This window comes from Lygodium microphyllum, chromosome 30 (genome assembly GCF_053477565.2).
Source record: "Lygodium microphyllum isolate KBCC chromosome 30, Lygodium_microphyllum_v1.1.10, whole genome shotgun sequence".
Classification (NCBI taxonomy): Eukaryota; Viridiplantae; Streptophyta; class Polypodiopsida; order Schizaeales; family Lygodiaceae; genus Lygodium; species Lygodium microphyllum.
In genome coordinates this window covers 106,628,522-106,700,610 of record NC_141164.1, presented here as the reverse complement: position 1 = coordinate 106,700,610, position 72,089 = coordinate 106,628,522, and the positions used below count along the sequence as shown (strand labels likewise).

General features: G+C 41.6%; 1 protein-coding gene across 2 annotated transcripts; it reads left to right on the top strand.

Annotated features, from left to right (window-relative positions):
* The first annotated feature begins 16,094 nt into the window (after window positions 1-16,094).
* On the top strand, window positions 16,095-67,324 carry LOC148010225 (O-fucosyltransferase 15-like). Of its 2 annotated transcripts, none has more exons than XM_087672418.1 (10): window positions 16,095-16,993; window positions 43,583-43,672; window positions 43,756-43,855; window positions 44,004-44,077; window positions 44,206-44,294; window positions 61,257-61,377; window positions 61,464-61,607; window positions 65,428-65,837; window positions 66,417-66,657; window positions 66,767-67,324. In XM_087672418.1, the coding sequence occupies exons 1-10, from the start codon at window positions 16,499-16,501 to the stop codon at window positions 67,085-67,087; spliced, it is 2,085 nt and encodes a 694-aa protein (XP_087528544.1). In that variant the 5' UTR covers window positions 16,095-16,498; the 3' UTR covers window positions 67,088-67,324. The 2 variants fall into 2 exon arrangements, with proteins under 2 accessions (XP_087528544.1, XP_087528545.1); XM_087672419.1 differs by having other exon boundaries at window positions 16,813-16,993; window positions 43,597-43,672.
* Window positions 67,325-72,089: the final 4,765 nt, after the last annotated feature.

The window sequence follows — 72,089 nt, the reverse complement described above, 5'->3', positions numbered from 1 at the left end:
TGCGGGATGTCAAGTCAGACGCACAAAAATTTACAGCACTCGATTTGGACACCGGACGGGAAAATGGCCACAAAATGGTCAAGATATGAAAAGGTGGACACTTGAGAGGCCAAAATTGGGCATGCCTTTTTTGGACCCTCCCCCCCAAAATTTTATGCACCTCTTGATCAAAAAACGTGGAGAGAGAAGGAAGACATGGCGTGATCAAGAAATGGTGCATTTTTCGCTCTCTCCTCTCTCATCATGATTGTGGGCTGTGAGTACCCCATGGAACAGACATTGGGGCTGATCTTCTCCTTCTTGGCCGATCTTATCACTACCCTTCGCCCGTAGAATGGTGGATTGAATGAAGAGAGCCAATTCTAGTCTTTCTCTCTCCTCCCTCTCTCTCCCTTAAGGGGCTGTTCTTGTGTAGATGAAGACAATGAAGAATGATGGAGGAAAGCTTATCCGGATGAGACCGGATTGCTTCCGGATGGATAAAGACATGAAGAGTGTTGTTCTTGAAGATGCTGAGCATTAAATGCATGCTGGAAATCAGTCCCATAATCAAGACCAAGAAACCGAGACCTGAAAATAAGCAGTAATGCTATTTTTATGAAGAAAAATGATCTTTTTATGCTATTTGCTTTATGAAATCTTGTTCATATGGGATGAAAGTTCATTATGATATTGTTTTCCATGATTTTCAATTGTTTGCAACCTGAAAATCAGAAAATATAAGGTTACATGGCCGGAATTAGTGTTAAAATACATGAAAAACACGCGTTTTAAGGGTAATATTGGGTTTTTTTGCTATATAAATGAGAAATATGATATGTCACACCAACTAAATCTGAGTTTTTTGCTGTCAATGAACCTAAGGGCCACAGCCCACAATCCACTTTCATTTTTAGTCATTATTTATTAAAGAAAAATAAAAAAAATGCCAAAAATGAAAAAAATGGGTTTAAAATTAGGGAAAAATAGAAAACAGACAGAGGAATATTAGGAAAAATTATATCTATGTTTGTGCAATGTATGACGATGGCAAAGCACAAGGTTGGCCTCGGTTTGTCCCCATTTCTATGTTTTGTGCGTATTTATCGTTCTTTTAAAAGGGAAAAATGCATAGAAACCCTATATAACTGATTAATGATGCAAAATGCTAAGAGTTGGATGAAGAGAGGCTGAAACACTGAAAGATAAAGAAAATATTTGATTTATGCATTGCACTTGGCATATAGGAAACGGTTTGAATAAAGAGGATGGTAGCATGAGCATATGGCTCGGTGCCTCCTTTCAACGCAGCACGCGCTAGTAAAATTCATGGAAAGAATGCTTTATGCACTATGCACGATGCTAGTTTTTCTTTTGTCTGAGCACATAGCCCTACACGATTTGCATTAAGCATAATAATTAAAAGGTATCAGAAAAACCTCCTAGATGCATGGCACCTGTCTTCCTTAGGTTGTGACCAACGATGAGCGTGAGAGGACGCCCAAGCTGTAGGTTAATCGTTGGGTCCTAAAGGGAAATTGTTGTGAGGAATGGTATATCCTGGAACGTAAAATATTGGTATCTTGAGAGGAGTTGGTGCTCGTATGTGTTATATGTCTAGCAGCACATTAAAGGGCAAATCCCTGTGATGTAGGAGAGCTGCAGTGGGGCTCCGACTATTAGTCGATGGAGTGCCTCCATATGTGTGTGACGAGGCGTTATGCCTAAGTACTTTGGGATCTCCCTCTGAGGAGTTTAAGGGAACATTTGACTATAAACTATAAACGCATGAATTAAGCTTTAGGGCAGCTTGTCCTTTAGCATTAGATTGACGCTCCTGGTCCGCGAGGCCGTGAGGGTGTTTGTGTATCATGAGCAAGAGGCCCGGCTAGTGCTATAGCTAGTGCCGGCCCATTTCAGGTCCCATCAGTGGTGCATATGCCAGGAGCTACCGATAAGTGGCGGTCTCCGAATCTTGGTCTCATAAGGGAGCTGTTAGCTTTATTCTATTGGTCGATAGCCGCCTTGAAGTGGTGGATATCAAGTTAGTCTGATAAAAACCTTGGTCATCAGTATGATGGTTGATCCAAGAAATCCCCAACACCCAAAGGATACTTTTTCTATCTTGAACAGTCTAGTGGGATCTTTGACACATCGGGTAATTGACTATTTTACCCTTTGCCCTGAAAGTGATACCATGCTTGAGTTTGGGTCACTATGGGAGAATACCCATGGAGCTACTTCCAAGATTAACAGCCCATGGAGATTAGAGAAAAGGGAAAGTGAAAGTAGTGCTAAGATGACACCGTCATCTATGATAATTCATGATGATAATGTCATAGAAAAGACTGTGACAACGATGGTTAATATGCACATAGGAGGACATGATGATTATGATCTAAAGATACATCTGATGCTAGTGCTCGACGCAGTTGGGTACTGTAGTGTGATTGCCAAGATCCATAAAGCATTGGATGATGTCCATGTGTGTGGGAAACCATTGTTAGTAAGGAAGACTTCATTAGGACCTATCCTAAGTTCTAGCAAAGTGGTGGCAAATGAGAATAGGCTTACTAAAACACCACTAGCAGATGATGGGATAGATTCCCTATTGCATAGTGTTGGACTCCCTAAACCACTTTGTGAGTTGGCAGAAAGGGAAGTTCATGGAATTACTGACTCTCCCACACCAGTAAAGGTGGAAATGGAAGAGATTAAAGACCCTAACACACTGGTATTAGGTCAAGAGGAATACAAAGATTTTGATGACCCAGTCTTGATCCCAAAGGAGAGGACTAAATGCCCTCCTCTTTATAGGGATCTCCCAGTGTTTTATGGGTTGCCAAAGGAGGATCCGATGGTGCATTTGAGAGAATACGACCTAACTTGCTTGGCAAGTGGGTTTAACGATATACATCGGATGCTTGTATTCCCAACTACCCTAAAGGGAGAGGCAAGGAAATGGTACTGGAGCCTCCCAAGAGGGTCGATCAAATCATTTGAGGAGTCTTGTGAAAGATTTCTAGATGAGTATGAAAAGTAGCTCCCTATGATTCAGGTCTTAGGGCAGCTTATGCAGTTTAGACAGGAGTCTTATCTTTCTGTTAAAGAGTATGCTAGAGCCTTTGATAGTACTCTTAGGCTTTGGCCAAGAAGAGCCAGTGCACTACCAGATGATGTGCTATGTGAGCTCTTTCTGAATGGCCTAGAGATTAATATGCAAATCCAAGTGGAACTGCGGAATCCTAAGTCGTTAAGGGAAGCAAAACTGCATGCCATTGATTATGAGGGTCATATTCAAAGATGTTGGGGAAACTTTTGGAGTTTTCCCCGCTCAGTACAAGTGCATCCTAGCTTCCAACCATTCCTGCAAGGAGACAGCTCACTTGTTGATACCAAGGCAGCCTATGAGGGGAACCTTGGTGGCCAAAATCTCAAAGCAAAAAATGGCCATCCTATGAGTAGTAATGACATGCCTCTCAGTGAACAGGTGCCAAGCCATGTAAGTCCCATTAGGGCTTGCAACACTTCCACGAGAGGTAGTTGTGATGGCAACATGGATAGAACCAATGGGCCTGTGAGTGTTGATAAGCATTCTGTGTGTGGTTCTAATTTTGTTGCTAGTAAGGCTCTTGAGAGACCTTTGGTATTGGAATCATGCTTCTTGGTGGATGTAGTTCCCTTCAGTGAAAGCATGGTTCTTATGGGGAAAAATTTGCAGTATGGATGTAAACAAGTAAGACATCTTTTGTAAAGAGAATGCAAAATGCTAAAAGTCCACCTGTGCTTCACAAAGGTCATAAGGATGTGAGGCCATTTGGCCATAGGGATAAGTTTGCATTGAGTTCGTTAGACTAGTGCAGCAAATTGAGGGAATGCAAGAATATTAAGGGAAATGTGAGATGCGTTTGGAGACCCAAAATCTCCAAAAGTATGGCAGGAGTATCGGATGCAAGGCCAAGGATCCCATCTGGATATATTTTGTCGAACCCCCAAGAGGATAAGACTGGATATACATCTGATAATATACACTGCCTTGGGATACACCCATGTGATGTGCCTAGGCTTGAAGCTCTACCTAGTTTGGGTTGTAGCACTGATTTATGTGAAAACCCAAATAGGGGAGGTTCAAATGAGTACAAAGCTATGATTCTTTCTCCCAAAGGAGCCACTCAGCCGCTTGAACAACTAGTTTATTCGGATGACAATAAATTTGGGACATGCATGCCCACTGAGGCCGTTCATTCAGCTCATAGTGCCCACCTTATTGATGAGTTATTTGTGAAAAGGCTTGGACTTGTATCTCTACAAAAAAAAAAAAAAACTAAGATTTAAAAAAAACACACAATATCAAGTTTTTAGCTAACTTGTATGAGTAGCATGGGGCTAGTCGACCTATGATATGCTATCCTCGGCACCCTGGGTAGTCTGATAGGGTGTGATGTATATGCCAAGGACATCAACATTACGTGGACTAAAATGACCTATCTAGTTTTAAGCTAGGAAGGCTAGATGCTTTGGATATTACGTCTAGATTTCGTTAGGCCAAGAGGGCCAGTTGTCTGTTTAGTGCAGGTGCGGTTAATGGTTTCTTGTTTTAGTTTTGTGCTAGACAGGTTCGGAAGAAGAGCTTGGAAGGAGCCTATGTTGCGCGGAAGCTTCTTGTGGCCCTATCAAGGTGATATCTCTCCTTTACGAGTAACGTGTTTTCATGATGTATGCGTCTGTCTACTTGTTAGGGGATTTTCTTTTCTTGTTGGGGACCGACGTCCAAGGCATGAAGTCCCAAGTTTAGGTTAGGTATATTTGAGGGAGGTCTGAGTAGTTGTTGCCTCCTGTAAAGACATTGTCAGGCATTGAAAGACCTGTTTTAGAAAGTAGTCCTAGTGACCCTATTCTGCTAGCCTGCTAGGCAACCGTTCTAGTTCTTCGTAGTTGTGAGGCAGATAGAGAAGCCTGCCAGAAAAAATGATAATGATAAGAAGAAGGAAAAACCCTGAATATCTTAAAGAAAATAAATATATACAACGGTGTGTAAAAAGGGGTTCTAACCCCTATAAAAATAGAAAAGAAAAGAAACGAAAATTTATGAGCAGTTGATCATCGCCTTGCGAAGGCCTGGTAGGTTCCTGGGGACGAGTCAGACCCAGGGCCAATGCCTTCTCTTCCTAAGGGTGGCGTCTTGCTAGAAAAGAAAAAAAGTTAGGAAGGTTGGAGCAAAAATAAAAGTGAGCATCAGAAAAGGATTAAGTGTCGTCTTGCGAGGGCTTGGTAGGTTCTTGGGTACCAAGACAGGTTCTGAGGCCGATGCCCTGTTCTCCTTGGGTCACTACGCTCAGCTCCCTCCCTTTTACATGCCCGAGTATGGAAGAATAAAAATCCTAAAAGAAGAAATATGCTAAAATAAAATACTTATTGATTAGGCTATAGGAGTCCTCGCCTAGTAGGAGTTCCTGGTTGTGTTGTCCTTAGTTAGGTAGGTAGTTCAGACCACCACTTAGGGCAACCTCTTTGATAGTTCTTTTTAGTTTGGCCGTGTTGGAGCAGTCGGTTATTTAGTGACTAGCTTTGGATATTCTATCAGATTATGCTAGGCCTACTCTTTGTGGATGTCATGCCTTGGTTTTGTCAAGGGGTAGGGTGAGCATTGTGATGTGTTTTAATATGTAACTATTTTGTATCAGCTTGATGCTTCCTTTGGTTGTTTTGTGTAGATCTGTTGTGGGATTCGACGGGCTGAGTCGCCCTTTCCCGTGGTCGCCAATGAGAGCGGAGTTTTGATGCCGAGAAGTACTTAAAAATAGCTAAAAATTATGAATATCAAGAGAAAAATATTCAATGTCAAAGGTGGCGGCTCCAGCTACGACGATTTTAAGCACCAAGTGAAATATGACTCTTAAAAGGCGCCCGAGCGACACTTGTTGATTTTTGATAATTTTTCAGACTCCTGTGTGGGTTGTCATGAGTTGCTAGCCGATGCGGGATGTCAAGCCAGACGCGCAAAAATTTATAGCACTCGATTTGGACACCAGACGGGAAAATGGCCACAAAATGGTCAAGATATGAAAAGGTGGACACTTGGGAGGCCAAAATTGAGCATGCCTTTTGAGTTTGGACCCTCCCTCCCAAAATTTTATGCACCTCTTGATCAAAAAACATGGAGAGAGAAGGAAGACATGGCGTGATCAAGAAATGGCGCATTTTTCTCTCTCTCTCCTCTCTCATCATGATTGTGGACTGTGAGTACCCCATGGAACAGACATTGGGGCTGATCTTCTCCTTCTTGGCCGATCTTATTGCCGCCCTTCGCTCGTAAAATGGTGGATTGAATGAAGAGAGCCAATTCTAGTATTTCTCTCTCCTCTCTCTCTCTCCCTTAAGGGGCTGTTCTTATGTAGATGAAGACAATGAAGAATGATGGAGGAAAGCTTGTCCGAATGAGACCGGATTGCTTCCGGATGGATGAAGACATGAAGAGTGCTGTTCTTGAAGATGCTAAGCATTAAATGCATGCTGGAAATTAGTCCCGTAATCAAGACCAAGAAACTGAGACCTGAAAATAAGCGGTAATGCTATTTTTATGAAGAAAAATGATCTTTTTATGCTATTTGCTTTATGAAATCTTGTTCATATGGGATGAAAGTTCATTATGATATTTTTTTCCATGAGTTTCAATTGTTTGCAACCTGAAAATCAGAAAATATAAGGCTACATGGTCGAAATTAGTGTTAAAATACATGAAAAACACGCATTTTAAGGATAATATTGGGCTTTTTTAATATATAAATGAGAAATATGATATGTCACACCAACTAAATCTGAGTTTTTTACTGCCAATGAACCTAAGGGCCACAGTCCACAATCCACTTTCATTTTCAGTCATTATTTATTAAAGAAAAATAAGAAAAAATGCCAAAAAATGGAAAAAAATGGGTTTTAAATTAGGAAAAAATAGAAAACAAATAGAGGAAAATTAGGGAAAATTATATCTATGTTTGTGCAGGTGACAGCTGTAGAGGGGCGAGATGACACTAGGTGGCTCCAGAAGGATGCAGAGGGGCTGCCAAAAACATCGAAGGATGAAGCTCGAGGGAGAGGTGGCAGCAGTCGCGAAGGCTGGACAGCCACGTGGAGGTAGACTGATGGCTGCAATCTACTCTTGAGAGTGTGAAACTTGTTGTGGGATCTTTCACTCAACCGCCAATACCCACGGACCGCTTATTGATTCAAGCGTTCCAAGCCGAGCACTAATGGCTACCTCTCACATAGCCGATGCGCAATGCATACCTTACGGGTGTAGTGAGCTTACCTTGATGCCGTTCGAGTTACCTCCTCTCCCGCGCACTTCGGTAGCTCCACGATCCAAGTGCAAGCTTCAAGCAAGCTCCATCCTCAAGCTCCACACTCCAAGCTCCATGTCCGCGAGCAAGACAATAGAAGAGAATAGAAGAGAAGAAGAGTGGAGAAGATGGAGAGCTTCTCCTTTATTTTAAAATGCGCCTTTCCCCTTTTGCCTTTGCCTTGGACTTTTAAGGTTGCCCTTGCGCTTTTGGCCTTTTCTCCTTTTCTTTCTTCAGTCGGGCTACCTTTTTTCCGCCTTTGCCCTGCGTCTTTTCCACTTCCTTTTGCTTTCTTCGTGTTGGGGTTAACATTACCCCCCTCCTAGACGAGTGCCGGTCCCATGGCACTCACCGTCGTAGGTAGCATGTTGTAGCATGCACCGAAGACGTGGGTGACAAGGACCCCTGTGGTGTTCGTGGAGGAGTGTTGGTGGTGGTGTGGCAGAAGGTCCTGGGGGCCTGTTGGTGGCCAAGGTGGCTGGTGGAAGGTTGTTGGAGTTGGTGGTAGGAGTCTTCAACACCTGCAATTTGAAAACCTCTCGTGTGGTCTCTCCCTAAGGGGTAGTGCTAGTCTTTTATCGTGCACAAGACATATTTGATTAGTTTGGGAGACAAGTCGAACTCTAAGTAAGCTGAGAGTATTGTCCTGTACTTGAGGACCCAAACTGTGTATATACTTTGGTGTAGATATTAGGTGAGTGCTCGTGCATACTTAGATATTACGTAGTTAGAAGACCATGGGCTAGTTTCTCGTAACAATGTGTGGATGAAGCAAAGTTGTCCATATTGAGAATAAGTACACGTGAAGGTGTATGAGACATCTTTTGCATTGTGACTGCATGACGGAGCATAATTGAAATAGGGACACCGCACTTTCGGGAGCTGGAAGCTATTGGGCTTGCCTGATGAAGACGGTGTACGTTTCATGGCCAATCGTGCAGTGCTTACCACAATTGATTGCAATGGTATTATGGCAGGGTGCAAAAGAGAATTGTGCAAGTGGGTCAGGGTGACAGGTCTAACCATAGGCGAGACAAGCTCCCTAGGTATGTCCTGCCCTTAATGTGCCCTGAATAATTGTGGGTGATGCTAAAGGGCTAGGGGACTAGGGACGGAGCCATGCGATCAAGGTCATTGGGCGTATCTACTTTGAGGACCCCTAGGTGCTGTGCTGTGATCGTGGGTGCTTGTTGTCTTTCATTTTCTTTCCTTTTCTTTTCTTTTCTTTTCTTCTTCTTCTTTTTTTTTTTTTTTGGGCCTGCCTGAGTACAACCATTACAATATGTTGATGCTATCGGCCTTTCAATGGGTTGGAAAATGTTAAGCTTCAAAGGCTCAAAAAATGGATAGTACAATGATAATTGTGCCCTAGCCTAGTTGTTAGAGAAGCAGCTGTCGAAAGGGGGAGATACACTTGAGATATTGCCAACCTCCTTGCGGCGCATGCGACGTTGGTACAATTGAGGTAACAATTACCGTGAGCCAACTATAGAGCTTGACCTAGAAAGGGGCGTGACCCAGGAATGCATTTTGGGCCATGTAATGTGGGCGGTTGGCACGGGTGATTCGTGATTTCGGCAGCGTTGCTTTGTCGCGGCTCCTTGGAGGATCGATGGTCTTGTTGTGATCGGGCATTGAACACTTTCGCCCAAAGATCTGTCTGATCCTGTATCCACTTGTTGCATCATGAGAGTACATGCACGGCATATGCCGCAACTATAATAAACCGGTGCAATGCAAGGAGACATCACTGACCTGAATGCTATGGTGTTGACTTAAACAGTTAACCTGCGCTTGATTAGCTTTTTCTTCTGCTAAAGGCGTGAAATATATTAAACGCAGATATGAAAAGTTCATACAAGTCGGGAATATGTCAACACTTAACAAGTCGGGAACAGTTAACCATTTAAAACAAAAAGTTATGGCCAGTTATCATTTGATAAGCCCTTTATGCATCATGGGCTACTCGATTTGTACGAGGCGGGGCAAGTCTGGGTGACCGGGTGATTGGGGCTCTGCTGGTGTGTGGCTCCCGTGGGGTTGAGCAGGGAACATGTCGGCCGGGACATGAATGGTGTGGTCTCGGGCCGCCACTATTTCCAGAATGTTTTTAAACAATTCATTGAATTCTGCCCTTTCCGAGCTGCCCTTTCTGCCCTTGAGCATCTGGGGCCCGAGCGGGAGCTGGGAGTTCGTGCCACTAGTGCTACCACCCGTTGCGCATTTCGAGTCTCGGCTTTCTTGACTCAAGGATTCTTCGGCCTTCGCCCTGGGCAATGTCGCTTAGGGCCTCGCTTCTTGGCTTACCTCTTGATGGTGGGCACATAGCGCTCTGGTGGAGGGGCGCGTGCCACATGCTCCCGCCTTCTGCGAAGAGCGTCTTTGCATGCTAGATCTCCATGATTCTCCATGCGGTCCGCCGCAAAAGGAAACCTGCAAGACGCACTCCAAGGGTTAGACCTTAATACAGGGTACAACTGTTTGCATGGAAGGGGTTTTAGTGTGGTTTATGAAGCGCATATAACAAGAAGGGGAGGGGTGAGGCATGCGGTGTTTGTTGTAGAGGAATGGCCCCCATGCTGATGTTCGCGTGGCCTCTAGTCATTAGCGGATATTAGTTTATGCTAAGTCACATGGACTGGTTGTAGTGGGACAGGGCACATCCTCGAAAGAATAGACTAACAAGGGAAGCAGGTGTATTGGAAAGGACTACACCCTGCCTACACCATCAGAGTCGTTGGTCAAGGCTTCCTATGGCGGCAACGTGGGTTGCATGCTCTCACCTGGAGGTAGGGTTGATTACACACTTTTAAATGCTTGATGAGAAGAGGACTTGAGGGGCTTAGTTTATCTGACCCCACTCTTCTCCCTGCGCGCCTGACTATCCTTGCTTGTGTCTATTGACGTTGTTTATACACGGTGACACAAAAAGCAGTGTTTATTTATATACATATTTATGAATCCATGTCACTTCACGAGGATAAGAACCAAGTGTAGAACTCGGGGTTGTACCGGAGCGTGGCACATGCATCTAGCATTCGTGGCAGCTGACTTAATATTAATAGATATTTTGCCACGTCGAGTAGCATGGAACCTTGACCGAGTCTACTGGCAATATGTAGCTCCTCCTCAGTGAGAACCTTATCAATCAAAGGGTTCTGTAGCCTAGTCCCAACTAAGTCCGTACCCCGAATGTCAGTGAGCACTCGAAGGGAAGTTGGTGCCACGTAGGTTGGGTCTCTTTGAGACTGCCATTTGGCCAATCGCTCTTCTGAGACCGTCATGATCTCAGCCCCTAGTTCGGCCATTACAACGCGGCTTTCGCACCAACGCTGCTCAAATTGACTCTGGCCTGCTGACAGTCGCTTTAGTAGCTCTATGTCTACGAGATTCGGTCGGCATAGCACTTCATTGAACGTGACGGTTAAGCGCAGTTTGTCAGCCTCCTCGTCAGGGATGAGTCGCATATGTTCATGCAAGAGCCTGTCGTAGTACCCGTTAAGATGTTCTTGTTCTTCCCATGATAGAGGGAAGGTCAAGTAATCTCCAAGCTACTCCTTGGGGATCGTGCCCATGTCCGCAAGGACGTAGACACGCGCGACCACTTTGAGCTTAGCCTCCAACTCAGTTAAGCATTCTGTGACACTTCTATGGTCAACGAGGGCTTGCTCGATTGCCATCTCATGCAAAGCTCTAAGAGTTTCCTTAGGCTTTAGCATGGCTGGGGGCTCAGGCCTAGATGAGCAAGATTGGTCAACGCTAGGATTTCTTATGCCCTTGGGGTTCTCATGCTTCTCCTGAGGTTTTGCTGCTATTTCGTCATGGTTCTTCTCGGATGTAACTTGTACAGATTTGTCACCTTGTTGTAACAGCGTTGCATCCACTCTTGATTGGTCAATGCGAGTTCCATTGTCAGTGGATAGAGTGTCGCAAGCAACCGTTGATGGCAACTATTGCTTTGGTTTGTCAGAGCACACAGATGTGTCTGAAGTTTCACCGATATTAGGAGAGGCATCAGTGGGTTCATTAGTGGATGGACTCGATGCTTTATTCATCAGCTTTCCAGCGCCCTTCGTCTCAATGTTCTTGGGGTCCACAACCACCTGCAACTATTGTTGTTTTCTCTGCTTTCTCCTCTTTTTCTTAGTCAATGAAGGTGCCTCTCTCAACGATTCAGGCACCTGGGCTATATCGACCGTTGATGTGCTTGGTTGGGCCTCAGCATTTCCCTTCTCTAGTATGTGCTTATGGGACATAGCCGTGGTTTGCTGAATAGCCTTGCCCGGTTGTGAGGGCACAACTGCCGCTCTTTTCGGAGAGTCTAGCTTTTCAACCAACTCCCCTGCGTTTAACTCCTCCGTCCTAGGCTTTAGGCACTTTGAAAGTGCTGGAGTTGTCAAGGGATTTGGTTGCGACACCTCCTCCACAGGTAAACTACTAAGGACACGTTCCACAAGGGGCATTGTCATAGCCAAGGGCTGTGACTGCTGTGATCCCTGATTGGAAGTAGTAGCAGCTAGTTTAGTGGGCTGGCTACCTTTGGTGGATTGCGGTGCCAAGTCCCTAGGGCGATCAGAAGTGGTTGTGTCTTTTGTTGGCCTTTGAGCACTCATTTGTGTAGATCGAGTATGAGTTGATCTGGTCACATTAGGTTGCTCACGCATATCCTTGGGTCGAGAGCTACAGACGGAGCCATGTCCCACCTCTTGGACATTTTGAAGCTTAGATGGAGATAGAAATTGGAATTGAGCAGTTTTCCTTGACAACCGCTGTTGTGCTTCCTGTGTCTGTTTGGAAAAAGGGGATGTAGGAGATCTAGGACTCTTAGGTGGACTTGGCACTCGTTGAATGATTTGCTCGAGGCTATTAGATGATTGTGCCATTTGCTCTGTTGAGCGATCAGCCTTGCCTTGAGCAATGTTGTGCCTATGATGCTTGTTCTCCCCTTGGGGAATCAAAGGTTCCTTTAATAGAGGCGGTTTAGCAGGGGATTTTGGTACCCAAATCCATTGGTTACCTGCGTAGTACCCTTGAGCACATAGCAATGCCTTGGATAGCCATCGCGGCGTTGTGCTGACTCTCCATCAATGCCTTCGTCTATAAGGCTTGGGCTTCTTTTGGGGTCTTCTACGATATTTGTAAGTCCAAAGCCCGTCCTTGGCATTGTCTCTTGACCTTCTTGTTTCAGGCCTGGCCTCACTCACTGGTTCTCGTTGTTCGACCTGTGCTTGTATTAACTCTTCCAACAAGTTCTTGCTCTCGTTAGTAGGCTTGACTATTACGTCAGCAGCTTCCTTGCCTTTCCCTTGAGGCTTGATGAGGTCACCCTTGCTAAAGATTATGACTATCCTCACACTTGGTAGTGTCAGGTGTATCCTCTGTGCTACATAGTCGGCCTCACACTTGGTCGCCCTTTTAAAGGGTCTTCCTAGGAGGGTTTCTTTCCCGTAGCTAGCACTATTTGGAGGAACATGAAATAGGATGGGAAAGCTTTCTGTTTCAATTGTCGCAAGGATTTTGCACTTCCCTATGAGTGCTTGTGGATGTCTCCCATAAGGGCTAAGGGTTGCACTAGTCGGTGTGAGCTCTGGTTGTCCTAGTAGGGTCCATGATTCATAGGTCAAGATATTAAAATCTGCTCCTTCATCAATTAGAGCATCGATAATATGCTCTCTTTTTGCGGTGAGTTTGACCCTAAGATAAGCAGGTGATACTATGTCTTCATCTTCCGGGTCTTGGCTTGTGAATTTAAGCCTTCTGACAGATGCCCTTGAGTTCTCGAATGCACGACCAGATGTGGATTCTCCACTACTGTCTTGGATCATCAGTCCAATGCTATTCAAGGTACATCTCTCGTCAAGAGTGTCATGTCTAGTCATATTCGCATTTGTAGCTTGCTGAAGTTGCATTCTGTTCTGACTAGACACGGTCTGAACACAATGTCTTTGTGTTCTCATGGCGTGGCCTTTTTGCCCTTGATGGCTAGTTTGGCCCATTGATGTTCTAGGGTCTCTGTTTCTCTCTGTTTGGGTATGGGCTTTTGGTTGCTCTTTTGTAAGTGAGGACACATGCTCGTGTAGAGCCATTACTACATTAGGGTTCAATTTGGAGGACCGTTTATAGCCAGATTTTGAACTCAGTGCTCTAAATTTTAGCCCAGTGATGGATCTGTGATGTGCCTTTAGCTCTACATAGCCTTTGGGGTCAATCTCGGGGTTTAGATGTGTCAAAACTTGTGTTCTAGATACATGTCTAATTTTGACAGTTTTTTGTCCGATTCTAAGATGTCCGATTTTCAGGAGTCCGATTATCAGAATCGGACGTCCGATTTTGGGTTGGTCCAATCAGTCTAGTGGTCCGATTTTGATCACGTCCAATTCTGGGAGTCGGATCAAAAGTGGTTTGATTTTCAACGTGGTCCGATTCTGGGAATTGGATCGGACAGGGTGGTCCGATTCTGGCAGGTCCGATTATGGATTGGTCCGAGTGTCCGAGTGTTCGAGTCGGACAGGTTGGTCCGAGCGTCCGATTCTCAAAATCGGACGGGTTGGTTCGAGTGGTCCGAGTCCGAGTGGTCCGAGTGCCACGTGGCACGTTCGATCGGGCTAGTCCGATTCTGGGAATCGGACTAGACTGGTTCGACTCACTCTCAGTAGGGCGGTCCAATTTTGGAAATCAGACGGTCTGACTCTCGAACTCGGGTGGTCCGATTCTGGGAATCGGACCACTGCGAGTTGGTCCGACTGCGTCGGCGGTCGGCGGGCGCGATTCCCGTGCGTTTGACCCCTCCTCACTGTCTGCTGCACACAATCACCACCGATTTTCTAGATCTGACTAGAGCACTTGTTGGAAAACACCAGACTCACCTGGAGCAGCACGAATCGCCGGCGCCTAGAAATCGGGGTTGTGCTCCCTCGTCCTGTGAACCAGAAGTTCTCTCTCTCTCTCTCTCTCTCTCTCACACACACACAAGGCAAACCAAGGAACTGGGGTCTGTCCTGGCCTCCCAGGCCTCTTAAGGTCCTTTCCCAGCACTGCAGAACCTTACAGCTAGTTCCCTGTCCCTGTCTCACCCAGAAACTTGAATTTGGTCCCTTGTTTCCCTGTTTTAGCCTGTTATACAGCAACAGACAACCCTACTGTTTGCTTTTTTTTTCTTTGTTTTTTCCTATCCTAAATGCATCCAAATCACAAACTAAATACCTACACTACTCCATTCCACAACATAAATCTCAAGAAAGCAAAAAACCTACTTGCCAAGGAGATGTAATATCCTCTTCAACCCTCTCGCTTCCTACCTATCTACCTCAAGCACCGGTTCGGGGAAACCCTACTCCAATGCTCGATTCGAAGCGCGCAAGCACTCAAGGCTTGAATCCGTTGGTCCCGGCAACGGAACCAAAATGTGGGGGCTTTCACTCAACCGCCAAGACCCACGGACCGCTTATTGATTCAAGCGTTCCAAGCCGAGCACTAATGGCTACCTCTCACATAGCCGACGCGCAATGCATACCTTATGGGTGTAGTGAACTTACCTTGATGCCGTTCGAGTTACCTCCTCTCCCGTGCACTCCGGTAGCTCCACGATCCAAGTACAAGTTCAAGCAAGCTCCATTCTCAAGCTCCACACTCCAAGCTCCATGTCTGCGAGCAAGACAAGAGAAGAGAAGAAGAGAGGAGAAGATGGAGAGCTTCTCCTCCTCGGTCCCTCACCCTCACATACTCACTCCCTCACACTCTCACACTCCCTCTCTCAAGCACAAGCTCAAGCAAACAAAAAGAAGAAGAAGAAGAAGAAGAAGAGGAGAGCTACTTTTGGCCACACACAAGAATGAGCTTCTCATTCACTTTTTAACTTTATATACAAAACCCTAAATCCCTTTTGGGCGGTCATCCCCTTTTCCCCTTTTTACATGGCCGGCCATAGCCTAGGCCCTTTTTCCCATTGTCCTTCTATCTTCCTAGCTTCCTGTTCACTGCCCGTCTACATTTACAAATTGCACGGGTGAGAGCCCGACGCTCTTTTACAAGATTTCAGGGGGCGCCTTTTTATTTTAAAATGCGCCTTTCCCCTTTTGCCTTTGCCTTGGACTTTTAAGGTTGCCCTTGCGCTTTTGGCATTTTCTCCTTTTCTTTCTTTAGTCGGGCTACCTTTTTTCCGCCTTTGCCCTGCGTCTTTTCCACTTCCTTTTGCTTTCTTCGTGTTGGGGTTAACACTTGCACAGATAGAACGAGGCTGAATGGGGGCAGCTTGTCTATTTATAGATGTAGAAGGGTGCCCCAAAAATTAGGGGTTTTTGGGAGACCACTGAAACTCTCTCGGACTGCTCTCCTTTTTAGGGTTTTTCATTAATTAAGTGTGTTTTGGGACTGTTTAAGACTGCTAATTAGTTGAAAAGCGCGTTTTAGCTCAACAAATACAAGGCGGTGTAGGCAAAGGAGCCTTTACCCCCAACATATCTAGGCTATGATAAGAGCATTAGTTATAAGGAGGGTATGATATATAAAAAATAAAACAAGGCATAAGGAATTTGTAGATTGTGTAAGTCGTATGTTGAAAATGCCTTCGACCTTTGTCTTTTTAGAAGTGATATCCATTTAGTCTATAAGATAACACTTAGGGCTTTTGAGAAAATATGAACTACCTTGAAGGCTGAAAACATCTTTACACGCATAATGTTTTGTAACACACGAGAAGTAGAACTTAAGATTTGAACTTACATACCTTCAGTACTCAACCCATACTCAAGCCGCTAGGCTATAACCCCATTGGCTCTCTTGTCCTTGAGAACCACTAGGTTACAACCCCATTTACGCTGTGATTCTTGAGAATCGAACCAAGCATGAATACACACAGTGCGCACCCTTTGCTAGCATGAACCAGCTCGCCTTTGAGGCCGTCGTCATATCTTCTCTTATGATGCTTTTACGACAAAGATTTTGATGGTATGGTGTACAAGGGACTCGAGGAGGGTTACTCCATACAAGCTTCCAGCGAATCTGTCTGTGCTTGACACGGGGAATCAAATCCACACTGGCCGGCCAATATACAATTCTTGCCCACAACTTCTCTGGCAAGCGTTCTTCAGGCGAAAATTGGGAAGAGATGGCGGAACAGTAACAGGCTCGTGTGTGGCTCATGCTCCTTGTCACTCAGACGCTCGGTCCGGTCTCCTCTCATGGGGACTCCCCGTGGGTCGAGATCTATGGGCGAGCCTTTCTCCTCCATGGCACCACCAGCAGGAGCAGAGCCTGAACCTCCACAAGATAATGATCCTAATGGCGCTTCCTCTTCACGAGGTATGGAGATCCACCCTCATAAATTTCTCCCTTTGCGTGGAACGGCAAGCCCCGTGTTCTCCAGATCCCCTTCCACTCCGAGGAGTAGGCAGGCTGCGCTGGCAAATCTCCTAGCAGGGGTCCCTTCAGCCAGAGAGAATGGCAGACTAGGTAGCAGGCTCTCCTCTGATGACTCTCCCATCCGCCGGCCTACGTCGCTCAGCAAGAAAGTAAAACGAAAGCACAGTTTCGATAAGAAGAGTATCAGGAACATCCTTGCCTTGCTCCTGTGTATATTGGTCTTCTTTCTCTTTGATTGGTGGATGCTTTCCCGATTGCGAGGGGCCCCACCTCTTGCAGATGACGGTCTTCAGCATTTGCCCGGTCTGCTTCAGGTGCAGTACCAAGATCTACGTTTGTTGGCAACCCTTTTGTTTTGTCAAATGGTGTGCTTGTGTATTATCAATGGACTGATAGTAGGAAATGAAAACATGCATACTTGCTTCATTTTCTGGGTAAAGTAATGGCAGAGTACTGTGGCAACTAAATTGACCCCCCTTCAATTTCTTTGCACAATTAAATGATTCGAAAACTGAAGATGGTTGTTGAGGAAGATGGGACTTAATTGCCATGCAGCTCCACGTGGTGCTAGTACCGGCACATATTAAGAGCACTCAGAAAGGTCAACACACGCCAATAGAATTCACACCTCAGTAGCTTCAGTTCATCGAATAGTCAGCTCTATCTAATACACCCACAAAGCATGCGTTTCTAGATGTTATTGAGGGTGAGTGGCAGCTCTATCTGATACACCTCCAAAGCATGCCTCTCTAGATGTGGATGTTTGCTATCCTCCCATGGCTACAACTCTCAGGTAGTTTCTTGGTTCCTTATCTCTTCAGATGATTGGATAGTTGATGGCGGTGCTACCTGCCATATGTGCAAGCACTGCTCTTGGTTTGGGGAGATTCATTCTTCCCACAGCAAGATCAAGTGTGGAGTTTCTCAGGACATTGGTCTAGTCAGAGAGGGGGATATTCCAATGGAGGCTGATGATGGTTTTACTAGGTATGCACAGAATGCGCTTTATGTTCATGTGTTGCTACGAGTGTACTTTGTGTGAATCAGCTTTCCCATCATGAAAGGTGTTCTACTTAGACCAATATAAACTGGGGATTATAATATTGACCTTCAAATGGGTGTATTAACTGCTGAGGGGTGCAGGAGGGTGCCTTTATCAACTGTAAGCACTTCATTGAGTTAGTGAGGGACATAAGGAGCTTTGTTCAACCATGGTCATTTAGGTCGTTTTGGTCCACTTTGTCCATTTTGTTGTCATTGTCCTTTGGGCTTGCCCATGTTGTTGGGCCCATTCTTTGTGCCAGTTTTTAGGTCATTTGTCACTTTTAGGTTATGTGTCATTTTTAGTTCATGAGTCTATATTAGAACAGCTTGTCAGCTGAGCCACTTCACTTTCATCAGTAACACTCTCTCACCTTACTGATTTCTGAGTTTTTCTGCGCAGCCTTTTGCGTTTCCAGCTCGCACAAGCCATGGTCAGCCCTTGGAGACCATCAGTTAGCCTCAGCAGCCTAGGTGACCTGTTTGGCTTAAGTTTTGGTAGTGTTTTGTGCTGCTACTTAATTGCTGCTGTGTTTCATCTAGCAGTGACTGCATTTCAGCACAACCACCTTCCTTCAACTGTATTTCTGGCTGGTCTTCATGGAAGCAGCTGCTAATGAGAGAGAGAGAGAGAGAGAGAGAGAGAGAGAGAGAGAGATGGTTTATCTTAGGACTACTGTGCAGCCATGGGATGTTTATACCTTGCCATGGGATGAGAGAGAGAGAGAGAGAGCGAGAGAGAGAGAGAGAGAGAGATGGTTTATCTTAGGACTACTGTGCAGCCATGGGATGTTTATACCTTGTCTGCTCTGCATTGGCGTCCTCTTCCCTGAGCTATATTACAGTACTGATTGCACCCTGATCAGAGAGAAATGGACCAGAACTGATGCACTGTTCTGGCAGCAATCTGTACCTGCAGAGAGAGAGAGAGAGAGAGAGAGCTCTATTAACATCCTTCCGAGGCTAAAATTGACCTATTGGACAGATCAAATGATTCATTACATTCCTCTTTGGGTATTAGTGCCATGAAGGCACATAAAAAGAAAGAAAAGGAAAAATGACTAAATGGAATAAACTCTAAGCTCTTATGACTCACAAGAGCTTTAATTACAACATTGAATTCCATTACAAAAATAGAGGGTAGCTAAATCCCATTAGAAGATACTTTATTTCTGGGAAAGCGGGGTATGGAACTCCTTGATGACTGCTTTTCCTCCTCGATACACTACCTACTTATCATTTCTTTGTGTCTCTTTGACTTTGGCTAATTCTATTGGTTGATCTTTAAGCTGGAGTGGGGTCAGCCCATTGGCATATATTGGTTGATCTTTAGGCTGGAGTTGTTAGCAGATATGTCAGCTCATGTGTGAGTTTGAGTTGCAGAGGCTTGGGCATATTATTTAGGCTATTTAGGCATTTTTTATTGTGTCATTTTTTGGTCATATTGGGCATTTATTTTTGGCCGACGTGACATATATTTTGGCATTATTCATGCCTATTTATTCTGGGCTGCTCCTCCTTAGTTGTTTAGTTCACCACCTGGAGGTCCCATGGAGAGAGGATTCGATGCCAGTGCCCATGGAGCCAGTGACTCATTGTTGTATTCGACAATCTTGTGTCTGATATATGGATTTCATTTCTCGAGCATACATTTGAGTTCTCATCTGTATTGTGTTTTTTCTTTCTCTTTCTCTTGTCTTGTGTTTCAGTAGTTTATTACAAATTATGTTTACGCTTTCATTGCTGCACCACTTCTGACAAGAGTGGGGTCAACTCATTTGCTAATGGACTCTCCTAAATCTATGAAAGGGACAACCTTGCGTAACTGTGCTAATAAAACATTTGTTTCTAGTTTCTAAAATGATTGTTCAAGCTCTGGAGCAAGATTCTCACCTCTCCCTATCCCATCTAGGGGGAGACCACAAATCCTTCTCTCTCTTGTTACTTTCAATCCTCTCATTTTCCTTAGGTACTGATATAACCTCTTCACAAAAATGTGTTGAATTAGATTAATTCACTTTTTATATTTGGTTGGTTAATTTTGCTTGTAATGATTGTATTATGAACTCTTTCTTTGCTTTTTGTTGTTCATTCTTCCTGCCTTAGCTGTTTTTGCAGTTCTAATGCCAAAGGCATATTCCACGGTAGTTTTCGTGAGAAACTATTTATTTGTCGGGGCTCGTACACAAGGTGGATTCCTTGTGCGAGAAGCTGACGGGAATGTCTGTCCTTTTCAGGCGTCATATTAATTTAATGTGTACGTGGGTAACTCCATACCGGGCGATTCCGTAAAATACATATTAAATTAATAGACGTTTACGAGTTTAGAGTACGCACTCGAATTAAATTAAGGTTAGAACAGAGTTTCAACCTATTTAATTATTTTGTAGTTGAAGATTGCTAGGCATTCACTTTTGTTGGGTTATTATTATTTTCTAATAATTGTGAATGCTTTGATTGATGTGTAGAGCATGCGAGATGGCGTTGGGGTAGCATCGGGGGATGACCTGAATTCAAATACCTAGAAAAAGTACTATTTTTGATGGGTGTGCTCCTTATCACTAAAGATGTGACACCAATATTTATTCAAGCGCGCTTATTTATTAAAGCGCTTGATAAAACATTTATTATCTTGTATGTACATAGACACTCGGTTAAATACTTCATTATTTGATATTTGTATTTGGACACTGCTCGACTTTTGGACGCCTAAACGTCTTACTTTATATTTGGGCAAACGCAAATGTAAAAGCATGCTATTTGTAAAGTGGACTATTTTTGGGCTTGAAGATAAATAAATTTATAAATATATGCTTTGTGAAGCACTCACACAAGGACATGGAGGGAGATTGCATCCTATTTGTCTTTTTGTCTCATGTGGTGCAAATTTGCTTTTGCTTTGTACTTGAAATTATGAAGGTTTGTAGAGTTCTTTGTTCTTGGGAACCTTTTGGCATTCACTACGTACGCATACAACATCCGATCTGCGTACCAGTGGATTCATTGTGCACGAGTCTCGGCAAATAAATAGTTTCTTACGGAATCTACCGTGGAATATGCCTCCTGGTATCACACCCGCGGGGTGGAATAGCAATTGTCCTCAATTGCTGTTAGCTCAATGTAGAGTAAGCAGTGAGGGATAAGTACTTAGGTCGCGGGCGTGCATCCATTGGGTCTTTTCAACAGGATGATTTTTAAACTTAAGCAAATATTTAGAATATCTACGGCCAGTTCTAGTAGTCATAAAGTCAGTGTCTAGAATAGTTTCGGGTTCAAGGATTTCAGTCTCTCCTTCTAATAAATGAGGATTTTCATAGACAAGGTGAACATGTAATTCGTCTTTAAAAGGTCATAGTAAACTGATATGAAAAGTATTATGGATCTTTCAATGTTTGGGCAGTTCTAATTTAAATGCATTGTCATTGATCTTGTGAATTATTTTGAAAGGTCTATAAAATCTAGGTGCTAATTTAATAACATGGTGTTTCTCAACACTTTTCAATATTCTCTTTTCAATGTGTAACCAAACATAATCACCAATATTGAAACTCATAGCTTGTCTTTTCTTATTAGCTTATTTAGTATATGATTGTTGGGCTTTTACAATCATATCTTTAACTTGAGTAAAAATAGTAGCATGTGTATTGGTAATATCATCAGCAGATTTAACTTTATTCGACAATGATGTAACATGTATAAGCAATCTATGTCCATAAATGATTTCAACTGGTGCTTTATGAGTAGCTGTATGCGGTGTATTATTGTATGTAAATTGAAGTAGATGCAAATGTGTATCCCATGTTTGTGGTTTTGAAATTGTGTATGGACGCCAAAGATCTAAAATTGTACTATTAGTAGCTTCTGTTTGTCCATTGGTTTTAAGATGGAATGCAGATGAGAAATCAATCTTAGTATCCAAATTAGTAAACAAAGTAGTTAAAAAATAATTACAAAATTTAGAATCATAATCATAAATAATAACTTTCAGCAAACCATGATTAATGAAAATAGTCTTAAAAAACAATTGTGCAGCTTGAGATACAGTTAATGTTTTTTTGCATGGTAGAAAATATACTTATTTACTAAATCGATTTACTGTAGTTCAAATCATATTGTGATTAACATGTGTATTAGGCAAATCGGTTATAAAATCCATTAAAATATGTTTCCATGAACGGCCAGGAATTGGTAAAGGCATTAACAAACCGTATTTCTTACCATGGTGTAACTTGACTCTTTGGTAAATTAAACACTCAGAAACAAAGTTAGAAATATTAGATTGTATTTGCGGCTAGTAAAAATCTTCAACCAATGTTCTTAAAGTGGAAATAATAGCTCTATGACCTTGATATAGAGAACAATGAATTTATGTAATATAATTAATCTAAATTCAACAGTGATGCACAATCTTTTCTCATAAAATTTAAATCCATCAGAATAAGACAAAGAATCAATTGGAATCTAGTTATTAATGACTAATTTGTTTTAATCAGCTTGAAAAGTAGGGTAATGGTCATAGATATCCTTCATAAGAGTAAGGGAATTAAAGGATAGAACGGAAATATTATGGATACTTGGTCTTCTACTCAATGCATTGGCAACAATATTTTCTCTTCTTGGTTGATATTGAATAAGTAGATGAAAACTTTGAATGAAAGCAGCCCATTTAATATGGCGGTCAGAAATTTGCGATTGATTAAGGAGATGTTTAATACTTTGCTGGTTAGTTTTAATTATAAATTCAAATCCCATCAAATAGCATTTTCATTGACGTAAGGCTTGAACTACAGCTAATAATTCTTTATCATATGTGGAATACTTCAACTCAGAAGGCTTAAGTTTGCAACTAGAATAGACTATGAGATATGAATCTTGCACGAGGAGAGCTCTTATTCTTGATCCGCTAGCATTAGTGACTACTAGGAAGAATGATGGACTAAAATCAAGTAATTGCAAGACAGGTGCATGTGTTAAAGCATGCTTCAACAAATTAAAAGACTTTTGCTGGTTGTCAGATCAACGATACACAACACAACACATTTCTTTAACAATTTCATCAAAGGCAATGCAAGCAATGAAAAATTTCTCACAAATTTTCTTTAAAGGTTGGCAAGGCCTAAGAAAAAATGTAACTCATGCAAATTTTTAGGAATTGGCCAATTTAAAATTGCCTCTATTTTTTTAGAATCGACGTGAATACCTTCAGAAGAAACAATGTGGCCTAAGTATTCAATTTGAGTTTCGAAAAATTCACTCTTGTTAGGATTAGGATACAATTGATTCTCTTTTAACAATTTGAAAACTAAAGATAGATATTTACAATGCTCATTCTCATTCTTACTGAAAACCAAAATATCATCAAAGAAAACAATCATATAATTTTGATACTTCAAAAATATATGATTCATCATACGACTAAATGTAGCTGGTGCATTGGTTAAATTGAAAGGCATAACAAGAAATTCATAATTACCAAACTGAGTTTTAAATGCAGTCTTAAAAATATCAGGTGTATCCATGCGTACTTTATGATATCCAGACTTGAGATCTATCTTACTAAAAACAGTGATCCCTTGTAGTTTATTCATGAGGTCGTCTATCCTAGAGATCGGATATCTATTCTTAATAGTGATTTTGTTTAGGGCATGATAGTCAATGCCACCCTATAGGTATTATTTTTCTTTTTAACTAATAGGACAGATCTACCAAAATGAGAACTACTGGGTCTAATGAGTCCTCGGTTGAACAATTCCTCAATTTTTGTTTGGATTTCTTTTTGTTCAATTTGATTATGTCTATAAGGCGCTTTATACGATGGTTGAGAATTTGGGATTAAATCTATTTTATGATTTTCAAGACGTGTAGGTGGTAAACCAAGTGATAAATAAAAAACAAAACAATCTTTAAATTGTGAAAAAAATTGTGCATGTTTAGGATGTATATTATTTTCCTTAGCTTTAATTTTATTTACCCATACTAAATATAATTTACTATATTTTCTCAATACACGTTTAGCCTGTGTGTGACTGAGCAGTGAAAAATTATCAAAGGTGTGCAATCTATATAATGTGATTTGGTTTTAGTTGAAATGAATTTTCATGAAATGTGTAGAATAATCTTTTTCAGGATTATATTTGTGACACCAAGGCATTTTTAAAGTAATATCACTAGCTTACAAAGGCACAAGCAAGAATTTTTTGCGCTCGACATAATCACCGAATTTAATCTCTAAATCACTTCTTGTTTATCATTGTATCTAGTGCTTAAGAATGCAGCCTTTGTGTGATAATGATTTGGAATAGTAGATAAATTCAATTCTTTTACCAACTTTGCAGAAATAAAATCATATGTACTTCCATTATTATGGAAAACAATATTTTCTTGACCATATACAAAACATCTTATTGTTAATAACGAATGAGGATTTGGCATATCTAGTAAAGTATTTGAAGCATTGCCGATATCATCATCATCTTTAGTGAAGTCTAGGATATCTTCATAGTTCTCGCCTTTAGTTGCTTCCAAGTGATTGATTTGAACAGGTTGCTTCTTGGACTGACAGTTTGCTGCTAAGTGTCTAGGCTGATGACACTTATAGCAAAGCATAAGCTTTGCTTTGGAGACATTGTTGGTAAGGACTGAAAGTTTGGATATATTAGGAATTAATTGGAGGGAAGACTTAGGGTCAGAATTAGTAGTTGATGGTAAAGCAAGAGATCGAGTCTAGGGTTTACGGAAAGAAAGAGCAAAGCGATTTTGATTGAATTTTTAGAAGTTAGAATTGAATTGCTTTGTATCAAAGTTACCATTAATCGAAAATTGTTGCGGTCGCTTTTCTTGTCTACGAATTTTATCCTCCGCATCATGCGCTAAAGAAATCATATCTTTCAAAGTTTTTGGCTTGAATATATTCACTTCCGCATAGAAGTGACCAAGCAAACGGGAGATGTACTTGTGTTTGTGGGTCATCTCAGAAAGATCTTCAAGTATTCGAAGTTGAAGTTAGGCACTCTAGAAACGCTCAATGTATTGCAAGATGGATTTACGATCTCTTTGTTGTAAGAGATCCCATTGTTTGATGGCTTTCTCATGGAATTAAGGTGGAAGGAAATTTCGTAAAAATTTCTTTTGAAAAGCTTTCTAAGTAAGGGGACAATCAATACTCTTGCGGAGAATAACCCACTATAATGATGCTATGTTTGCTAGATGGTTAGTGATGCATTTAAGTTTATTTTTTTCAGCATATTGCTCTTTATGAAAATAGTCGTCAAACTGACTAATAAAAGCAAGAACAATTTTGCCATCACATTGCTAATTAAAAGTGTGAAATTTAAAACTTCTTTTATTTATCTTGGCCTCTTTCCTAAGAGCCTTTACATCGAGCGTTGTATCAATAGTACGTCAAATGACATCTTCAGGTTGCGCTCCGTCTTACTCGACAGTAGATTATTGAAATGTAGCCAGTCGTGCTTGCAAGCTTTGACGTTCCCTTCGCTTTTTTTAAAGCTGCATCATGATTAAATCCAATTTTTGTCCCATAGTCGGCTCTAGCAAATGACCTTCGTCCATAAAATCGTCCATGTTATGATACGACATCTTGGTTTTGATTAAAGATGCATCGATCGTTCTCTAGTCACGTGTAAATAAGATCACCATGAACTTGCTTTGTTAATTAGTATGCTTTTGCTTTTACAATCTTGCTTTTCTCGGGTACGGCAATTGAAAATGGTCTTCTTTCAAGCAAAATAGTCTTCCGCATAGATTGCGCGTGATAGCCTACTTAATGTAAATTCGTTTAGCCAAGTTGCAGGCAGGAACATGGGCTTACTGAAGCTTCAAAACTGATTTGGGAGTATCACAATGTGAACATCTGCTTTATAAAGTGCTAATGGTTAAGCTTTCAGCTTGAATTAAGATAGTAGATCTATTTAGTAAACACATATATTTTTTACCCTGCAAAAAAAACATTAATTGCATCTTAAGCTGCAGACTATTTTCACTAATCATGGTTTGCCAAAAGTTATTATTTTTGATCGTGATTCTAGATTTTGCAATAATTTTTGGACTATTTTGTTTGCTAATTTGGGTACTAAGATTGATTTTTCATTTGTATTCCATATTAAAACCAATGGGCAAACAGAAGCTACTAATAGAACAATTTTAGATTTTTTGTGTGCATACACAATTTCAAAACCACAAACATGGGACACACATTTGCATCTACTTCAATTTCCATACAATAATACACTACACACAACTACTCATAAAGTACATTTTGAAATTATTTATGGACATAGATTGTCTACACCTGCCATATTATTGTCGAATAAAGTTAAAGCTGTTAATGATATTGCCAATACGCATGCTGCTCAAGTTAAAGATATGATTGCGAAAGCTCAACAATCATACGCTAAACAAGCTAATAAGAAAAAACAAGCCATGAGTTTCAATGTTGGTGATTATATTTAGTTACGCATTGAAAAGAGAAGATTAAAAAGTGTTGAGAAACACTATGCTAAATTAGCAGCTAGGTTTTATGGACCTTTTAAAATAATTCACAAGATCAATGACAATGCATTTAAATTAGAACTATCCAAACATTGAAAGATCCATAATACTTTTCATATCAGTTTGTTATGACTTTTTAGAGGCCAATTACTTGTCCATCCTATCTATAAATATCGTATTTGTTAGAACTATCCAAACATTGGAAGATCCATAATACTTTTTATATCAATTTGTTACGACCTTTTAGAGGCCAATTACCTGTCCACCCTATTTATGAATATGTCCTTTGTTAGAAGAAGAATCTGAAATCCTTGAATTTGAAACTATTCTAGACACTGACTTTATGACTACTAGAACTGGCCGTAGATATTCTAGATATTTGGTTAAGTTTAAAAATCATCCTGTTGAAGAGGCCCAAATGGATGCATACTTGTGACCTATGTGTTTACTCCTAACTGTTGCTTGCTCCACATTGAGCTAATAGCAATTGAGGACAATTGCTATTCCACTTGGGGGGGTATGATGCCAAGAGGCATATTCCGCGGTGGATTCTGGGAGAAACTATTTATTTGTTGGAGCTTGTACACAAGGTGGATTCCTTGTGTGAGAAGCTAACGGGGACGCTTGTCCTTTTCGGGTGTCAGATTAATTTAATGTGCACGTGGGTGGTTCCATAGCGGGTGATTCCGTAAAATATATTAAATTAATAGATGTTTACGAGTTTAGAGTCCGCACTCGAATTAAATTAAGGTTAGGACAGAGTTTCAACCTATTTAATTATTTTGTATCTGAAGACTGCTAGGTATTCACTTTGTTTGGTTTTATTATTTTCTAATAAGTGTGAATGCTTCAGTTGATGTGTAGAGCAGGCGGCCATGGTGTTGGGTAGCATCGGGCGATGACGTGAATCTAAATGCCTAGAAACATTACTATTTTTAATGGGTGTGCTTTTTATCACTAAAGAAGTGGCGCCAATATTTATTTAAGCGCGCTTATTTATTAAAGCGCTTGATAAAACATTTATTATCTTGTATGCACATAGGCAGTCGGTTAAATACTTCATTATTTGATATTTGTATTTGGGCACAGCTTGACTTTTGGACGCCCAAACGCCTTACTTTATATTTGGGCAAATGCAAATGCAAAAGCAAAAGCATGCTATATGTAAAGTGGGCTATTTTTGGGCTTGAAGATAAATAAATCTATAAGTACATGCCTTGTGAAGCACTCATACAAGGGCATGGGGGGAGATTGTACCTAATTTGTCTTTTTATCTCATGTCGTGCAAATTTGCTTTTGCTTTGTACTTGAAATTATGAAGGTTTGTAGAGTTCTTTGTTCTTGGGGACCTTTCGGCATTCACTACGCATGTATAGAGCATCCGATCTGTGCACCAAGTTCTTTGATGTGTTCCTCCTTCTTGATCATTTCGTGTTTCATTGTTACTCTCCTTGAACTTTTTTCAGCTGCTACAAGAGGTAAGACTTCCATGGTAAAGACTTTGCTATTGGTGGGGGGGGGATTGAAGGTATTTGGAGATGGACTACTATAGCAAATGTCTTCTTTTTCTCCATTTGTAAAACTACTGAGACTAGTAGGGAAGTTATTGGGGTGAGTAGATCCTCGAGGGGTTTCCCTTCCCCCTAGGGGTCTGCTTAGATAGACCTTACAGGATGGCAAAAAAGGCTATGGGTTTAGAAGATCAAGGTAGGGGGATGCAGAGGTGGTGAAGTGAGTGATGCGCTGCGGAGATGCAATGTCCGGCGATGAAATGTCAGGTAAAGAGCAAAACACGTGAGCAACAGCAGCGAGTGAGAGCGAGAGATGCAAGATGTTCTTGGGTACAATTGAAGTGTGTACCACTTTAGGTTTTTAGATAGATATATATGAAAGTACAAGTGTGCTAAGGGTGTGTTCACACCCGTGCACATATAAAAGGCACGATGGCCCTTTATTCCCAACAACTTCCCACCTAAAGGCAATGTGCCTTAAGAGGAGAAAAGAATCAGCTAAGTCTAAGTATGTACAAAGCTGAAATACATATATCTATCCAACTCCCATCATCTGTCGGCAATGAGCAAACCGCTCTGCTGGAAGACCCTTCGTGAGAAGATCTGCAGGATTATCATCTGTATGCACTTTGACAAGCTCAATGCTCTTGCTGTCAAGTACATCTCTGATGAAGTGATACTTCACCTGTATGTGCTTCGTCTTTGCATGAAAGACGGGATTCCGTGCTAGCATGATAGCACTCTGACCATCACAATGAAGAACGGGTAACTCTGTAATGCCAAGATCTCCCACCAGACGTGAAAGCCATAAAGCCTCCTTGCATGCCTCAGTAGCAGCCACATACTCTGCCTCTGTAGTAGACAATGCAACACACTTCTGTAGCCTGGAGATCCAAGAGACTGCTCCTCCTGTGAAGGTAAACACATACCCAGAAGTGGACTTTCTACAGTCCGCATGACCAGTATAGTCTGCATCCGTAAAGCCAACGACAGATGCTTTCTGCTTTTCAAAGCAGATGCACAAATCACTTGTGCCTTTGAGGTATCTCATAATACCTTTCACTGCTTTCCAATGCTTTTTTGCCAGGGTTTGCCATATATCTGCTAACCACTCCCACTGCAAAGGCAATGTCAGGACGTGTAGCAACCATAGCATACATCAAGCTGCCAACAGTTGAAGCATATGGAATCTTGGCCATTTCAGCCTTCTCATCATCAGATGTAGGGCTGTCCTCTGCATTGAGTTCTGCACTGAGTTTCACATATGGAGGCAATGGAACACCAATTGGTTTCCCCCCCTCCATATTGAAACGCTGCAAAACCTTAGAGACATACTCCTGTTGAGATAGAAAGAGTAATCCTTTGGACCTATCTCTGAGTATTCGCATGCCAAGAATGTGATTTGCATCACCAAGATCCTTCATGTCAAAGCTGCCATGAAGACTTTGCTTCAACGAATCCAAGGCATGAGTATCCCTGCCAGCAATCAGCATGTCATCAACATACAGAACCAAGATAATTAGGCTGCCATCTGCGGCCTTCTTGGTGTACAAGCAGTGATCCACTTGACTTCTTTGAAAACCTTGAGACTGCATAAATGTATCAAACTTATGATACCATTCTCTTGGTGCTTGCTTCAGCCCATACAAACTCCGTTTGAGCTTACATACCATCTTCTCTTTGCCTTTAGCCACAAACCCTTCAGGTTGCTGCATATATATGTCTTCATGCAGATCACCATGTAAAAATGCAGTCTTTACATCCATCTGTATGAGCTCCATATCTTCAGCTGCAACCAAGCCCAAAATGGTTCTCAATGTAGTCATTTTGACTACAGGAGAGAAGATCTCATCAAAATCAACTCCATGTTCCTGCTTGTACCCCTTAGCAACCAATCTGGCTTTGTACTTTGGCGAGGAACCAGAAATGACCTTCATCTTATAGACCCATTTGCATGGAAGCGTTTTCTGCCCTTTAGGCAACTGCACCAAGTCCCAAGTGCCGTTTTTCTCAAGAGATTCCATCTCTGACAGCATGGCTTTATACCATTTCTTGCTGTCCTGTCTGTCCATTGCTTCCTTGAAGCATGACGGCTCACCACAGTCAGTGATCATGACATAATCAGCCACATTATTTGCACCAGGAACGAATCTGTCGGGCTGTCTAGTAGCCCTAGACGATCTCCTAACCCAATGATCATTGTTTGCTGGCTGTTCAGCCTGCATATTATCATTTACAGCTTGCTGTCCTGGCATTTCAGCCTGCAAATCAACATTAACAGCTTGCTGTCCTGGCTGTTCCTGCACATTTAGTGGCTCATCATTATGGGCAATGGCTGGCTGATCATTTCCAGCATCATTTTCTGCATTCGCAGGTTCATTTACAGCAGGTATTTGCTGCTGTACAGCGGGCACATTTTGCTGTCCAAAAGGTACTTCTTCCCGGAATACAACCCTACTTACCTCCTCAGTCTTTTCGGGCTGTTCATGCATGCGACCTTCCCGGAAGATAACATCATTGCTGCGCACTGTTTTCCTTTTCACGGGATCCCACAATCTATACCCCATTTCACCCTCGTCACCATATCCTAGGAATATGCATTTACAGGACTTTGGCTCAAGTTTGCTGCGGTCTTCCTTACGATTGTGCACAAAAGCCTCGCAGCCAAACACTCGTAAATGAGCATAAGAAGGTGGCTTGCCCGACCACGCTTCCTGAGGGACTCCCCCCCCCCAAAGACCTGTTTGGTGACCGATTGATCAAGTGAACGGCTGTCATAACAGCCTCTGCCCAAAAACCATGGGGTAATGCAGCATGAGACAGCATAGTACGGACTTTATCCTGTATAGTCCTGTTCATACGCTCTGCAACTCCATTCTGGGGTGGATTATGAGGGGCAGTGAGCTCCCTTTTTATCCCTTTGCAGTCACAAAATACCTGAAAGGCCTTGGACACATATTCCCCACCATTGTCAGAGCGAAGACACTTAAGTGTCTTATCAGTCTGATTTTCAACCAATGCCAAGAAGTTTTTAAACTTGTCAAGTACTTCATCCTTGCTACGAATGGGGTAAACCCATACCTTCCGTGTATCATCATCGACAAAGGTGACAAAGTACTTCTTCCCCCCCAAAGACAATCCTGGCATCTGACATACATCTGAATGTACTAACTCTAGAGGTGAAGATTTCAAAGAAGGAGATTTCTTATGAGATGTCTGCGCATGCTTACCATACAATGATCACAATGCTCAAAATCAGCATAACGGAGACAAGGCAAGTAACCCAAACGAGAAAGAACTTTCATTCCTGTTTGACTCACGTGTCCTAACCGGCCATGCCACAAAGAAACACTTGGCTGCTCGGTTACTGCGACAACATGGTCACGCACACTAGATACATGAAGAGGATACAGAGTATCACTCTTTGAACCCCTGACAATGACTCTAGATCCTGTACTGATCTTCCATTTTCCATCCCCAAATGTGGTATGATAACCATCATCATCTAGCTGCCCAGTACTGATTAAGCTCTTCTTGAGCTCAGGTACATGACGAACATTCTGAAGAGTAAAGACAGAACCATGCTGAAACTGAAGCTGCACACTGCCAATGCCTGCAATATCACATGCTGAGTTGTCCCCGAGATGGACAACACCATGTCGACCGCCTGTATAATCAGAAAACCAATCTCTGTAAGGGGTGACATGAAAGAAGGCACCCGAATCTAAAATCCAGGTATGCATGTCATCAGCCGAATCGGCAACCAATGCATGGGCATCAAAACATGAAGACACGAAGAGTACATCGTTCCCACTGTCACTGTCCTGAGTGACTACATTCACCTCTTCGATCTTGACGCTGCTCTTCTTGGGCTGGCTCTCTTTCTTCTCTTCCTTGCTGTCCTCTGTCTTCTTGCCTTTCCCTTTCTCTTTCTTCCACTTGTAACAGTCACGTTTGAAGTGACCTTTCTTGCCACAGTGGTGGCATTCCACATTCTTGCCGCGAGACATGCTGCGACCCTTGCCATCAGATTTTCCCTTCTGCTGTGATCTGCCCCTGGTATGCAAGGCACTAGACGACTTACTTGATGCATTATTTTGCCTATTCATCTCTTCCATAAGCAAAGAGCTTTCCACGTCAGAATACATAAGCATAGCATTCGAGTTACTCAAGGTAGTCTTGAATGTATCCCAACTCTCTGGTAGAGTGCAAAGCAGAAAGGTAGCTTTAAACTCGTCATCAATGACAAACTTCAAAGCAACCAGCTGGCTGAAAATTGAGTTGAATTCACTCAGATGATTTGACATAGCAGTTCCTTCTTTCATCCGCAAATCCATAAGCTTTTTTAGCCAATACACCTTACTAGCTGCACTCTTCTGAGCATACAATTCCTCCAGTCTAGTCCAAATGGCATAGGCAGTGTCCAAACCCTCTATGTTAAACAACAGAGCATCAGAGACAGATAGCTCAATGGTCGAGCGTGCAAGCTCGTTCAACTCATCCCAGTCATCTTGTTCCACATCTGCGGGCTTTACCCCTTTGGCCTTGATCAGCTTAGCCTGCTTCTTCTGCGACAGGATATTGTAGCATTGCTTTTGCCACAGTGCAAAATTATGTGCACCCTCAAGTTTCTTGATGTGCATAAGATGGCTGCTATCGCTGCTGCCAGCCATGATTTTCAGTCCAAAATATGACCACAAATTCAGCAAATGCAGGCCCAAACTGTCAAACAAGTGACCAAGGTAAAAACAAGTACCAACCAGCAATAAGTACCAGTTAAAAGCAAAAATTTCAGATCTGCAAATCAATTTTCAGAAGCACCAAATGTTGTGCTACAGCACTCCACAACTGATGACAGCTGTTCCAAGGACAAATACATCACATTACATGAGAAGTCCCAAATTTTAGCTGCAATTTCTGCTGTACATGCACCCACGGGCATAAAATTTGACCCGCACGGTCAAAAGCCCCAAAGTTTTGTGCTCAAAACATCAACCATACATCTGCACTGTCTCTGACATGCATAGAATAGACCAATTTTGCCAAAATGAAGCAATTTCAGCAAAACCCCCAAAATTTTCAAGTGTCGGGCGTCCAAATTGCATGAAATTAAACCCGCATGTACATAAAATGACCAATTTGCGCACAAATTTTGCTCAAACAGCAAAAGCCCCAAATTGCACGGGGTCCAATGTGCATCAATGTCAAGAAATTGGGTCAATTTCAGCCCAATTTTAACATGTACATGAAAAGCCCCAAATTTCGGAGGCAAAATGTCACAAATTCCTGCAATTTCTGAGACAGAATCTCACTGTGTGTCTTGCTCGTGTCAAATCCGGACAAATCCCCAAATTTGTGGCTCAAATCTGCCCAAAACACAGAACTGTGCTTACACGCGCGAACTCCCGTCAGTGGGCAAAGGGGGCAGCTTGCAGTAAACCTTTGAAAATTAAAAAATTTTGCAAGAGAAATTTGACGAAAACTGTCCCGTAACGTGACGACTGCTGCGTTTTGACCTGCCGCCAGCTGCACGTGGTCTGGAAAGTCACGAACTGACCTGGCGTGACCTGCGTGACCAGCGCCTGTGCAAAACACGTCACTTCTGACCTGCGCTTGACCTGCACGCTGCCTGGAACTGCACGCCTGAATGCACACTGTCCAAGAACAGTGACGAGCTGACCAGAAAATGACTGACTGACCTGCGGGCAACCTGGGAAATGTCGCCTGGCTGAAAAACGTGACCTGTGGACTGCGAGAAGCACGAACACCTTAACCGAAGCTCTGCACGGACTGCAAGAAGCGCAAACACCTTAGCCGAAGCTCTGATACCAGTTTGAAGTGAGTGATGCGCTACGGAGATGCAATGTCCGGCGATGAAATGTCAGGTAAAGAGCAAAACACGTGAGCAACAGCAGCGAGTGAGAGCGAGAGATGCAAGATGTTCTTGGGTACAATTGGAGTGTGTACCACTTTAGGTTTTTAGATAGATATATATGAAAGTACAAGTGTGCTAAGGGTGCGTTCACACCCGTGCACATATAAAAGGCACGATGGCCCTTTATTCCCAACAAAGTGCTCATCCACTCCATTAGATTCACCCTGCGATCTCAACCATGCGTGCGTTGTTCATACTTCTGCCAGGTCCAAGAGTCTTCAAAGATATCAACTTTACATATTCTCTTGACTCCCCTTCTTTATATCGCGCCAGGTCCATGAGTCTTCAAAGAGACACTTGCCCGCAAGCTCCATCTTCAGCTCACATAGCATCCTCTTCGCAAACCACCCCTCGAGTGAAAAAAAAGGGGCAAAAGACTTTCTTATGCACACAAGTCTGCCGATCCCGTTTCGCCTCCACCAACACAATATGGTCTCATTACATGGCCCTCGTGGCCCCATAGATCCATTTTTAGCTCAGATGAGCATTCCACTTCACGCCTCGTGGATGGGCATAGATTGAGATTCAAACTATTCAACTACAACATTCTCTTCACATCTCTTTGTAAGTTGTGGGTAGCGCCGCACAACCCTGATCTACTTCATTCTACATTACAACTCATTTTTCAACACACATACTTGAACAAGCTCGATATCATGTCTCGACTTGTTAGACACTCCTTTGCTTGAAATCTTGGCCCACTTGCCTCCACCCATGTAGACCCCAATAGTCAGGTGCAAGGTAGCTCTGATACCAAGTGTCATGATGCCTACTTGGTCCCACGAGTCCGCAGTGCAGAAACCTACACAAGTAACATGGTCCATGGGTACGTGGCACTCCGTTGTATCTAGAACACGCAATAGAATCCAACTCAAAATGAAACCAGCCTTCTTGGAATGGGTGGTGATAACCTGATTTAAGAGTTAATTACAGCAATAAATAAATGCACATAAAATGAAATACACACTTTACCATAACATTCTTGGACAGTAGACTCCCCGTTGGCCCCAAAACCGGCGCCCCTTGCGGTATTTCTTTAGCTTCATTCAATTGGAAGGAGTACAACTTGAGATTCTTGAATCTCCTCCTGCTAACCAATTGCTCTTGCTGTCATAAATGACCAGCAAGCCTTTTGGGTCATTTGCCCCTTGATTCACCCAGGACTTCTTCTCCGATTTGACCCTTGGCTGGCCAAATGCTGCCCCAAATCAATTTGGGATGGATTGGCTCTTGAAATCCCTTGATAATCCTCAATTATCAGCTGCTGATTTCAGTCCCTTGAGCCTTCAATCTCTGGCACGGATCCCAAGGTGGTTGCTAAACCCTAATTTCTATTGTAAATTAGGGTTTACTGCAGAAATTACAGATCAGCCCACCAAAAATGGCTGAAATCTTCTCCAAATGGCTGAGAATTGCTGAGAATGGTTGAGCATAGGCTGAAGGAGATGAGAGAATGCTGTAAAGAGAGAAAATTTTGAGATTTGTCGCGAAGAACTGATCAAAATCAGGCTGCTGCCCTGCTGTACCAGCCCCAAACAGATGCACCAACAACAATAGAAGCATCAGAGACTGTGATCTTCAGGAGAAAGCGCATCAGCAGCAATTGCCAGCTTTCCAAGGTCAAGAATATGCAATCTCCATCACCAAAATGGTCTCCAATGGCTAGGAAATGGCCCCAAAAGCTGGCAGCAACAGTCCAACACCTCTTTTCAACAGCTTCAAAATGAAAAAACGAGATTTCCCTCTCACTTCAGCCCTATTTAGCCTTTCCCCCACTTGCATGGGAAATTTTTGCCAAGTGGTAGCTTTCTTAATCCATTTTCAGCAATTTTCAGTCATTTAATCAATTTTCAAAATTAATTCAGCCCTTAATCCATGCCCAAAAAATTGACCTTGCCTATCCAAAAATCAATTGGCTAGGCCATTTGCAACCCAAAGTGGTCCCATGCATTAATTGACCCTTGGACAAGCATTAATCCATTAATTAATACATAGTCCCTAGTGTCACCACTGACACTTAATGGCCAATTAATGGTCCTAGGGGCAAACTGACACCAAAATTCACCTAGAATCTAATAAGTGTAACTTGTTACAACTTTTGCCTTTGACACCTAACTTTTTCATAGGGTCCTTCGGCCTTCAACTGTGAAAAAGTAGCTTGCACCTCACATGTGCATCTTTTAATTGCACATTTGATTAATCCTTTAATTAAATGTCAATTAAATATAAGCAAAGCATCAAATTTTCACATCCTCGTGACAGACCACCTCCTTGAAATCCTTGATTGCACTGGAATTTTCACAAGGCATCATAGTCAACACAACATTGGCCACTGTTGGCTAACTATCTCATATGCCCACCATTCGCTGAAAATTTCCAGCTAGCATAAACACAACATAAAGCTCAATAATAGTTCAGAATTGTTGCCAGAAACTCATGGGATGCATCCCAAACTCTTGTTTCTCAACAGTGCTGACTACACAACCATAGTAAAGCATAAACCGAGCCGAAACCATGGCTGAATTGTCAATGGCATTCAGTACACATGCTGCTGTCCATAGAACCAGCTGAATACCACTGAAACTAATGATCATACACTGAAAACTAGCACTCGGTAATCAATCTCTCATGATCATCACTTGATGCAAATGTACAGTTTCAGAGCTGTAGTGAAAACCATGCCCATCTGCATACATACCACAGTGATTAGTACACTGAATAGTGACCTCATGGCAGACATACTGTCAGCACAGTACCTTTGGATGCATGCCGAATACATCCGAGATCCACTATACACAAGAGCAGTCCATTCTTGGAGGAGTGGAAGTGCTACCTCCCCCTTGAGTATCAGGTGGTACTCTGGACCCTTGCCCTGTTGAACCTGAAAGAGCCTGATCCAAAGTCGGCTCTATCTGAAAGGCATCAAGGTAAAGCTGCAACAACTGAGGATGGTTTGCCAAGTCATCCTCTTCCATCCATTTAGCATCCATTGGTGAACAGTTGTGAAACTTCACCCAATAGCTTATGGAAGCTTTACCTTTGACTTTTTCTCTTTATGTGCCAAAATCTGCTCGGATACCAATATCTCATTCAGCTCCTCTACATTGGACTGAATTTCAGCATATACATCCTTAGGCACATCAGCATAAAAAGGCCTCAACAAGCTCACATGAAAGGCATAGTGTATCCGCTAGTGTAGAGGCAATTTCCATGATAGCCAGCATTAAACGGAGAATTTGCATGACCAGCACTTATTCCTTGAGCCTCAAAAGCACGACGGGGTACCGATGCTTAGAGAACTCATAGCCCAGAGGATGGAGAGGATTATTTATGTCCAAAAATGGAAAATTTTAATGGAAGAAAGGAGCATTGAAAAAAAAACACACCACCCCATCTCGTGAGTTTTTTGAGCCTGTGGCTCTTCTTAATCATGGTCTAAAACATGATCACTAACTTATCTAGTTCAAATTTACATTTTCACACTTGACTCGAAGTGGTTTTGACGACTTGGTTTGGAGGGGAAAATGGCCTTAGAATCACAATCTGACTAGATGAGCAACTTTTCAGCATCAAAATCTATCATGTTAGTCTCTGTCACATGCTTTCTGGCTTTCGGATCTAGTAGAATTGCTTCATAACACCAAATCTTGCGGCCATTTAATGGGGGGTCATTGACAAACAGACACTTGTGTTGGATTCTTGACATTGAAGCACAAAGATCAACACTAGCACAAAGCTTTGGCTTGCAATCAGGTGCCTCGGGCCCACCAAATCAAGAGATTTGATGTATCCTCGCAATGGAACCATGAAACCAGCCTTTCTTCTTGGAATGGGTGGTGATAACCTGATTTAAGAGTTAATTACAGCAATAAATAAATGCACATAAAATAAAATACACACTTTACCATAACATTCTTGGATAGTAGACTCCTGTTGGCCCCAAAATTGGCGCCCCTTGCGGTATTTCTTTAGCTTCATTCAATTGCAAGGAGTACAACTTGAGATTCTTGAATCTCCTCCTGCTAACCAATTGCTCTTGCTGTCATAAATGACCAGCAAGCCTTTTGGGTCATTTGCCCCTTCATTCACCCAGGACTTCTTCTCCGATTTGACCCTTGGCTGGCCAAATGCTGCCCCAAATCAATTTGGGATGGATTGGCTCTTGAAATCCCTTGATAATCCTCAATTATCAGCTGCTGATTTCAGTCCCTTGAGCCTTCAATCTCTGGCACGGATCCCAAGGTGGTTGCTAAACCCTAATTTCTATTGTAAATTAGGGTTTACTGCAGAAATTACAGATCAGCCCACCAAAAATGGCTGAAATCTTCTCCAAATGGCTGAGAATGGTTGAGCATAGGCTGAAGGAGATGAGAGAATGTTGTAAAGAGAGAAAATTTTGAGATTTGTCGCGAAGAACTGATCAAAATCAGCTGCTGCTCTGCTGTACCAGCCCCAAACGGATGCACCAACAACAATAGGAGCATCAGAGACTGTGATCTTCAAGAGAAAGTGCATCAGCAGCAATTGCCAGCTTCCCAAGGTCAAGAATATGCAATCTCCATCACCAAAATGGTCTCCAATGGTTAGGAAATGGCCCCAAAAGCTGGCAGCAACAGTCCAACACCTCTTTTCAACAGCTCCAAAATGAAAAAACGAGATTTCCCTCTCATTTCAGCCCTATTTAGCCTTTCCCCCACTTGCATGGGAAATTTTTGCCAAGTGGCAGCTTTCTTAATCCATTTTCAGCAATTTTCAGTCATTTAATCAATTTTCAAAATTAATTAATTTTGAAAATTAATTCAGCCCTTAATCCATGCCCAAAAAATTAACCTTGCCTATCCAGAAATCAATTGGCTAGGCCATTTGCAACCCAAAGTGGTCCCATGCATTAATTGACCCTTGGACAAGCATTAATCCATTGATTAATGCCTAGTCCCTAGTGTCACCACTGACATTTAATGGCCAATTAATGGTCCTAGGGGCAAACTGTCACCAAAATTCACCTAGAATCTAATAAGTGTAACTTGTTACAACTTTTGCCTTTGACACCTAACTTTTTCATAGGGTCCTTCGGCCTTCAACTGTGAAAAAGTAGCTTGCACCTCACATGTGCATCTTTTAATTGCACATTTGATTAATCCTTTAATCAAATATCAATTAAATATAAGCAAAGCATCAAATTTTCACGTCATTGTGACACAAAATATATGCTAGGAAGACGCTATCGCATCATAGCATGCATCCTTTGCATCATGTCACGTCACCAGGCCGTTATGCCTTAGATATTCCTCTTATGCTGCGCTCGTTCATAGCACATGAAACACGTTGGTCTAACTTGACTTGGGTAATTTGGAACTTGGAGTTGTCGGATCAGGCCACAAAAGAGTTCCAGGCTCACAAGGATCCACTTTCAACCATCTTGGACCATGGCGCCATGGGGGCGACATGGGTCAATCCCACCTTTCCTCTTGAGTCTCAACTCCAACAAGTCATACTGATTTGAACTTGAAGCAAGGGGCTTGGGCGCCTCGGCCAAATAGAGAACCCTTGCACGTTGGGAGGCGAAAATGAGGGTTGCTCCATGTGGCACAACAACCATGGAGGAGGGGGGAAGATATGGGATAACGAGTTGCCCAAGCCTCACACTCACTTCCCTTATATAAGATAACCATTGCCTCTATAGTTTTGGTAGGCCACTAGGCAACCAGTGTGCACCCTTTGTCTGATGCCCTGGTTGCTTTGGGGTGGGACACCTTGGGAAAAATGGGTTGGCCTTCTCTCCTCACCTTGTTTTGGGCTTGAGAGGGAGTGTTGAGCTAAGAAATGCATTCTGTGCTAATTATCCACTTAAACAGCCCCAAAACAAGCTTAATTTAATTAAAACCCTAAAACGGGGAGTAGTTGAAGAGAGTTCAATGAAACCCTAATTTGTGAGGGCCCATCCTTATCTATAAATAGACAAGATGCCCCCATTTAGTCTCATCTCTTTCGTGTAGGTTTCTCACCCTTGAGTGTACATTTCAGTCATCAGTCTACACACACGTGGCTATCCAACCTTCACGACTGTTGCTATCACCTTGTTCTACTGCTGTGTTTATTGCCATCACCTTGTTTTACTACTGCATTTAATTGTGACGTTTTACTGTACCGTTTTACTGTGGCGTTCTACTGCTACATTTTGCTACTTCGCCCACATCATCAGGCATTATCCTCTATAGTTGCCTCAGTCTCCTCACACTTTGGTGATCTGTGTTTGGTGTTTCTCTCACTCCATCACTCTGACCGGTGGTCATGACACTTGGAATCGGTTTGCAATGGACGTCACTCTCCAACACGTTGCTCTGCCCTTGGGTACATTGTATACTCTAGCTTGCTTTCACTTGTATGCTTCTACTATGGCACCCTTAGTATAGGTGCTAGCCCTACCCTCTCTTCCCACCTACAAAAAGTTGGATGGGATGAACCATTATCTAGGGTCATGCAAAGTCAAGTGTATTCGAAGACCTTTGGCGTTCATGATTTTGTGATAGTCCCTATTCCCCAACCTATTGTGGATCCCTATGTTGGAGCGATCATGGACTTAGCAGCTTTGTGAGATTGTCTCAATGCTAGAGCCCGCTCTTTTCTCTTTTTGAGTTGTATAGATTCTATGCTTGCATGTAAGATGTATCCAAATTATAGTAGAAGTTTGGACCATATTGGCCTCTCTATACTAAGTCTAGACATTCAAGTATTGCATGACCCTCAAATTGAAGCTTTGACATCTCTATGTTGCAAATTCCTGTACGATGGACTACACAATAAGATGGATGAGACTAGGAATGAGCTTGCACCCCTTAAGAAGATCATGGCTTTGGAAGACCTTGTTGTGATGCTTTCATCATATCTTTTGTCACGGAAGTAGGATGTTTTCTACACTAGTTTTTTCACCTCTTGTTTGAGGGATGCTATCACTTGGGATGAGCTAGTCTCAATGGTGTTGAGTAGGATGCACGTTACAAGGAGAGAGATTCTCGTGGAGCTAGAGCACAGAGCTGTGCTTTTGTGGGATCTAAAGTAAAGAATAAGCCAAGTAGAAGAAAGGGGAGAATAAGTCTAAGAAATCAGAGTCATCTTTTGATTTTGATACAAATAAAGCGAAAGGATGAACAATGTTCCAAGTGTCCATATCGTGGGAAGACCTCGTACCTTGAGGAGAAGTACTAAAAGTAATACCCTCACCTTCATCTATTCAAGTTATCAAGGGATCTTTGCAACGATAGTGCTACATTGGAGTCTCTCTTTACCTCGATTTCTATACTTTCTATTACTATTGAGCCCATGTTTCTTCACATTCATAAGTTAGAGGAGCCTTCTTCGACTTTTTGGTCTTTTGAGAGGGCTTGGCTCATTGATAGTAGTGTATTTAGTTAGTTGATTCCTAGAGGAGATTGGCTCTAAGATCTCCATACTCAGGAGGGTGAAAGTCACTGTTGATGACATTATTTCATTGCCCATATGTGGTGTTGGCACCATGCCTTTATTGCGTAGCTTAGTACAAGGGAGTTGGAAATAGGGAAAATAGAAACAAGAAAAACCGGAGTTTCAGAGCTTCAGCCAAATTTTGGAAAAGTGGATATGGTGTTTTGGATTGTATACTAAAATAAATACGTTATTATATAGGTATGTAAATATATCAATGCCTACAACAATATGTATCGAAATTTCATATGAAACTTTTCATGTCATATGATCGAAATCATGATTCATTACACGTGTCATAAGTGAAGACTCAATGATTAAGACAATTTAACTGTCATGTGGATGTGAAATTTTGAGATGTTTTAGTTTTGCTGATAATATTTGAGTAAGTTATTAATCAAATGTGCAAGGTTTAAGTAGATATAATGCACATGGTATTATTTCATAGTAACAAGCCAAGAATTGCGAGGATGCGTTTGTGATAAGTTATACCGATTGGGTTTTGGTGATTAGTAGGTATCAGATTTGACCCTAGGGTAGTGGTTTGGCCAATAAGTGTTAGTGGTGACACTAGGGATTAGCATAAATGTATTAATTAATGCCAGCCCAAGGGTCAATAGAGGTTAGGGATCACTCTAGGTTGCAAATGGCCTACCCAATTTAATTATGGATGGACACATTTAATTTTGGAAGGGTTAGAAGTGTTGAATTTAATTTTGAAAATTAATTTAATGGATGGATAATGTTGGAAAGTAGATTTAGAAGGTTGTCACTTGGCAAAAAGACCCATGCAAGATTGAAAAACGTTTTTTGGAGGTTGGAGAGAGAAATTTAGGCCATTCAAGCTAATGAAAAGCGAGCGAACAAGCTGTTGGTATAATTATCTTGCAGTGGGTGACCTTCTAGAGGTTGGAATAGGAGTAATCAATCCATTTGATACAGACGACAATAATTTTGGAGTCTATAGGAGTTGGTGACAGAAGATTGGGGCTGGTGACAGCAGTTTGGGGCCTCTTGGGCAGCTAGCGATATCATTAAATGTTGTTTTGTACAGACATCAATCAGGTTTCATGCTTTTCTCGCGCGGAAATCGGAAATCTCTCTCTTTTAGCATTCTCTCACCTTTTCCAGCTTGTACTCGATCATTCTTAGCATTTCTTAGCCATTTGGATCAGATCTTAGGCAAATTTGGTGGATAGCAGAGAGCTCTGTTGTAAACCCTAAATTTTTGCAGAGATTAGGGTTTTACAACCACCTTGGGAATTGATGAAGGCATCGTACACTGAATTCAGCACTTGAAATTTGCATAATTGTGAAGGAATTTAGATGCCAGCCCATTCATTGTAAATTGGGGTAGCATTTGGCCAATTGGTGGTTCCATTGATGCAAGTCGCAGGTGAAAAATCATCATGTGCATGTGACATGCGTGATGCCATTGGTGACTGGTAATTAGCAATTGCAAAGCTAAAGTGATCCTTGACTCTTGAGGCATCAGGATTCTAGTCTCTAGAGTCCATGAGTTATGACTCATTTGGAGTCCAAGGATCTGTGCACTATCTCCTCATTAGACTTTGAGGACCCTTGTATCCCTTGATTGGAGTGATGTGCCTCCAAAATGGATCCGGCACCATGATTAGGCAATGCCAAATGGGAATTTGGAAAGAAGTTAAGAACTTAGAAGAAGATTGAAGGAGGACGAGAAGGAGGAGGGTGGAAGAAGAATAAAGAAGAAGAAGGGTGGAAGAAGAAGAACTTAAGAAGGAAAGAAGAAAGGAGAAGAACTTAGGTGGAGGGAAGAAGAAGAAGAAGAAGAGGAAGGAAGGAGGAGGAGGAGGAGGAGGAGGAGGAGGAGGAGGAGGAGGAGGAGGAGGAGGAGGAGGAGGAGGAGGAGGGAGGGAGGGAGGGAGGGAGGGAGGGAGGGAGGGAGGGAGGGAGGGAGGAGGAGGAGCAGATGGTTGTGTAGAAGACGTGGCAAAATTGAAAACTGGTCTGCCTGTCCGCTGCAGGTTGCCAAAACAGCATTTCCCTATCCCCATCCTGGTCTGAAACAGCCGTTCCGTTTCAAGGCCCCCGAAACGCCATTTCAGGATACTCTGTTGCCTAGACTGTCCATCTTTGAACTTCGTCTTGCAAAACTGAAATGTGTTTTGGGATCGCTTTTTCTTCTTTTTCTTTAATCAATTGCTAAGTCAAAATTGTTTGTTCTTTAACCCACCTGTTGAGATTCTGATTGGGCAACTCGGCAACTCTTTGTTACAAATTTGCACTAACTTTTACGCAAATTTAGAACACTTGTAATGTAACGTTGGTGTCATGCATGTGGAGGAAGTCTTGACTCTTTTTAATGTGTTGTTTTTGGGGCATAAGAAAGAGCCACACTTGTATAATGTTTGCTCTGTATATTAAAAATTTAAAGTTGAGGCAGCTTTGCTGAACTTTGTTGTCAGGGTGAATGGAGCAGGTTTCCCAAGGGTGACAGGCCTCCAGGACTTATGTATGGACGGATGCTGGGGTTGGCTGCGCATGCTCTTGCAGAGGTGTTACTTTTGTCAAGCTATACAAAAATAGCTGCATCAAGGAATGCCAATAGAATTATCTGACCAGTTTGAACCATTTGTAGGGTGAACTGCAAGATGAGCCTAAAGAGCTGTGGGAGGAACCTTTTGCTGATGCTTCTGTATGGAAGCCTTGTGCAGATAAGAGCATTGAAAACTTTGCTTGTAAGTGTATGGTTTGGCTCTGATGTGTGTGCTTGATATACTTGTGAGTTAGCTCAAAAGTATTCCAGTTGATGCATGCTGAGTGTTTAATTGGTACTAGAACATGAAAGAGCTTTTCTTTATCCTTCTTTGTAATGTGTATGAACAGCAAGGGGACATGTCAACAGCACTGGATTTATAATGGTCAGCGCTAATGGCGGTCTCAACCAGCAAAGAGTTGCTGTATGCTTGAAGGAACTCTTCTCTTGTTTTTACAATGTTTCCATGTTTTTAACTATGCCCTACTGCTCCCATTCTTTGTCCATTCTTCTCATAACCTATGCAAACCAACCTGGAAGTGACAACTACAGATTTGTAATGCTGTGGCTGTAGCTCGGTTGCTGAATGCCACTTTGGTACTTCCACATTTTCTCTACAGCAGTGTTTGGAAAGACCCAAGGTATGCCTCTTGTACGTGTGATGGGTTGTTCTTCAGTTTTTTGCCAAACCAAAAGTGAAGCTGTTCCATGTGAATGACACTTCTATTCATGTTCCACATACTGTTGTGGAGACAGTTCCTCAAATTATTTAGCAGAAAACACATAAAACATTTCATTTTTCTAAACTTTTTTCTTTTGGTGCACTCAACAATTTTGTAGAATAGCCGTAGACATGTAAAACTAAGTAACATACACAGAGTGAATACAAACTACTTCCTCTCAGTTTAGCATTTCTTCAACTCAAAAACAGCAGCTGAGAGGTGAATTCACAGTATCATTCCACTTGGTGATGCAATGCTTTCTATTGTTTCAAACAAGGGATGTATTGCTTTAGCACTTTCAAACAGTTTATTAGTATTGCCTTTGGACAGGTTTTTATTTTTTATTTGGCCTTATATGATAGTAATGATGTTCAGTGGGTAACATTTTTTGAATTTATTTTACTTGAAGGAATCGATCAGGCATGGAGATAGAGGTAGACAGACCTTACGTTTGAGAGAGAGACACAGAGAGTGCGAGTAAGCAGAGTAGAGAGTGAACACGTTTTTCGGTACAATGAAGAGTGTACCACTTTAGGTTTTAGATAGATATATGTATGAAAGTACAATGTGCTAAGGGTGTGTTCACACCCGTGCACATATAAAAGGCACGATGGCCTTTTATTCCCAACAACCTCCCACCTAAAGGCAATGTGCCTCAAGAGGAGAAAAGAATCAACTAAGTCTAAGTATGTACAATGATGAAATAAATATATCTATTGAACTCCCATCATCTGTCGGCAATGAGCAAACCGCTCTGCTGGAAGACCCTTCGTGAGAAGGTCTGCAGGATTATTATCTGTATGCACTTTGACAAGCTCAATGCTCTCGTTGTCAAGTATATCTCTAATGAAGTGATATTTCACCTGTATGTGCTTTGTCTTTGCATGAAAGACAGGATTCCGTGCTAGCATGATAGCACTCTGACTATCACAATGGAAAACAGATAACTCTGTGATGCCAAGCTCTCCCACCAGACGTGAAAGCCATAAAGCCTCCTTGCATGCCTCAGTGGCAGCTACATACTCTGCCTCTGTAGTAGACGATTCAACACACTTTTGTAGCCTGGAGATCCAAGAGACCACTCCTCCTGTGAAAGTAAACACATATCCAGAAGTGGACTTCCTGCAGTCCGCATGACCAGCATAGTCTGTATCCGTAAAGCCAACAACAGATGCTTTCTGCTTTCCAAAGTAGATGCACAACTCCTTTGTGCCTTTGAGGTATCTCATAATACCTTTCACTGCATCCCGATGCTTCTTGCCAGGGGTTGCCATGTATCTGCTAACCACTCCCACTGCAAAAGCAATATCAGGACGTGTAGCAACCATAGCATACATCAAACTGCCAACAGCTGAAGCATATGGTATCTTGGCCATTTTAGCCTTCTCATCATCAGATGTAGGGCTGTCCTGTGCATTGAGTTTCACATATGGAGGCAATGGAACCCCAATTGTTTTCTCCCCCTCCATATTGAAACGTAGCAAAACTTTGGAGATATACGCTTGCTGAGATAAATGGAGTAAACCTTTAGATCTATCTCTGAGTATTCGCATGCCAAGAATGTGATTTGCATTATCCAGATTCTTCATGTTAAAGCTGCTATGGAGACTTTGCTTCAATGAATCCAAGGCAGGAGTATCCCTGCCAGCAATTAGCATGTCATCAACATACAAAACCAAGATAATCAGGTTGCCATCTGCTGCCTTCTTGGTGTACAAGCAGTGATCTACTTGACTTCTATGAAAGCCTTGGGATTGTATGAATGTATCAAACTTATAATACCATTCTCTTGGTGCTTGTTTCAGCCCATACAAACTCCTTTTGAGTTTACAGACCATTTGTTCTTTTCCTTGTTTAACAAACCCTTCAGGCTGCTGTATATATATGTCTTCATGCAGATCACCATGTAAAAACACAGTCTTTACATCCATCTGTATGAGCTCCATATCCTCAACTGCAACCAAGCCCAAAATGGTTCTCAATGTAGTCATCTTGACTACAGGAGAGAAAATCTCATCAAAATCAATTCCATGCTCCTGCTTGTACCCCTTTGCAACTAATCTTGCTTTGTACTTTGGTGAGGAACCAGAAGTGACCTTCATTTTGTAAACCCATTTGCATGGAAGGTTTTTCTGCCCTTTAGGCAACTGCACCAAGTTCCAAGTGCCATTTTTGTCAAGAGATTCCATTTCTAACAGCATGGCTTTATACCATTTCTTGCTGTCCTGTCTGTCCATTGCTTCCTTGAAGCAAGACGGTTCACCAGTCTGTTAACATGACATACTCAGCCACATTAATTGCACTAGGAACAAATCAGTCAGGTTGTCTAGTAGCCCTAGACGATCTCCTAACCCAATGGTCATTGTTTATTGGCTGTTCCTGCAAATTTTCATTTTCAGCATGCTGTCCTGGCATTTCAGCCTACAAATCAGTATTAACAGCTTGCTGTCTTGGTTGTTCCTGCACATGTAATGGCTCATTTTCATGGGTAATAACTGGCTGATCATTGCCAACATCATTTCCTGCATTTACAGGTTCATTTACAGCAGGTATTTGCTGTTGTACAGCGGGTACATTTTGCTGTCCAAAAGGCATTTCTTCCCGGAATACAACCCTACGGACCTCCTCAGTCTTTTCGGGTTTTTTGTGCATGCGATCTTCTCGGAAGATAACATCATTGCTGTGTGCTATTTTCCTTTTCTCGGGATCCCACAATTTATACCCTATTTCACCCTCGTCACCATATCCTAGGAAAATGCATTTACAGGACTTTGGCTCAAGTTTGCTGCGTTTTTTTTTACGAATGTGCAAAAAAGCCTTGCAGCCAAACACTTTTAGATGAGCATATGAAGGTGGCTTGCCCGACCACGCTTCTTGGGGAACTCCCCCTCCCAAAGACGTGTTTGGTGATCAATTAATCAAGTGAACGGCTATCATAACAGCCTTTGCCCAAAAACCATGGGGTAATGCAACATGAGACAGCATCGTATGGACCTTATCCTGTATGGTCCGATTCATACTCTCTGCAACTCCATTTTGGGGTGGGTTATGAGGGGCAGTGAGCTCCCTCTTTATCCCTTTGCTGTCACAAAATGCCTGAAAGGCTTTGGATACATATTCCCTACCATTGTCAGAGTGAAGTTACTTAAGTGTCTTATTCGTCTGATTTTCAGCTAATGCCAAGAATTTTTTAAACTTGTCAAGCACTTCATCCTTGCTACGAATATGGTAAACCTATACTTTCTGTGTAGCATCATCGACAAAGGTGACAAAATATTTCTTTTTCCCCTAAAGATAATCCTGGCATTTGACATACATCTGAATGTATTAACTCTAGAGGAGAAGATTTCAAAGAAAGAGACTTTTTGTGAGAAGTCTGTGCATGTTTGCCATAAATACAATGATCACAGTGCTCAAAATCAGCATAACGAAGACAAGGCAAGTAACCCAAACAAGAAAGCACTTTCATTCCTGTTTGACTCATGTGTCCCAACCGGCCATGCCACAAAGAACACTCGGCTGCTCGGTCACGGCAACAACATGGTTACGCACACTAGATACATGAAGTGGATACAACGTATCACTCTTGCAACCTTTGGCAGTAACCCTAGATCCCTTACAAATCTTCCATTTTCCATCACCAAAGGTGGTATGAAAACCATAATCATCTAGCTGCCCTGTGCTGATCAAGCTCTTCTTGAGTTGAGGTACGTGCCGTACATGTTGAAGTGTAAAGACAGAGCCATGCTGAAACTGTAATTGCACACTGCCAATACATGCAATCCCACATGTATAGTTGTCCCCAAGATGGACAACACCATGTCGACCCCCTGTATATGCGGAAAACCACTCATGATGAGGGGTGACATGAAAAGAAACACCTGAATCAAGAATCCAGGTATACATGTCATCGTCTGTATCTGCAAGTAGAGCATGTGGACCAAAATGTGAAGAGACAAAGAGTACATCGCTCCTACTGTCACTGTCATGAGTGATTACATTCACCTCTTCAATTTTTACACTGCTTTTCTTAGACTGACTGTCTTTCTTCTCTTCCTTGCAATCATCTGTCTTCTTGCCTTTTCCTTTCTCTTTCTTCCATTTGTAGTAGTCACGTTTAAAGTGACCCTTCTTGCCACAATGATGGCATTCAACATCTTTGCCACGTGATTTACTGTGTCCCTTGCCATCATATTTGTCCTTGTGCTGTGATCTTCCCCTAGTATGCAAAGCACTGGAAGACTTGTTGGATGCATTGTTTTGCCGATTCATCTCTTCCATAAGTAGAGCACTCTCTACATCAGCATACAAAAGGATCACATTAGAATTGCTCACGGCAGTCCTGAATGTATCCCAACTCTCTGGTAGAGGGCAAAGCAAGAAAGTAGCCTTAAATTCCTCATCAATCATGAACTCACTCAAGTGAGTAGACATTGCTGTACCTTCTTTCATACGCAAATCCATAAGCTTTTTTAGCCAATATACTTTACTTGCAGCGCTCTTCTGTGCATACAGTTCTTCTAGACTAGTCCATATAGCATATGCAGAATCCAAACCTTCAATGTTGAAGAGCAAGGCATCAGAAATCGATAGCTCTATGGTTGAGCGTGCAAGTTCATTCAACTCATCCCAATCGTCCTGATCCATGTCCACTGGCTTTTCCCCTTTAGTTTTGATCGGCTTTGCCTGCTTCTTTTGTAACAGGATATTGTAGCACTGTTTTTGCCACATTGCAAAATTATGTGCGCCTTCAAGCTTCTTTATATGCATCAAATTACTGCTGCCATTGCTGCCAGCCATGGTTTTCAGCTCAAAGTGACCAAAAGACCAGTAAATGCAGGCCCAAATTGTCACCCAAGTGACCAAAGTACAAACAAGTACCAATCAGCAATAAATGACCACGCAGAAGTACAGATTTCAGATCTGTAATTCAGTTTTCAGAAGCACCAAACTAAGTGCTACAGCATTATCCAACTGATTACAGCTGTTCCAAAGGGCATGTGCATCACATTACATGAGAAATCCCAAAATTTCAGCTGCAATTTCTGTTGTACGTGTACCCACGGGCATAAAATTTGACACGAATGGTCAAAAGCCCCAAAATTTTATGCTCAAAAGCGTCAAACACACATCTGCATTTCCTCTGTCATGCATAGGCTATCCAATTTTGCCAAAATGAAGCAATTTCAGCAAAACCCCCAAATTTCACCAAGTGTTGATGTCCAAATTGCGCGGAATTCAATCTGCATGTATATAAAATGACCAAATGCTGCACAAATTTTGCCCAAATTGCAAAATCCCCAAATTGCACGGGGTCCAATGTGCCTCAATGTCGAGAAATTGGGTTAATTTCAGCCCAATTTGTGCATGTATATGAAAAGCCCCAAATGTCAGGTACAAAATGTCACAAATTCCTGCAATTTCTGAGACAAATTTACTTTTCTTGCATCAAAATTTCCAAATCTGGGAAAAGCCCCAAATTTCTGGGCTAAATGTTGAGAAATTTCACTCAGATGAGCAAAATTTCAACAATTTTGGCGAATCCCCAATTCAAATGCGCGCAATGTCTGCAATCCTGACGCAGATGCCTCAATTTTTCATGAACAGTGCTCAATCTGGCAAAGCCCCAGCTTTTTGGACCAAAATTGCACAAAGTTGATGTTTTATGCTTGCATGCGCGAATCCCGGTTAGGGAAAGGAGTTTGAGAAAAATATTTTTTTGAAAAAAAAAGTTTCGAATGACGGATCCGTTGACCCGCCGTCAGGCCTCCCCGTCGCACACTCGCCCGCTGGTTCCGTCACGTGTTGTGCGTCCCATCAGGTCTTCTTGTCCACTGGTTTCGTTACGCGTTGCCTGCTGCCCACTATCGCCTGTTAGTTGCAGTCGCCTTGGTCCACATTGGACCCGACTAGTCGCAGCTCGTCATGCTACCGCCTATTCTGTCCGACTCCAACGATTCTTGCTCGCACTGCCTCTTGCCAGCTTCTCAACAGTCCACAAGACTGTTACACGAGACTCTGCGTGCTACCTGCACCTCTCAATAGCTTGAGTGAGGCATTGGCTCTGATACCAGTTTGAAGGAATCGATCAGGCACGGAGATAGAGGTAGATAGACCTTACGCTCTGAGAGAGAGACAGAGAGTGCGAGTAAGCAGAGTAGAGAGTGAACACGTTTTTCGGTACAATGAAGAGTGTACCACTTTAGGTTTTAGATAGATATATGTATGAAAGTACAATGTGCTAAGGGTGTGTTCACACCCGTGCACATATAAAAGGCACGATGGTCCTTTATTCCCAACATTACTGCCTATACAGATAATAACACAAAAAGGGTTTCATGCAATGGATCTAGAATGTGATGGTCCTATTTAGAAAAACACTGCTTCTTCTCACTATGTCTAGATACATGACTTAAAGATCTAAAATATTATTATGTCTCCTTCGCTTGCCACTGTTCTAGCTAGAATATGCTTGCTCAAGCATCCGCCTATTTTTATGGATAATCAAAATGTCTCATATGGGCTATCTGTGAATCTTTTCAGTGCATCCTCAAGTTCTAAGAGGGGGTTGGAGCTCTTATTTGTGAAGTCTTTTCAGCATATCTTAGACCTAGGTGAATTGTCTGACAATGTATAAGGTCCTAGACAACAAGTTGATCAGCTCCAGTTTGTAAGCATGTATACTATTAGGTATACTATTATTTTATATACTGTATATTGTGCTATATAATATATGGAATGCAACATGGCATATGGGTTGCTAGGTGTCATGCTATAGCCTATATGGAATAGAGTTGAGGTATATGAGTTTCTAGGTGTGAAGCTATATGACATACATTGTAGTACGTTGCTAGGTGCTATGCTATAGGCTATATGGAATATGGTTATCTAAGGTATATGAGTCTCTAGGTGTGAAGCTATATGACATACATTGTAGTAGGTTGCTAGGTGCTATGCTATAGGCTATATGGAATATGGTTATCTAAGGTATATGAGTTGCTAGGTGTGAAGCTATATGGCCTACATTGTAGTATACAAGCCTTGGGTTATCTTCTTGTTTTATGTTGATTGTCGATAACTATAACAGAAAGATGTGGGTATACTTCCTTTGTGATAAGGTTTAGGCTTTTGATAAGTTCAAGGAATGGCTACGAGTTGTTGAAAATGAAATAGGGGAACGTATGAAGAGATTCATAACAAATGATATTGGTAAGTTTGACTTAAAGGTATTTGAAGACTTTTGTGAGAGCAAAGGGATCAAGCATAATTGATGAGGCCTCACATACCTTAGCAAAACGGTGTTGTTGAATGCCAAAAAGGAACCATTGTGGAAATGGCAATATATATCCCTAGGGGCAAGGGATTTCCTAATTTGCTTTGGTTGGAGGTTGTTAACATTGTAGTTTCCATTCTAAATTGAGGCCACACAAATATTGTCAAGGGAAAAACATTGCACGAGGGCTGTACTAGTAAAAAACCATATAGTTTTCTTTTTTGAATCTTGAGACGTGAATGCTATGCACATGTTTTAAGTGAGAAGCAGAATAAGTTATAACCAAAAAGCACCAAATGTATCTTTTTGGGTCATTATGATGAGCAAAAGGCTTAGACGTTGTATGTTCAAGAGACATAGAAGATCATAGCGAGCTGTGATGTGGTGTTTAGGGAGTAGCCACATGCAATGAAGCCAAGGGAAAGTCCTTCCATTTTATCAAGTGAAGAAGTAGTCCACTGTGAACCCATCTGAAGAGCTGTTCTACTTTAAAGGAGAAGATAGCATCTTCTTTGGATATGAAAAGAAAGTTCACCGCTCTACCATCACATCACCGAAAAAGCTAGTGCCGTGATGGTTGAAGCAACTCTATTATTTGAAAAATCCTATGTGTGCGTGTCTTCAAGAAAAGTTAGATTGACCAAGGAGATTTTAGAGAATAGAAGAGTAAAGGAAGACTTCTACTCACATTATCAGAAAGGCCTTCATGACCGATTATGTGAAAGGGAAAGGAGCCATCTAACTTGGAAGAAGCATTTGTAGATCTAGCATGGAAGTTGGCCACGCCAGCTCTACTGAAAAATGAGAATTGGAAGCTAGTGGATTGGCTAGCCAAGAGGAAGATTATTGGCTCTAAGTGAGTCTAGAAGATAAAGTACAAGGCCAATAGTACCTTAGAAAATTTTAAAGCCAGATTAATTACAGAAGGATTTTCACAAGTTGTGAAGGTTTGATTTTCAAGAATTCTTTGCTTTTACTCTACCCTGATTGACCACTATTTGCATAATACTTGCAGTGCCACTCACAAGAAGTGGTTAGTTTACCAAACAGATGTTGAGTCAAGATTCTTGAATGATGACCTAAAGAAAGAGTTGTACATGGCTTAGCCACTAGGGTTTGAGGCCCTTCATTCTAAGAACGAAGTTTGTAAGCTAAAAAAGGTATTGTATGAATTGAAACAAGCTCCTAGAGCATGGTATCAATGGATACATAAATTGTTTTTGAGTTTAAATTTCAAAGGATGTTACTAACTGTATGTTTATAGGGGTGGCGAAAAGTCTATAGTGACTGTCCTACATGTGGATGATGTCGCTCGGAATACGCGCAAGAGTTCGTGAAAGTTGCTCACTGCAGGGAGGCTTTGCAAGATGGGAGCAAAAGATGATGAAGAGAACTCAACTCACATGGAGTAAGAAGACTGGTTAGGTTTCACATTTAATCGAAAAGATCAGATTGTCATGCTCTCCACTAGTCTTTATAGAGAGGGTAAGGTTCCTTATTTAACTCAAGTCTGGTACATGGAATCCGAAAGGGAATGCTTAGCTTTCATCATGACACTTGATAGCTCTTCGAGGCTCAATGAGAAGGAATAGAAGACCGAAATTTCAATGGGAGACAGGAGAACAGACATTGAAGGACAACCATATTCAGTTCAGTATTAAAAGGGCTTCTTACTCTCCCTTAAGATCATAGTTATTTTTCTTTTGTAACCTCTCACCAAATGTTTCATAGCCAGCACAATGAATTTAGGTCTAACCGACTCTTGCGTCCACCAAATTTAGAGGTTGATGACAAACACGAATCACCACCTTAATCTTTTGAAACCATAGATGCTTCTGAAAGATGTGTAACAAGCATTGAGAGTGACGGCAACTTAAGAGTTCTCTCTCTTCATAATCTCTAAGCTAAGGCGACTCCCATTGATAGACATAAACTGAATATACACTGAGCGATAAGTTATCCTTCAAGCGCTATTCAAGCTCTAACTGCTTCAGCTTTAAATTGCAGGGTGAAATTCGATGTCGATGGTGATTGCTCCTGCAAGTGACGTAGATATGTAACAATTCAGATAATCATGCCAATACTTATGCAACTAAACTACTAGCTTCAGCACACCACCCTGTAGATTTGTTAGATAATAGTCCTGTTGATGCTGAGCATCATCTCTGGCCGCTTCCTTTCATGTCGAGAGTCAATCCTCCTCCTTGTAGTCATTAGAGTTGATGCCTTGTGATTAAAGCTTCTTCCCACCTCCTCTTCTCCTTCATTCCTGGCCGTAATATTTCAATCTGGTGACAGGGTTTACATATTTCACTTGCAAGGATGTGAGAGAGGAGCCCATGTCAATCTTCCCGAAGGTAAGGAGGGGGCTGTCCTTGATAGTGTTCGAAAGAGAGGTCTGGCTCAATAGGGGCCCTACATCCTCGGAGCACTCATGCCGTGCTCCATGTAATAATAGCCCCTCATGAACACACAAGCAAGCCAAGAATAATCCCTCTCACAATCAATCTCTCCTGTCTCCTTCTTTAGCATGCGGATACCCAAAAAGCCCGTAGCTTTTTCCTACAAAAGCTTAAGGTTTTTAAAAGTTTTTAAATAAAGCTTTTTGATTATTATGCCATGATATTTGTCATGTTTTTGGACGTTGAGTAGGCCGCCATCCTCCAATGGAATATGCTGCCATGTCCAATTCAGAAGATTTGTAAACACATCCAAATGAATGCTTCTCTTCTCAAATCTCTTTCCCACATGATAAGAACTTTCATACCATCCATAAAGGCCATCCTATTATGTCTCCAACCATCCTCATTGTCGCCAATGTTAAAAGCACTTGTCCATACATTGAAAGAAAATGTCAAGGTATCACAAGGAACCTCAACATCATCGTCCACAGAGAATATTGCATTCGATGTAAGGCCATCCAAAGGCTTAAACCTTGCATGTCATTTTCATACAACTCAAAGAAAATCCACATTTGGGCAGAGAGTACAATCACTAATTTTCATATTATTGTAGATAATATTCTCCTCATAGTTGTGTTCTTCCAATGACATTGGATGTCAACTTTGACGAAGCATGCCAAACTTCCAACACATTGTCACTAACCAAATCATGTAGGCTTCATAATAATCATTGCATAATCTATCTCGAAACTTTGTTTGTGATTCTCAGAATAGACCAATCAGCAATAGTATTGTTCTCTAAAACACATCCTATTCACAGCTCAAACTGAATGGCAAACAAAAAGACACACACAACAGAAAATAAATTCCTAATGACGCTGACTAATGAGTTCAAATTCTTAGTGAAAAACTTCGCCCTTAGGTTCACAGTGGTGGACGTGTAGCATCGTGACATCGCTAGAGATGATACTTAGCATCAATGGGACTATTATCTAAGAAATCTACAGGATGGTGTATAGAAGCCAGTAGTTCAGCTGCATAAGTATTGGCATGATTATCAAAATTGTTACATTTTTACATCACTTATAGAAGCAATGACCATTGACATCAAATTTCACCTTGCAACTTAAAGCTGAAGCAGTTAGAGCTTGAATAGCACTTGAAGGATAACTTATCGCTTAGTGTATTTTCAGTTTATGTCTATCGATGGGAGTCGCCTTAGCTTAGAGATTATGAAGAGAGAGAACTCTTAATTTGATTTGCCCCTTGATTCTGGCAATCAATTGGCCTTCACTTGCTTTGATGGAGATGGCAAATGCCCCAAATTCAATTATTTGCTGGTCCCTCCACTTGAATAGGGTAAAAATAGCTTCAGCCCCGTTGAATCCAACAAGTCTTGGAGCTTCCAATTTTTGGACTTGAGCTTCCAATTTTTGGCACGCTTTCTGAGGCTATTGTGAAACCCTAATTTATGCTTGCAGATTAGGGTTTATAGCAGAGAATTCTGGAATTTCTTAGCCTTTGGTGATCTCAATGCTGCAATCTTTGGAGCAAGGTTGTGGAAAGGCTGGGAGATGAGAGAGAATGTTGAGGAGAGAGAAAATTCGGATTTTCTTCGTAAAGAATTGAAGAAAATCTATAATTTACTGCTGCTGCCCTGTCTCAACAGCTTGTAGATGCAAAGAATTGAAGAAAATTAGTCATTTACTGCTGTTGCCTTGTCTCAACAGCTTGTAGATGTTGTCACCTACTGTTGATTGGTCTTCTTTTGCCCAAAAGGTCCTCCAATGGCTGCAAATTAGACCAGCAACATCTCCTCTCTCTCTCTTGCAGGCTGAATACACTAAAAATGCCTCTCTCCAGCATCTAAAGACGTTTTTTAGTCTTGCATGGGCATTTTTAATAAGTGGTAGCGTTCCAAAATGGTTTTTTTTAGCATTATCCATTATTAATATTAATTTTCACTCTTTAAATACTGAAAATTAATCTAATAATTATTTTGGTGCCCTGAAAAATATTATATGACTGGCCAATTATTAAATTGGCCAGGCAACTTCCATTCTTGAGTGTCTTTGTGCCATCTTTGACCATGAGATTGACGTTAAGTACCATTAAACGCCACTTCTCTAGTATCACCAATTGATACTTATGGCCAAATGAATGACCTAGGCCAACAACCGGCACTAGATACCACCGAGTACCTGTGCGGCACAACTTATAGCAACTTTTGCCGTTGACATCCCGTGATTTCCTTAGGTCCCGGGCTCGTAAATTTACTCTAACCTGAGCTACAACTCACATGTGCAACATTTATTTAACCATGTCATTAAAAATTAATGCACATGTTAAGTGAGGTTTCAAAAATATATGTGCTCATGACAGGCTCCCTCAACCATGAGGGATTGTTACTCTCTACGGCCAGTTGCAGAATATTTGTCCTAATATGATTTAGTCATTCATTTTCCAAGTGACATAGATTCAAGAATAGCTTTGCAACATGCAGTTTGCTCCATATGGAGGTAGGGACTATTCCCCATAAATTGCCTTCGGAGTTTGATGGTGTGGAAAATGTTTTCTAAGCTTAAACATCTAATACTCTTGTTAGTTTCCAACACATGGCATTTGTGCTACTTGAGCACGAATTACATGTTGAGAAACCCCCTCTTGTGTATATCCATCTCAATTAGGGTTTCGCACTATTTTGGGGTTAGCACCCTCATTTTGGGCGCTTTATTAGTGGGCACCCACTCAGTGGTGCACCACCCTGGATACTTGAGGCCTATCAATAGGCCACCTCTCCATTCATTCAATACATCCATTATTCATTCAATACGATCTCTTGCTCACTTTTCCTCTCTCCAGCCCTTCCACTGCCTTCGCACCATTACATGAGGACATTGTGGTTTGTGGCTCTTAGCTCTTCTTCATCACCATCTTCTCCCATAGTTTGAGGCACCATCACCCCTTGCGTACCTAGGCGTCATCATCTCCGTCCTTGGCATCAGCTTCCTCACCGTTTAGGCACCTTCCCATAGTTGCATTTGGCTGTTTAGAGACCTCCTCCACATCTGGTATCATCTCTACTAGCTTGGCGTCAACTTCCCTCTTCTTGGTGTCACCCACAGCCATTTGGCATGAGGATTTCACCCCTCGATCCTTGTGTTTGATAGTTTGGAGGCTTTCCACTTTGTGTTTGGCACTTTTTGGGCTTGAGAGGGGATGTTGAGAAACCACTTCTTTCGCGTATCCACCTTAGTTAGGGTTTCGCACATATAGTCCCAAAAAGAGCTAGCGCCCTCATTTTGGGCACTTTATCTGTGGTCGCCCACTCAGTGGTATGCCACCTTAAACACTTGAAGCCTATAAATAGGCCACCTCTCCATTCATTCAAGATATCCCTTCTTATTCATTCGATACGATCTCTTGCTCATTTTTCCTCTCTCTAGCCCTTCCATTGCCCTCACACCCCTTCAAGAGGACATTGGTTCGTGGATCGTGGCTCTTCTTCATCACCATCTTCTCCCTCAGCTTCAGGTGCCATCACCCCTGCCTTAGTTTCCCTTGCTAGGTGTCATCATCTCATCCCATGCACCAACTTCCTCACCCTTCAAGCACCTTTCCACAGTTGCGTTATAATCAGTAAGAAACAGTCTGGAATCAGCGTGAACAGCAGGACAGGTGCACTTGTTTTTCCTGAGACATGAAGTCATATTCTGCAGCCTATTAGTGATGGTAGCTCACTTAGACATTGAGCAAATAGTTGGCATTGATCTCAGCAACATTTTCATGTATTCAAGCACTCCTAGATGGATCTGAAGGTCAACAAAAGACTGTGAATAGCAGAGTGTGCCAGGAATAAGTCTCAGACAGCTTCTAATTCAATGTTTAGAACTCACTGAAGCTTCTATTGCTGCCTATTCATGCCTGGATGATGTTACATCGTTGTGGGATGGTTTGTGGGCTGATATGAGCACTGATTGCTCAGTTTTGAATTAATTTGCTGCTGGCATAACAGGGCCTTGACTGGTTATTGCCTGTTGGAAGATACTTCTTCATGTTTATGTGAAGTGTATGCAATGAGCAATGCCTACATGAATATGTTACTACTCCCAGATGTTGTAGCAAAGATGTCATTGAGCTGAAATACCTCGGTTGTTTTTCCTGTAGGACTGAAGCTGTCCTGTCTGGCAAGGCATATGCCTATGCAAATTGGCTGAGATTGTGGAGACTCTGACCAAGCTACTGATGTATGACTCTGACTGAGCTACTGATGTATGTTATATCACTAAATTGAGCTGAACTGGCTGGATGCAGAGTAGCTGCTTAATGTACATGTGTTCTTTGAATGCTATTCAAGCATTTTATAAGTGAAAAGAAATCTTGGTGTGCAAGGAGTCAGACATTGATAGCACAAACAACTTGGATATTGTAGTAAATATTTTTAGCTGCAGATATGGCCGATGCAGGAGGGTCAAACATTACTCAGATTGTTGGTTAATAAGCTGGATAACAACAGCTATGTAATATGGAAAATTTGCATGGAGAACTTCCGGATTGGAAAATGATACTGGGGTCTTGTTACAGGTGATAAAGCTGAACCAAAGCTTCCAAAAAGAAACTTCACTACTGAGCAGGAGAGAGCACATCGTGCTTGGTTTGAACGAGCTCGTAGAGTCTTGCATTAGCTCTCATTGTGTATTTCAGATGCAATGGTCATGTGCAGATCATGAATTGCAAGTCACTGAAAGATGCATGGGACATCTTGATGCAGTATTATGGTACTACTACTAGTGCACGAAAAATTGAGCTGAGACAAAAGTTTAATACTATGAATAGAAAAGGATGGTTAGTATAGGACTAAGTCACAGAGATTAAGACCATTGCTAATCAGTAAGCTTCTATTGGAGTTGAAGTAGAGGATGAAGACTTGGTTGCAAATGCTTTGAATGGTATTGGACTTGAATATAAGTTGTTTGATACATCTATATCAGTGTGGCAAGAGATGTCTAATTTCAATGAGCTAGTGTCATTGCTTGTTCAGGAAGAGGTCAAGCTTGGATTAGCTACTGGCTTGAGGAGCTCAAAGGGTAGAGATGCATTTTTCTATTCTAATCAAAGAGGTCATGGTAGCCATGGTAGAGGGTCCTCTTGTGGCCGGGGGACTAACCATAATGCATATCAAAATGCCAATTAGAGGCAAAGGTTCATGGCAATCTCAGAATATGAATGAGTCTAATATGAACAAGGACTATCGCTACTATGGTAAATATGAGCATATTGCCAATGATTGCTAGAAGTTGTGCTTTGGTATATGGGCTCTGTTTCTTGAGTTCTTATTTTAGTTCGCTAGAAGTTGTGCTTTGGTATATGGGCTCTGTTTCTTGAGTTCTTATTTTAGTTCATATGTTCTTGTTCTCTTGTTTAGTTTTTTGTTGATATAACAACTTCATTACTTTGCTTCCGTTCCTCCACGTTTCTTTGACTATGAAATATGATCCATTAGCTTTGAAGGGCTATGAGTATTGAGTTTAAAATGATAGACTTAAGCTTGATGTACTGTTTGAAGATTGAAGTTTGGCAACCACTAGCAAATATTTTCTCTCTCTCAAGAGAAATATGTAGTGGAGATCTCAAAAGCATTTGGTAATTGCAAGGAGATAAGTACACCTATGGAAGCCAATATGAAATTATCCATTGAGGATTCTCATCAGTAGCAAACATTGGGGGGTATAGGAAGTTGGTTGAAAGTCCCATCTATTTTTGTAGCACCATGCCAGAAATTAGTTTTGTTGTTGGCATTTCGAGTAAGTTCTCAAATAGGTCTCATGAAAATTATTGGAAATTTAGGCTATAGGTTCTCAAGTACTTGGGCTAAGAATGGGGTCATAAGCTTCAATTGGAAGTGAATTCTTGACTATGGTACTTTTAGTTTTGGAATTCTTTAGGTGAGAACCGTGACTCTGTTCGGATAGGAGATAGTGATGCCAAAAAAAAAAGATTTTGCTTACTGTTTCTCTTTGGATTTAGGGATTATAAGCAAGAAGCAACTAACAATGGTGTTGTCTTCTATTGAGGCTAAGAAAGCTTGTTTTGTTGTATGTGAAGTAGTGTCGTTAAGGAAGATCCTATGTCACATGGGAATGCAAGATGAAGAACTAACTGTGCTAAGATGGGGTAACTAGAGTTGCATCGCTATCACTAAAAATCATTCCATATCACTATGTCCATGCTTTGATCAAGGATGGGATAGTAGAGTTGGTGTACTGTCCAATAGTGGAAAATGGAGCAAATATCTTCCCCAAGGATGAAGGATTTGCTTGAAGTTCATCTTCAAAGACTCCACATTGGATTGAGAATGTTGTTCACTTGCACGTGGACATTGAGGGGTGTTAGATATGCTCAATGCCCCATGCTCGTAAGGTGATCCACAGTGCGCAAGGTTGCAAGGCCCTTGTCACGAGGAGAAGTCATGTGTAAGCTAGGACACTGGTTGGGCCTTGACATGTATGTTAGATGAGGTATAAGTGATTGCATGGTAAAAAGGTGACCTAGGACCTTTATGGGCTATAAAAATGAAGCCCTTTGAGAGCCATGAATCATGATTATCCCTTTGCTCAATCAGAGCTCATCTAGTAAGCTGTAAGCTCTCAGTAAGAGCTCATCTAGTAAGTTTTATGCTCTTCACCTAGAATTTGTCTATATGCCATCTAATCTTCACTGTGGAAGTGCATAGATGGACAAAGCCATCATTGCATCATTTTGTTTGCAAATAAAGAAATCTCAATTCTTGTCTTATTTTCTGTGTACTCTTTATTCTTTATCTGGATTTTGTCCATTGCTTTGTGTAATTTTACATCAGCTACATGTATCCATGGTCATGTTGGTTGAGTACAGGGATTATTCCTATGGCAAGTGGGTTCTATAGTTTTGGTAGGTGTTGTCCTGCAAGAGGTCATTGCTCCATGGATGGAGATTATTTCTTCATGATTAGGGTTCACCATGTTTTCTTCTCTTTTGCTAGCTAGCATGTAGCATATTAGGACATTTCCTTTGCAGTATATATGGCTTTCAATTGCCAGCCAAAAATCATTTTGTACATCTTTCTCTTTGTCTTTTTAACTCAGCAACCTTCATGGAGAGAGAGAGAGAGAGAGAGAGAGAGAGAGAGAGAGAGAGAGAGAGATGGGCTCATTGGAAAATTTTTAGCCAATTTGGAGACATATATCAAGAGAGCTTCTTCATCAATTATTTGAAGGATGATGTCACCATAGTGAAAGAGCTCCCAAGGGAGCTCCAATCTCTAGACCTTGAGGCCATTGGAAGCTTTGTAAGATTGCATGACCTTTTTATATTTATTTAATGTGTTGGAATTTTTAATTGTTCTTATGTTTTTCCTTCATTCTCATGTTGAAGGTGTCTGACATGGATCTGATGAAAGAAGCAAAACCGAGCTTTTACACAACTTATATTCTTCCGATTCTTTTGCGCAATCGGGTTGTGCATTTTTATGGATTTGGAAATCGATTAGCGTTTGATCCAGTGCCATTTGAGATCCAGGTGAGCTTAGTTGCAAATACTCTTGCTATGTATTAATGACTTAAGTCCACTTTTATTTTGGCCTTATAGAGGCTATTCTTGCTTATGTGTGTGGGAAAAATAGTGTCTATTAACTAAAAGCAAATGATACAATGAAAACAAGTAAATACTAGTACACCTAGGGCTGGCCACTGGATGCTCTATGGTCATTGATGCAAAACTACCAAAACTTAAAAGAAGTACAGCTCTGTGTGCATAACCAAGATGACGGTGTTGCAAGCTAACTATTATGCTATAAGTAGATTCTCAATACAAACATGAGCCCTCCATTTATATTTATGATGGTGGCAAAGACTATCCTGAGATTGCAATGGCCAATCCTCATGCTGTAATGCCCTATCAACATCCATGCATTTGACACACAATAATAGCAAAATTATTGAACTATAAGAGAAGCTTCTTGCATACAGGCTCATGTAATTTGTCTCCAGTATATCATGGGTCATAGGATAGTCTTGCTGTCATGTTTTCCAAATACTCAGCTGGAATTTTAGAAGTGCTTCATTGATGTGGCATAGGCCTGCCTGGAAGAGGAGAGGATGTTAGATGTCAGCTGCAGTATGAAGGGTGACTGGAGCTCAAATGCAAATGTGAGTTTGCAGACATGCTTGGAACCATGAAACAATGAAAAGAGGCGGAACATGACTTCTTTTAAATTGCTAAAGTCAGGACTTTGCAGCTGCTGTTAAGATTACATGCTGACGTAGCAGGCAGATTTTGATGCTACTGAATCTTGGCATGCATGCAGTGTATCTATATAGAACTCATCTAGTAAATAGCTTTTGTCTTCTATCTTAACTTTTGATTTTTCATCTATTGCAAGCTACTAGTTAGATGCGTGGACAGTATTGGTGTCTAATTTTGCAAGCGACAATGGGCAAATATGCACGGAACCCATCTCATCTTCCAAAGCATGCACTATTCATTCTGTTTCACCCTTATCTTGGCATCCAGCTTCACAATTTGAGACTTAGTACTGAATCAATAGTGTGTATGTCTTGTATCTATCCTTGATCCTTGAGTGTTAGAGGAGTTTATTACTTATTTTTCGATCTCAATTTTGTTCTTTAGCACTATTGCCACACAGTAACATTCAAGAGCTTCTACACCTGGTTTTTACCATCTTGTTAATCTGAATTTTTATGTACCTTGTGGGCCAGTGCTTGTACTACTACTTCAATGCCAAGCTTCCCCTAATCCTTGCATAACCCTGATTTGTTCCAGACCTGATTTCAGTCACATCTCAGTTGCACATGTCAGTTGTAAAAGTAAATACAAGAATGAAAGCTTTCATTTTTGGTGTGCATATATTTGGCAACTTTTCACTTTATCTGGGCTGGTCATTTGGCATCTTTGTAACTGGCAAGTTGAAGATCTTGAAAACTGAATTTAGAGGAAAATGTCTTGTCATTCCTTGTTTCCCCCCTAAGATTGTATTCATATCTGCAGCCTCTTTATCTGACTTATATCTTCAATGAGAGAGATCAACATCTGCTCTGAAGATGGAGATTTGTAATTGTGAATCCCAATGGTAGGATTAGTTAGCTGCAAAGAAAGATGCTCCAATAAACAATGGTATGTATCTCCAGGCACGGTTAGGATGCTGTATATGTGGAGAACATTGATTGAGCTTCACCATTGAGCCCCCTCCTGTAACAAGCTGTGACTGCCAACATCCCAGCTGATGTCAACACCCTCCTTGCCACCGCTGTCCTCACAGTCCCCATCACCACTCCCAGCCAGAGCCTGTTGCCTCTCCTCTCAGTTCTACCAGCTTTTAGCCATCTTTACCCCTATCACTCATGCCACACGAGTCTTGCTGCCCTGGTTGCCTCAGCTATAGTCCTGTTGCCAATGCCCTCGAAATGCTGCCACAAGCTGTACTTCCTTGTCCACTGTCTGTCCACCTGCCTGGCATTACTGCCCCAGGCCTCTCTTGTTTCCTCACTGCCTGTGGCCGCCTCCCTGTATTTCACTTGCCCCTTCCTGCTCCACCCTCCTGCATTACCAGCTGCACTAGCACTGCTCTCTTTCCTTGTAGCAGCTTTTCTCCTCCTCCTGATCAGCCAGCAGTGTTCTTGGGAGGTACCCCCTTCTGTGTGATTCTCTCTAAAGAACAGCTCCTTCTGTGTGATTCTTTCTAAGTAACAGCTCCAAACTGTCCGTGCCATGGAGGAGATGAAGAAGACTGCGGTCTTTGGACACCCTTCTTGGGCACAACTCCAAGATTGGCTCCATTCTACCTTGTGCATTGGCACCATGAGCCTAGCAAAGGCAGTGCTGATGGCACAATGTATCTTTATGGTTTGTCTCACCTCAATGGATGCATTGCAGAAGCTCATAGACAACTTATGTGTGGTGTTTGGGGAGGGGATTATCTACATGGTTCCTTGGTACAATGGCTTCACAGTCTCCACTTTTGGGTTCAGCATGCATCGGTTTTTTGTGCAGAGTATATGGGAAGCAGGGTTTCTTGGACTGTATGTAGCAAAGAAAGAAAACTCGATGAAATCTCCATCACTCTCCAAAAGCTTTTGTTTCCAATTGCTGTATACAGCAGGAAACAGCAGATTTGGTGGCTCTCCTGGCTGTTTTCTGGGGTTTTGCCATGATCATTGTGCTTCGGCTCCAGCAAGATGTGAGAGAGAGAGAGAGAGAGAGAGAGAGAGAGAGAGAGAGAGAGAGAGAGAGAGAGCTGCTGATTTTGCTGCAGAATTTTGCAGCCGTTAAGGTCATTGCAACCAACTTGAAATGTACAGAAGATCTAAACATTCCTGACCTTTAGATGTGGCAAAAGTAGGCTTGGTGGTATCAATCTCTACCCTGGTATGTTTAACAACTGAATCATCATGACCAGCTAGAAACCTGGGGGCCATTTACTGTTTTGTTTTCTCTGTTATATGGCACCTCCGTAGTATAAAATATGATTGTTGGTAAGATTTACCTGAAGCAGGCAATCAAACAAAGAGATGAACAACACAGTGCTAGAGAGCCAAGGTTTTCAACAAGAACTTGTCAGTCACTGAATCAACAAAAGAGGAGTAATCCACTTTCCACCACTAATTTGGCTGGAGGGGGAAAGCCTGCAGCTTATAAAGAGCATAAAGGAACGCTCTATTAGATTTTGGGCTAACGAAATTATGTTCTGAACACACAGTACTATCATCTCTAGATCTAGGTATTGTCAAGCCAACGACATCTGTAGAGCTTTGTAGTATGCTGGATCATCTTGTTTCCGTTAAACTTATAACCCTCCATACTTATGAGCCTTGGATGACCAACCTTGCACACATTTGCTTCCATTTCTGGAGAAGGAACCATCCTTTCAAAATTCAAGGTATAAGAAATTCGCAATAATTTTAATTGTTTACTGCAATGGATTTTCGACATGGTGCAGGGTTCCTACACCCAACAGTGCGACATAATTGATCTCTTGATTTATCCAATAACAAAACCTGTTCTGTGCAGCAACCCTCGTAGTTGAGGTATTAGAAAGTGTCGTGGAATATTCATGCAGCCATCTTTACAAATCTGTAATATAATGTTGTTCCTAGTACCTACGTTCCTTCAAAAGCATTAATGCAAAACTGAATCTGATGTACTGTTGATTACCGTAGGGCCAGGTAGGCAAATTTTTATTGACTCTAGATGATCATCTGTGATTGTGTTGGCTGCTTGAAAAGCCTTCCTTTATTATGTTTGGCATGTTTTGTGGCCAGAGTTTGATGTAGTTTTGATGAGTGGGTTTTGTTGGTATTGTTGTTATCATTCGTGATTGCAGAGGCTTAGGTGCAAGTGTAATTTCCATGCTTTAAAATTTGTCCAAAAGATCCAACAAGCTGGAGCACTGTTGATCAAAAGAATGAGAGAAAAGTCCACTAGATGGGGACCTGGGCATGATCAATCAAAAATATTGGAGGAGGAGAATAATTTTGCATCTCCCCCCTTAAACAGCATGCATATGCTTGTGGCCCCTGAAAACTTTGAAAATGCATCTGATAAGGTGAAGGATAAGGACAAAACCCTTGAAAAAAGGCAAATAAAGTACTTGGGGCTCCATTTGAGGTTTGAGGTGGACATGGCTGCTTATTCTATGTGTGAATTTGGAGGAGGAGAAAGTGAATGGCGTGAGTTGGAAGCTTACAGGGAGATCCACTTTCCAACTCTCATGCTATACAAGAACAACGGGAAGTAAGTACACTTAAGCGCCGTTGCCAGCTCTTTGTCATTTTAGTGCCTTGAAACAAAGTTTTGTTGTACTCTTATGCTGCATATAAAAGAGTCTGATGCTATATCTGTGAATTAAGGAGATAAAGGTGCTTCTTACTATTATGGCTGCAAAACTTGAAAGTACTATATCATGATATGATGATGAAGGGACTTAAGAAATCTATGCCTACTGTTTTTAAAATTTTGTTTTCCTGAGGGGTCTTTGTGCATTGGTGATTTTATTAGAAAATATGTCTCCATTGTGTCCTTGACACTCTCAATGGGTCCACAAGTTAAAAATGCAAGTCTGGATGGGCATATTGCTTTGCTCATACTCCTGTGCAGTGACAAGTAAAATGCTGTAACTGAGATACTCTTCATTTCTTTGTATCTGCCATCAAGGAACAATTCAAAATCTAGCCAATGAAAAGCTGCCTTTTGAACCAATAGTGTAATTGATTAGACATTAGCTCTGGAAGTGCCACTGTGGATCTTGATCCTTCACATTCCTTTCTTTTTGCTTAGAGAAAGTAATATTTCAAAAATTGGTCTTGCATGCAGATTGTTGTCGCCAGCACAACTAAGGGAAGAGGGAAAATGTCCATTGACACCAGAGGAGGCTGTTTTGATGCTTGCTGCACTTGGTTTCAAACGAGACACACGCATATACCTTGCTGGGGCTCACATTTTTGGTGGTCAGTCACGTATGGTTGCACTGACTTCTCTGTACCCAAATTTAGTGACGAAAGAGGATCTTTTGTCTCATCAAGAACTACAGCCTTTCAGGAACAGATCTTCTCAGGTGAAGAACCAGCAATTCTTCATTGCTGTACAAGAGCAACATTTCCTCTGTTATGTTAAATTCATGAACCGAATGTTTTTGTTGATTTGGGGACTCCTTTTTTGGGCAGTTGGCAGCCTTGGACTTCATCGGCTGTGCAGCAGCTGATGTTTTTTCAATGACAGACTCAGGCAGCCAGCTATCTTCTTTGGTTTCAGGCTACCGCATGTATTACGGTGGGGGGCTTCTTCCCACAATACGGCCGAACAAACGGCGCTTAGCCTCTATCTTCTCGAAGAACACAACTATAGAATGGGAAGAATTTCGTGATAGAGTAAAGAAGATGGTTAAAGAGAACAAAAAAGTTCAAGTCCGCCGAGTAGCTCGAAGTATTTACAGGCATCCACGGTGTTTAGAGTGCATGTGTATGACTGATACAGCCAAGAACTGAGTGGTTGAAGTGATAACGGCATACTAACCAGAAGTAAAAGCTCTACCTTTCCTTGTTGATAGTGGAGAATCCCTATAAATATCGGCAATTGAGCTGTGAAAGTTGTACTGGGGTGTTATTAGAGCAGGAGAGAGGTTGTACAAGTTATAACAGCATACTAACCGGATGTAAAAGCTCCCTTTCCTTATTGATGGTGGGAAATCCCTGTAATATATCAGCAATCGAGTTGTGAAAGTTGCACTGGGGTGTTATTAGAGCAGGAGAGAGATGCGAGCAAGGAGATTCATACCTGTTTTGATCGTGTCAAACCGGTTGTAGATTAGATAAGTTTATTTCTTCACCCACTGAGTTGTGTATGTTGCACATCAGTTGCTAGAATTTCTGTGCAGCTGATGAGATCATGGGTGAAGTCATGTTTGCACATAGGAGACAATAGACGGTCAAGAGTAAATCTGTGATAGGACTCCATTGTCCATAGAGTGCGAGGATCAGGTGCTTAAACTAAAAAGGGGGTCAGCATTCAAGATGGACCTATTGTCTAGCAGCAGGGAGAAGAGGTTCTTGATGGAAATGTTACCTTGTACACAGCTTCTTTGCGGTCAGTAGCATCAGAAGTAAATGGGAACTTAATGCTTGCCAATGTCGTGTTCACTGCCATGCTGTTGATGAGCATAACTGGTTTGCTTATGTTTTAAGTTCTAATTGGAAGACTATCTCTTGTGGCTAGGTTGGTTGCTGTTTCTAAGGTAGTGTTGTGGATATGGATCGATTGGTGGTCAGTCCAATAAGAGGTGATGATTCTAGAGAATTTCTAGTGACATGGGCCAAAAGCTGTCTCGCAGCCTCCCAGGTGTTCAAAGGGCCACTCACCGTGATCCAACATCTATATTAACGCATATGAATTAGCATCGTTTACACTAGCCTTCTAGATGCTATGCATGTGTCCTGCACATACAGAAGCAATAGAAAATGAATTCTCTGGCGAGATTGTGCAGCATTTGAGGTGATCACTCGTGTACTCGAGGTGATGGCTATGAGCTTTCCAATATTGATTAGACACTTAACAGGTGCATTACAATTGAAAAGGCTAGATGAAAGGCTTGGTTTGACAAGAATGTGTAACAAATCAACTTTGAAAGAGGTGATTTGATGCTTCTTAACTCAAACAAGGGCCACAAATAAAAAAGACCAATTTCAGAGTTCTCAAACCAGACCGCATTCGCGTAATCACTAAATCAAGTAATAGTGAGCTTGAAAACATGGAATAAGAAAGAATTGGATACTTCAATGATAGTAACATCAAGAAGTACTACCCTTCAAGTCCATCTACAGGATGTGCCTCTAAGGCAAAGACCTAAAATCCTTTCCACGGCATCATTGTTATAAAGTGAACTTAGTATGAGTGCTTAGAACAATAGGAAGAAATAAAGAGAGGCTCTCATCCAAGCCAGTTTTTCATGTGCCTCAAAAGGAAATATCCAACTTTCAAGTTGGGGTCTTGACTCTCACTAAAATTGACTTCAAGAATAAGACCATTATACCATCCTGTTACCTAGTTAGGTTATTTGCAAAAAGAGAGATTTCTACAAATGCTCCTATTGATGATGTTAAGGGTAAGGGCCTCATGTGTCTAATCATTTATATTTACCTAGTACTCAGTGCTCACACATCTATACATTGTAGGTGGTGGTCATTCATTACTATTATCTATATTTTCTATTTTTTATTATGATAAGATAAAAAAGGGAAGGCGGGTCACAAATTGTGATTGCTAGGGTTTCCACACGCCATTCTTGCTCTCTTTAGTTCAAATTTCTGTGGCCATTGCTCTTGCTTTTTCTTGTCCTCATCTCTCTCACTTCCGCTCTCCCTTTCAATTGGTATCAAGAGCAATAGAGAAACTTGAGCCATTCTATTTCAGCCTGAGAAAAAGAGCTTTAACCAAGCTTCCATGGTAGCCATGTCTTCAATCATTTGAGGTAAAGATCAGTGGCACCCCATGTATTAAGAGCATGAGCATCTCTACTATAAGAGCATTCTCGCCCAAGAGCAACTCTCTTGTGAACGAGTTGAATATCAATCTATAAAAATGCTACATTCTTTCCATCCACAAAACTACTATAAGGCAAGGTAGAAGAACTTAAATGACAGTGTCTTCTTTAGTTGCTTTGCATGGTCATGAGAGAGAGAGAGAGAGAGAGAGAGAGAGAGAGAGAGAGAGAGAGGTTCACTTGCAAAAGCAATTGCTATGAAGGCATATTCATTGTCATCAGTCCTCCTTGCAAAGAGAAGATTATCATGGAAGTTTGTGCATATACTAGAAAGGAAGTATAATGTTCGTAAAATTAGGGAACGATGCTTTTCTTTGGTGTTTATGGAAGCATGCAATAAAGCAACAAAGAAGGCGTGTATGAAAGATGCATACAATCTTTGTAGACAACAAAGGAGTGTAAAGCTGACCATAATAAGAAGGGCAACATATGCATGAAGATAGTCCAAGTCTAGTAGTGATTTGAACTTGAATTTGAGGGATGAGAAGAACAACATTTCAATAGTTGCATGCATAAAAATGAGTCCATTGAAATTAATCACCCACGTCATAGATACATAGATAAGAGAGGCATACTCATGAACTCAATCGTGCATGAGATGAAAGCTCTTTGACAATTGATGAAATTGCTATGAGATGAAAGCTCCTTGACAATTGATGAAATTGCTATGAGGCTATTGAATATGAGACATGTTAAGATTGAAGCTTAGATGTATTGAGAATGGCCGCCCCTGAAGGCTTCTTGTAGATGGCGAGACTAGGGATGCTTTGGACTCTATCGTGGTCCCCAAAGATGGTATTAACAATGCTTTGAAATGGCTACTAAAGAGAACCACCTTTTTAAGTTGGCTAAGTAGCATCATGCGGTTTGTTAAGTAATGACTCCACACATTGTGATTTGACATCCTTAAGATCTATCCTTGAGTCATGCAAACTCAATGTACCAATAGAGTTACTTCATTAACCTATTACTCGACAAGATTGAAGAGGAGGTTCAGATTGACCGAGGAGGAGCTTCACATTGCTAGTCACTTTAATGGACCCTCATTTCTCAATGACATTATGTCATATTTGTATGTTCTTATGGTTCAATCGGTTGACTTGGACACCCTCATTGAGCTCACATATAACTCAGGATTCCTATGGTTGGTGGATCCTTAAAACTCCTATTGTAAATGAGTAAAATCATTTTTGATGTACATATTAATGAAATTGAGGCCTTTGACTAAAAAAAACTCTCAAACTTCACACATGCAGAACTTGAGTTGACAAGCTTGGAAGCTTGTTTTCTTTTTTGCAAGGGGGAGAACTTCAAGCTATTCTCATGTGTCCAACTCTTCCGTACAAGGGAATTGGCTATCAAGGATACCTTGACCTATTCAGAGTTACTTTTTGTGGTAAAAAGATTAATCAGGTAAATGTCAGTGAGTTGTACTTTGCCCTTTCATTTACACATGATTCTTTTTGATAAATGGCAACCAAGCAAGCCATCGTCCCTTCAATGTTACCCATTCCTTGCCCAACACTAATTAGAGACCACCTCAATCAAGACAAACTAGTATTTACTATATAAGAGGCTTGACTTTAGTTTAAGTAAGCATATGGGGAGTACAACTGCTATGGTTCCGGCTCTTGATCAATCTAGAAGGTTTGGTCAACACATACCGGACCATATAGAGAGTTGATAGCCAAATGTGGCTTAGTTGAGTATGCTCGAGGTATAGCAACCGATTTTCACTTCGTGGTATGTTCAACTTATAAGAAATTACCACCCACACACCACATTCTACAGATTCTCCTTTGCCCAAAAACAAGGTGTCTGGTTTGTGGAAAGGATAGTGAATTTTGAACTTAGTCCATAGTTGATGGAGGAAACATTCGAAATAAAAGGTGAAATAGGTAGATACAACATAATATGGAAAACATGTTAGGTCATACAAAGATAGGACAACACTGTGATAAATAGTAAATGAATATTTTGAAGGCCATTACTGAGATAACGAGCTTCGAGTGATAGCACACCTATTTTCACAGTATCTTCACTTACAATAAGGCCGCCACCATTCTAGCTAGGGTCCCAAAATGGCTACTAGAAGAGATCATGATAGGAAACATATTCAATGAAGACTTGAATACCTCTAGCTAGAATGTGTGATGGAATCTTTAACAAAAACTCATACGATTCTTCTAAAGGATTCAATTTGAAGTCAAATTACATAGAGGCACACAATAGTATTATCAATTATGACAACACATTGACTCGAGTACTAACTCATAGTATGGGTATGCCTCCACAAGACACCATGCCGCCAATGTTTGTAGCCCAACCACCATCACTAAAGTGATAAGTTAGTGGCTATGTGAGGATCATAATAACCACCGACATACTAAGTGTAGACGTATGGACCCATCTAACTAAGTGGTCCAACAGCAATGTCTCCACACGCTGAGCTTGCCATCTTAACACTCCCCCTCAAGCTCAATGACATCTCTATTACTCCAAGTAAGCTTCAAAATTCTCCAAGCTTCTTTGCACCTAATGCCTTTGTGAGAATCTTGGCTACTTGATCGTATATAAAGAGATATACCAAGTTGATCCCACCTCTACAAATACCTTATTTCTCACAAAACGGTATTATACCTCAATGTGTTTTATCTTAGCATGAAATATTGGGTTCCTAAAAGCTAACTATATACTGCTTATATCAATCTTTTCACTAATCATGAGATATACCAACTCATCAAAATTTGGAAATAGCTTTCATACATACACAAAAATAAGAAAAGATTTCTATGCCTTCTTATATATGCAATGCTCCTCACCTTTAAAACATACTCATTTACACATATCTTTCCTTTTTTCAAAGTATTGAACTCTTGCTTGAGTTGTTGAATCTCCCATGCCTTTGTATTTATTGAAAATATATTTTCAAATGTTGGTCAATATGCATA

Coding starts and splice junctions, on each gene's coding strand:
- LOC148010225 (XM_087672418.1), top strand. CDS start 16,499: ATGGGGACTCCCCGTGGGTCGAGATCTATGGGCGAGCCTTTCTCCTCC. Junction 16,994..43,582: donor ATTTGCCCGGTCTGCTTCAG/GTGCAGTACCAA, acceptor CTTTGTTGTCAG/GGTGAATGGAGCAGGTTTCC. Junction 61,608..65,427: donor CAGTGCCATTTGAGATCCAG/GTGAGCTTAGTT, acceptor TCGTGATTGCAG/AGGCTTAGGTGCAAGTGTAA.